A 72,089-nucleotide genomic window follows, 5' to 3' on the forward strand; every position below is an offset into this window, starting at 1 on the left:
AACTTTAACAAGCATTGTGCGCCATTTCAGGAAATCACATGGCCAACAGCAACGCCATTTGTAGTGTCTGAGTCTCCAATGCACATGCAGCTGTCGCCTCACTGTGGTTCCATGCTCCCATATAAACATATTTATCTCCCATTTTAAAGTCTCAAATGTAAAGGAAATATGTTAACTCACTGAATATGTCTTACTTTTCTTAGACCTGAACTTATTTTATGCATCTACCTGTCTTCTTGTGAAGTCACTCCCAAACATTTACATATTGAAATACATAGCTTATTATAAATTGCTTTGATTTAAATTCTTTATTTTATGGTTAGAGCAGTCTATTGAGGTTTTTTAAAACTGAGTATAATTGACATACAGTGTTAGTTTCAGGTGTACAACATAACAGTTCTATATTTGTATTCATTGTGACATGGTCACCACAATAAGTCTAGTTAATGTCCTTCACCATACACAGTCACAGACGTGTTTTTTTTTTTCTTGTGATGAGGACTTTTAAGATCTACCCTCTTAGAAACTTTCAAATATGCTATAATATACTATAATTAACTATAGTCACAATACTGTACACAATATTCCCATGATTTACTTTTTTAATAGCTGGCTGGAAGACTGTACATTTTGACCCCTTGGCGCATCCACACACACACACACACACACACACACACCACTGCAACCACCAATCTGTTCTGTTCTCTGTATCTATGACCTTGGTTTTTCTTCTTGTTGTTGCTTGTTTTTATGGTATCCGTCTTTCTCTGTCTGACTTATTTCACTTAGCATAATACCCTCCAAGTCCATCCACGCTGTCACAAATGGCAAGATTTCATTCTTTTTATGGCTGAATAGTATTCCATTCCAATATACCATATCTTCTTTATCCATTCTTCCATCAATGGACACTTATCTTGGTTATTGTAAATAATGCTGCAATGAACATGATAATGATGCATGTATCTTTTCAAGATATTGTTTTTGTTTCCTTCAGATAAATACCTAGAAGTAGAAATGCGGGAACACATGGTGGTTCAATTTTTAATTTTTTTTTTTTTTTTTTTTTTTTTGCGGTACACGGGCCTCTCACTGTTGTGGCCTCTCCCGTTGAGGAGCACAGGCTCCGGATGCACAGACTCAGCGGCCATGGCTCACGGGCCTAGCCGCTCTGCGGCATGTAGGATCTTCCCGGACCGGGACACGAACCCGTGTCCCCTGCATCGGCAGGCAGACTCTCAACCACTGAGCCACCAGGGAAGCCCTAATTTTTAATTTTTTGAGGAACCTCCATACTGTTCTCCATAGTGGCTGCACCAATTTACATTCCCACCAACGATGTTAAGCTTTGAATGCCTGTAGGCATGTTATATTGTCTATGAGCTTTAGTTTGGTAAAAGGAATGTTAAAAAATATTTGTTACACAAAGTGGGTGGGTCTGATAGGGTTGAATACAACTATTCAACTGAAGGCCTGAAAGTTCTTTGTGTTAGACCTGGGTCCCTCCTGCCACGGCTTAATGCCATTTTCCATTTTCAGTCTTTTTTCCCCTCCCTTTGGAGCTGGAAAAGAACTCCTGAAAATGACCTTAAAATTTTCTTTCTTTTTTTATGTCCCAAAGTGTAAATGATGTAATATCTTATGCTCACTAGGTTTGGCATTACAAAGCCTTTTTGGGTATAAATATAATTTCACATGGCTCAAAGTTCAAAATCCACATTCCTGTGGAATCAGCCAAAAGATGGCAGCAGTTTTTCTTCAGTCTTTTCACTGCAGCCTGTCTTGAGTGTCCCTGACCAGCTGCAGGAGGGTTCCTGCTTCGTGATCTGGGGGGCCTCATGTGTCTCCACCCCCAGAGCTGGGCCCGCTGCGCTGTGCATTCTGGCCTTCGCACTGCTAATTCACCAAGCTAATTATGCTAGTTAAGGGTCCATAAAGGCAGAAATCTGGTGGAGTTTAGTCTCATTCATTTCTTTCAGAAAAATTTGCAAGGAAGCTCCTGTCAGCTTTTGGAACAGGAACAGAATCTCACAGGCTTGGCATGAGAAACAGTTGAAGGCGCCAACCTTCCAGGCCAAAGCTTCTAGTCACAAAGGGTCCCAATTCAACTTTTTCCCTTGAGGCGAACTTCAAAGTATGCAGGAATCAAAAACTCATATAATGAAAATAAACCCAGGGATAACACACTTAGCTAAGACTTGCTGGAAACACGTCTCTCCCACTGTACCTCAATTCTCTCTGCCTACAGAACTGCCTCCTGCACCTAATTACTTATAAGGAAGGCAAAGGCAGCTTTTCTGATGGTCACTCACTTTATTCCACTTGTGCCTGCAAAGTTTCTTGTGTTTAAAATTTTTTGTGAAGTGAAGTTATATAGCTTACTACATGCCTGGCACTGTTCTAAGCACTTTAAAGATATTAATTAATTTAATCCTCATAACAGCTCTATGAGATTGACACTTTTATTTTATTATTCTTATTATATAGATGAGGAAACATGTATACACAATTTCCCATTTTCCTTTGGTGGTTGTTTTTTTCTTTCTTTCTTTTTTTTGGGGGGTGTTGATTTCTTCTTTTTCCTACATAAGGTTTTAGGACTATGCCTAATTATGTTCTGGAACCAATTTTTTTTTTAATCATTGAAAAAAATTGGAAAATGAGGATAGTACAGATCAGAGCAAAGCATTATCTCAAAACACAATGTTTGAAGTTGTGGGGTTTTTTTTTTGTTTTTTTCTGTTTTTTTAGATGAAATATAAGCCACTTATGGAATTCCACAGAAGAGCCCAAACTAAAATGTCTTAGAGATTCTTTTGGCCACTAGGCTCACGTTAGCAGAATAAAGCAGCACCAGAGGTTTAATCTCTTGGATTTCTCTTGTTTTTATGTGCTCTTAGCATTGCTGAATTTTCCTCCCACTAGTGAATCACTTACCTCCAGGCTTTTTGGGGGATGGCCAGGGAAGAATAGCACCCTCAGAACCTGTGTCAGGGCATTGCTCACACATCAATGCACATATTCAAAGAGCAAATGCCCAACTTCATGACTACTGCAGAGGGTCATTCACACTTTTTGCTTGCATCTATATAGTACCATCTATCTGGAAGCTTTTGTGATGATTTGATTAAAATTAATGCACATTCAGCTAGTTGGTTTACAAGATTACCAACACGCTTGCAAAGTCTTGACATTTGTGGCCTGTTAAAATTAAACCTTTCCTATTGAAGTGTTTTGAATTCTGCAAAAGAAGAGTATTCAGAGCTTGTTGGATAGATCTTCTTCCCTCATATAATTTCTTTAGGTTATTGAAATTTTTACCACCCTGATTTTTAAATTCTGAAGCACATGCCATTTTGATTTGGATTATTGTCAACCAGCAATTAGTAGAGAGAGGTGTGGGACTGCTCTCTCTTTTAAAGCATTTTTTCCATGCCACTGACATTTTATAGCAAGCCTCCTATTAACTGGGATGGTTAGAGAATGTGGAGGTCTTGTTACTTGGACAACGGAAAAGTTTATGAGAAAGTCCATTCTGTTAGAACTCTTGGACTTCTTTACAAAATTAATTAGTCCACTTAATGACCTTAGAAAACAAAGTGTGTAGTATCAAACACCACTGAATCTTTCTTTCAGGGGTTGGTGTCTTGTTATGCCTCAGGGTCTTCATTCTGAAGGCCCATTATTATTGTACAGAACTGCAGTTAGAGAATGGAGGAGACAGGACCCAACTTAGACCTACCGACTTGGGAATTCTTTTCAGAATTCTGGAATTTTATATCCCTGAGATAATAAGCTTGTTTCCTTATCAGCAAGATGCACAAACTCTGGTGCAGCCTGGCAAGGTTTAAATGCTTAGTTTCACCATTTACTCACTGTATAACCTTGGGCAAGAGAGTTATCTGTTCCTAAGTTTTTCTAATCTATAAAATAGGCAAATAGTAGTGTCTATCACAACTCATTAATGCTCATGTTAGGAGTAATAAATATTCATACAAAAATACAAAGGAGAATGCCTGTGCCCTAGGTAGCCAAACTGCAAAGTCTAAGGGCACAGTCCCCAGGGCTATTTTCACTTCTGACACCAACCTCACCTCCAAACAACTGTGGGTTCAGGGGGTTCTCAAAGCCAACCCCAGGTTTGGTAATGGGACAGACTTCACTTAAGTCAATTATACTCATGGTTACAGTTTATGACAGGAAAGGGTTACAAATTAGAACCTGCTAAAGGAAGAGCCACATATGGAAAAGTCCAGGAGGGTTCCAAAGGCAAAGCTTTCATTGTCCTCAGGAAGCGTTAAAGTCCTGGTACTGATGTCTGATAATACACAGGGAGTATTACTAGCCTGAGGTGTTCACCAGGGCTTTGGTGTGCAGAGTTTTTACTGGGGCTTCATTACATAGGCATGTTTGATGGATTGATTGCCCATGTGGTGGAACCTGGTCTCCAGTCTCCCCACTCCCAATTTGGACTGAAACCACATGGCCCAGGGGCCCACCCTGAATAACAAAGATACTCCTACCACTTGGGAAATTTCAAGGGTTTAAAGGTTCCCCTTCAGGAGCTGGAGACAAAGGCCAAATTCTTTACTGCATAGTCTGGCAGAGAGTAAGTACTCTCCAAATATGTATGATTATTATTACAATATAAGGAACACCTGTATTCCCACCACTAGATCTAATAATTAACATTTTGCCATATTTGTAGTATCTATGTAGATAAATATATGTGTGCAAATGGGTGTATATACACATATTATATATACATTATATATGTTAAATATACATTATTATATATACATATACATTATATGTATAATAGATACAGTATGTATAATACTTATTTTCAAACAATTCAGATCTAGATATAGATATATTTCTAGATCTGAATTGTTTGAAAATAAGTTGTAGCTCTTACAAACCTTCATCCCTAAAGAAAAACTTTAGTACACATTTTCTAAGAATAACTGCAATACCATATTTCACCTTAGAAAACTAGCTATAGTTCCCTCATATGCAATATCCAGACTACATTCTAATTAAAGGGAAAATATGAGTTAGGTGAGGAATCCAGTTAGTTGTCAGGTGCTTTTTCCCTGAACTGCACTCTCATTCTGTCTTGCCCCTGTGGAAGAATCTCAGGTGGCTCTATGTTTCAAGGCTAAGCACTGGTGACCACCATTCAAGGCCTCTCTGACGGTGTGGATGTCACATTCGCAGCCTATAACAGCACATTCCCACAAACACTGACATAACATCTCCCGAGTGCCTACTGTGCACCAGGCCCCACCCAGTTCCTGCTGCTTCCCACCAGCAACCCTCTTCTGCAGTCATGGTGTCTTGCCATCTTCCCACACATACTGTGTACATTGATAGCTGAGAGGAGCCAACCTCTCACCGAGGCCTTTAGAAGTCCCTTGGTGCAGGCGTCTTCAGATTGTGTCCCATGGGTTCAGCCAACGAGCCTTAGGAGCTGCCCAAAGAGGCGAGGTGATAGCCACGAGGGTGGGTCATACCTCTCTTGCAGTTGCCTCCACCACCGTCAAAAAAGAATTATTGGTATCTTATTGCTTTGAAAAATGGTTTAAAAAGCCATTAAGCAAATCTGACCTATCATTTTACAGAAGAAATGGAAGCAGGAAACAGTGAATCTATTTGCTCAGGTATCCAAAACATGGTTTTGGGAGATGAATCTACTCCAGGTATATTTGACCACACATACTTCCCTCCAGCCTTTAAAAAGGTTGTTCCCTGTCTGACAAGTCCTCCTGCTACTCTTGGACTCATCCAGACCTCCTTCAAACATTGGGAGCATAGGTGCTTTCTCCACTATAATCCTTCCACAGATGCTCAACATGGTTCCCTGCTCTGATCTCCTAGAGACTTTTTAGACTGAACTGCACACGTTTCATACTTGATTTTTTACTCTGGAGTCTTTGCTTTTATGCATTTTAGTCTTGCTTCCTTTCAAGGTCAGTAGTGCTTTCACAGAGTTGGCTAAACAACTTGGACTTTTAATTTAGTTCACCTAAACATGTAATAAACATTCATTGAGTAACTCCTATGCACCAGGCACAAGAATATAAGAATGCTTTGGAGAATAGATGAAGGACTTGCCTTCATCTTCAAATTCCTTGCCTCTAGAGGCTCAAATTCTACTTGAAGAAACAGACAAGGGAACATGATATTACAGTAGCAGACAGAATGGAATCAGTATAAAATACAGGTCAAGAAGGTGCTCTAAGAATGCAAGAGGCAAAGCAACTCATTGTGACAGAAAAGATCAGTCAAATGTCCACTTGTTTCTCTCCATCATGGGTACAGTGTAGCCACTCACTAGCTATTGATTAACTGAGGATTTTATACAATTTGATGAATCAGTATTCAACTCATTGTAAAAAAAACCAACCAAAAACCAAAAAAACAACCTAGAAGTTCATATGGCCAAAGGCCTGTCTGGACTCATAAGAATGAAGCCCCAAATTACATCTCTTCTTGGGATTGTTATCAATTCTTTAGCAAAGCACTAGAACACAGTAGTTGCTCAACAGTCACTGGTTAAATGCAGTTCATGGGGGCTTTGTATATGCTAAGTACACCAGTTTTTAAGAGTATTGTTCATTACCAATTACTGAAGTTGAGTTCCATCAAAAAGAATGACTGCAGGGACTTCCTTGGTGATGCAGTGGTTAAGAATCTGCCTTCCAATGCAGGGGACATGGGTTCGATCCCTGGTCCGGGAAGATCCCACATGCTGCGGAGCAACTAAGCCTGTGTGCCACAACTACTGAGCCTGCACTCTAGAGCCCACGAGCCACAACTACTGAGCCCGAGTGCCACAACTACTGAAGCCCGTGTGCCTAGAGCCCATGCTCTGCAACAAGAGAAGCCACCACAATGAGAAGCCCTCACACCACAACGAAGAATAGCCCCTGCTCACCGCAACAAGAGAAAGCCCATACGAGCAACGAAGACCCAATGCAGCCAAAAACAAAAATTAAATTAAAAAAATCAATGTACTTAATAGCAGCAACAAAGAAAAAGTTTAAAAAACAAACAAAACAAAACAAAAAGAATGAATGCATATTGTAAAATTTTACCTTATCCTGATTTAGATCCTACTACGAGAAGACCTTAAAAATTTCACAGGAAAAAAAAAAGCAATTCTTCTGGAATTCAAAGGAGACTTGGCTCTAAGAACAAAACTACATAAGATACCTATAAAGGTCAGTCCCATCTCTGAGGCTTCCTTCCTCCCATCCTCTACTCTCCCCAAATTCTGTTTTACCTTTCAAGTCACTGCAATTCCACAGGTCATTTGTGTGACAGACTGGAGTCTTCTAGTCCAAAAAGACATCAGTGGAAGAGCCACAAGAAGTACTCTAGACCAATTATTTCCTGGAAGTACAACTAAACATTTATGCCAAGCCCAAAGAGTCATTTTTCACAGGCTCTCTATAGCAACCAGGTAAATAATATTTAAAAAATGCTATTCAATAAGTTAACTTACTTAGTTTTATGTGTGTGTGTTTGTGGCTAAAATCTGTTCTCAACATGAAATCCATTAGAGTAATTATATGCAGGTTTTACTGTGGAAAATGTTAGGGTTTGGTAATGGCTCTTATAAATACACATTTATTTGTGTTACTAAGTAACTAATAATGTTGGCTTCCCCGCTAGACTCTAAGTTCCATAAGAGCAGGACACTGACCTTCTCACCACTGCATCCCCAATGCCTTGCAAAATGCCCAGCATTTAGATGTTCAGTATATTTTTGATGAATACATGAATGTGGAAGACAGACTTTGGTGCAATCCTGAAGTGTTCTTTGCCCTGCAAACATAGTTATTACAGATCAGGATGAATACACAGAAGATACACTAATCAAATTTTCACAAGGGGGAAAAACTGAGGATAAGGATTGGTTGAACCATGTGAAACTGCTGTTTTTGAAGGTCCAAAGAGAAAATAAGAGAGGCATTTCACATAGCTCAGTGTAATGTGATTGTTTTGAAACTCTTCTCTCATTTCTCAACCAGTCTGAATTTATGAGACTAATTTAAATACATGACTTTTTTTTTTTTGCGGTACGCGGGCCTCTCACTATTGCGGCCTCTCCCGTTGCGGAGCACAGGCTCCGGATGCGCAGGCTCAGCGGCCATGGCTCACGGGCCCAGCCACTCCGCAGCCACGTGGGATCTTCCCGGACTGGGGCACGAACCCGTGTCCCCTGCATCGGCAGGCGGACTCTCAACCACTGCGCCACCAGGGAAGCCCTACATTACATTTTTAAAAGAGATCTATGTCTTATTTTTATAGATGGGTTTCAGAAACCAAGGTGTTTCCAAGAGGATGTGACAGGTGTCTTCAGACATTTGAAGGATCACTAGATGAAGAATCGGTTAGTTCTATATGTGCCTGAGCCCAGGAGACCTGGCAGCAATACTTGGCAGCTACAAGGATACAGTTCTCAGCTCAAAAATAAGAAAGTACTTTGTAACTCTCAGGGCTGTTTGGGTGATAACTTCATGACTGGAGGAATTCAATAAGTCTGAGAAACTCTTTGTTTGTCCTGCTGTAAAAGGGAATCTAAACTCCCTCAGAGGGGAACAAGATGACCTCAGGGGTTCTTCCCATCTTCAGAGTTGATGACTTGGCTTCAAGGAACTCAGTGAGACCCATCAACCTAGGTCCAGGTGTATTTATCTCTAAATGAATATTCCCTGTTCAATTATTAAGTAATTTGTGATCTAGAAAGAAAGGTATTATAGAACAAGGTGTAATTTTTCTAGAAAAGTGAAGTTGGGTCTAAATTAAAAGTAAATACTTGAGTACACAGGTCGAACTAGTATTGTCCTAAGAATAGTACCACAACCAACAGAAAGATGTTCTTAAAATTATGTTATTGGTGTTTTAAAAGGCTTTAGCTTTAAATACAAACTAAACGAAATCAAGATGGTTTAATTTTTGCATTAATTCCGAGGAATACAAGCGTGAATTGTGATTTGTTTGAGTTACACTGTCCAATTAGCTTAATTTGGAGACAAATAGAGCAATGGTATAACCCTGGGCTTGGTTCTTCCCTGTTTATTGAAGACCATATTCAGTTCAACAAATATTTATTGTGTCTCTACCATGTATCACAAAGGTGAATGAGACAATGCTCGCTGCCCTCTAGGGGCTAACATCTCACCTGCTCCATGGTTTGACTCATAATACTTCCTGAACACTTATCTCGCACCATTTAACACCCTATGAAGTACGTACTATTTTTATTCTCATTTATAGACGGGAACTCTAAGATATGCAGAGTATAGGCTAAGTAATCTGTCCATGGTCATATAGACAGTAAAAGACAAAGAAAGGATTTGAACCTAGGCAGCATGGTTTCAGTTTACAAGCTTAACCATTATATTATATTGCCTTTGACATGAAGCACAATCTTTCTTTGGCACAAAGGAGACTCACTGACCCAAGATTGACTGCCTATGACAGACATACATGATCTATACGCAAGGCCTACAAGCCCTATTTGTATTCATCCAATTTCAATTCAGTTGGCATATATGGAAAACCTACTGCATTTTAGGCACGGCAGTACGTGATTCCACAGTGACTATCTCATGCAACCCTAACAGCTTTGTTATCTCTATTTTAATGATGAGAAACAGAGGCAGAAGTTAAATGACCTTACTGGGTTCACACAATTAGTGACAAATGGCGCTGAGATTTAAACCCAGGCCTCCTGATTCTAAGTCCTGTGCTTTCAGTAGCTTTGAAAATGTCATTTTTAAAAGTGTACAAGTCAGTAGTTTTTAGTATAGTTACAAGGATGTCCAACCATCACCACTAATTCCAGAACCTTTTCATTATCCCCCCAGAAGAAACTCAGTTCCCAGTAACAGTCACTTCCCACTCTCCCCTCCCCCTACCTACTGGCCACCATGAATCTACTTTCTGCCATTATGAATTTGCCAATTTTGGACATTATCTATGCATGTAATCATATAGTAAGTGTATCTGTGCATGTAATCATATAATAAGAGTATCTATGCATGTAATCATATAACAAGTGGTTTTCATGACTGCCTTCTTTTACTTAGCATGTTCTCAAGGTTCATCCTTGTGGTAGGAATATACATAGGTATGTTCATCCTATGTGTCAGTACTTCATTCTTTTTTATGTCTGAATAATATTCCACTGAGATGTACTACATTTTGTTTATCCATTCATCCGTGAATGGACATCTGGATTGTTTCCACTTTTGGGAAAGTAAAAAATACTGCTATGAACATTCATGCACGAGTTTTTTTTTTTTTTTTTTTGCGGTATGCGGGCCTCTCACTGTTGTGGCCTCCCCCGTTGCGGAGCACAGGCTCCGGACGCGCAGGCTCCGGACGCGCAGGCTCAGCGGCCATGGCTCACGGGCCCAGCCGCTCCGCGGCATGTGGGATCCTCCCAGACCGGGGCACGAACCCGTATCCCCTGCATCGGCAGGCGGACTCTCAACCACTTGCGCCACCAGGGAGGCCCGTGCACGAGTTTTTGAGTGAAGATGTTTTCAATTCTCTTGGGTATATACCTAGGAGTAGAATTGCCGGTTCATTTGGTAACTCTGTTTAACTGAGGAGTTTCCAAACTGTTCTCCAAAGATGCTGCACCATTTTCTCACCAGCAATAAGTGAAGGCTTCAATTTCTCCATGTCCTCTCCAACACTTATTTTCCATTTTTTAAAAATAGTCATCGTAATGAATGTAAAGTGTTCTCTCTTTATGGGTTTGATTTGCATTTCCCTAATGACTAATAATTTTCAGCATGCTTTCATTTGTATATTGACGATTGATATACGTTTCTGGAGAAAAGTCTATTCAAATCCTTTGCCCATTTAAAATTTTTAATTGTTTATTGTTGGATTGTAAGAGTTCCTTATATGTTCTGGACTAGGCCCTTATCAGATTTTGCAAGTATTTTCCCCCGTTCTACGGACTGTCCCTTTACTTTCTTGAAGTTTCTAATTTGGTGTCCAATGTATCTATTGTTTATTTGGTTGCTTGCGCTTTTGGTGTCACACCTAAGAAACCATTGCCTAATTCAAGGTCATGAAGTTTACATGTAAATATAATTCTAAAACTAGGCTTTCACATTTTTCTCTCTCACAAGGGAGAGATATATAATCACAAGTTCCTTTTGCAGTTTTAAAAGAGCCTGACCCTCTATTTGGCATTGGAAAAACAGGCTTATTTTTACCGAGGCATAGGAACATTAGATTAAAATAATTATGGAATTCACAGATTTTTCTCCCAAATTTATGAAAAGTGCTTATTACAGGACATTAAATAAATTGTGCCTATTTATTATTATCTTAATCATTAAAATTATTGCAAGATATTTATATCAATGTTCTAAAAAAACAATAGAAAATAATAATGGAAGTTTAGAACTCACGATTAAGAGAGAAGCGTTCAAAGAAGAGACACGTTAGCATAGGTGACAGCTAAATGTTGAGAGGGCCTCCCTGTGTCTGCTGGGACTGGCAACCTGAGGGACAATACTTGTACTCTAGCTAAGAGTAACGTCTCCTAAAATTTGGGGACAGGGAAAAAAATCTTAGTTTCATAACCTTGTTTCAAACTCCTTAATTATGTAAATGTACATTCAAGACTTTATGAAACAGTTCACCTACTGTTGGGCCAATGTATCTTGACTTTATTTCACGCTATCTTTTCACAGAACGTAAAAGTGAGAATTTCAGAATCACTTGCTTCTCAAAGCCCACTCTCCTTTTTTTAATTTTTATTTTATATTGGAGTAAAGTTGATTAACAATGATGTGTTAGTTACAGGTGTACAGCACAGTGATTCAGTATGGATACCCATACAAGTATCCATTCTTTCTCCAATTCTTTTCCCATTTAGGTTATTACAGAATATTGAGCCAAGCTCCCTGTGTTATACAGTAGGTCCTTGTTGGTTATCATTTTATTTATTTTTTTGTTGAGATTTTTTAAAATTTATTTACTTTATTTATTTATTTTTGGCTGCATTGGGTCTTCGTTGCTGCGTGCAGACTTTCTCTAGTTGTGGCGAGCGGGGGCTACTCTTTGTTGTGGTGTGCGGGCTTCTCATTGTGGTGGCTTCTCTTATTGTGGAGCACAGGCTCTAGGCATGTGGGCTTCAGTAGTTGTGGCATGTGGGCTTCAGTAGTTGTGGCTCGCAGGCTCTAGAGCGCAGGCTCAGTAGTTGTAGCGCACGGGCTTAGTTGCTCTGCGGCATGTGGGATCTTCCTGGACCCGGGCTTGAACCCGTGCCCCCTGCATTGGCAGGTGGATTCTTAACCATTGCACCACCAGGGAGTCCTGGTTATCTATTTTAAATAGTGGGTACATGTCAATCCCAAACTCCCAATCTATCCGTCTCCCCAGCCCTTTCCCCCTGGTAACCATAAGCTTGTCAAAGCCCACTCTTCTTCCACCACAATCCATGGGCCAGCCTCAGGGAGAATTTTAGGACTACCACTTATGACTGGACAAGCAGTGCATTGCTCAACTACCAGGCATTTGACTCAAAGTCACTGTAGATTCATAGCAGATTAGCAGACAGGTATTTTGGAGAACACATATTTTTCTAACTTGAATACATCCACCAAAGGGGTAGGCAATGTGGCAGTGGATGGGATTCCCAAACCTTCTATGTATTTGCAGGCAGTGTATCCATTACCCTTGGCAGTGTACCCTTCAGGTCTTCAAGTTCTCGGGAACCAATATGGGGCTTCTGGGCTATTTTGGTAGCTGTCTGCTCTATAGTATTCCCTTGCTTTGTCAATGTGGCAGGGATAATACCCATAAGCTTTAAGAGACATATACCAGTGGCCTACAGACCACTGATCTTTGTGTGTCTGAATTAAAAGTAATGGCATCAGTGGTCACTGTAAATAATAATGATTTAAAACACACTGATTCCCCAATATAAAAATATAAAAATATCACAATTTACAGATGAAATTCAAATGACATTAAACTATGAAAAGCTCAATTTTACTAGTAATAAAATAAATTGAAAATTAAAACAGTAAGGCGTTATTTTTCATTTATGAGACTGACCAAAATAAGGGTGCTGACAAAGGCAGGAAGAGTTGGCATTCACATGCTGTTGATGGAAGTGGATGGGCATCACTTTTTTGAGCAATACTTAAAACATCAAATGTACATTCCCTTTGATTCAGACATACCACTTTTAGGAAATTATTTAATTGAGTAGAAAGATGTAAGTAGGCAAAGCTTTGTGTATAAGAATGTTTACTGCAGTACCGCTGGCAGCATTGCAATATTAGAGATAATCTTTATCTCCAAATACAATTTATTGGTTGAATTAAATTCAAAATTGAATGTATAGTATTTAAAAATGATATGCACATATATACACGTGTGCATACAAGTGCATGTATATGCACATATACACACATATATACATAGTAAAATAGAGAAAATGGTGGGCAGTGATTACTTCTGGGAGATAGGAATGGGGGAAAGAAGGATTCTGACTTTCACCTTATATACCTTTGTAATGTCTGATGTTTTTAAAAAAAATCACCTGTAGCACTTTTGTAACTTTTAAAAAAGTAAACCTATTAAGTTTGTATTCCACTTCTGAATTGGAAGCTAGCCAGCAATGTACTTCAACTGCATGCTTACTGCACATTGAAAAATTTTTTTAAAGTGTTCACAGGATACCAGCTATTTTTCTTTGGGGCAAAAGTGGGTTTTGGCATATCTAACACTCGTGAGTTAAGGTACATTTCATAATCAGAAGCCAAAGAAACTATAAACAAGATTATTCTGTATATAACATGGTTGATATCTGCAGTAGATTAATGACAAACTTGGGACAATGACACAGGTTTAAGTTCTGAGCCCCAAAATATACACTGGAGGAGGGAACTTGTTTTTGTTGATAAGAAGGGAAATGCACGGAAGACCCTGAGAAACAACAGCCTTTTTGCAAGAGTCCCTGAGCAGCACAGGCAATTACTATTCTCCATTTTAAAAGATTCAAACCTTCATCTAAGACGAATCTGCAGATTTCAGCTTTTCTGGGGTGTTCATGCAGTTACCCAACTTCTTCAGGAATGCAAACAGACAAACAAAATTACATTTATACAACAGCTTCTATGCTCCACTGTCCTTCCAGAAACAGAAGGACACTGCTATGGCCTGAATGTGTCCTCTCAAAGTTTGTACTTTGAAATCCTAACTCCCAAAGGTGATGGTAGTAGGAGGTGAGGTCTCTGGGAAGAGCTTAAGTCATGAGGCTGGAGCCTCATGAATGGCATTAGTGATCTTATAAAAGAGAGAGATCCCCAGCCCCTTCCCCGATGTGAGGACACAGGGAGAAGACTGAGACCTGAAGAGGGTCCTCACCTGACTTTGTTGACACCTGATCTCAAGACTCCCAGCCTCCAGAACCGTGAGCAAGAAATTTCTGCTGTTTATAAGATGCCCAGTCTGCAGTATTGTGTTATAGCAGCCCAAACAGACTTAAGGAACGCTATTCACAAGACCAGGTTCAAGTCCCGATTTTTCTCTTTCCTGTGGGCCTGAAGTAAGTCACATACTCTCTTATTTCTTTCTGACAATACCTAGGCCAAGTCCTTTCCTATGCTGACACAAGGCTGAAATGTGGTCACATGGGTATAAAGTGCTTTCAAAGCTGTGAAGTCCTCAACCAATGGGAAAGTATTTTAATACGAATGTGTAACTTAGTATTATTTTGAAGGTGGGAAAATTTTCAAGGATGAGTCCAAGTTTATGGTTTTTCACCATTCTGGTTTAGCAGAACGTTATCCTATTTATAAGGACTTCAATAAAATAGTGTTGTATTAAGTTTTATTATATGGTGACCATTGCGGGCCACTTCTGGTGTAAAGGATATTAGACGTAATTCTTCTACGCTGGCACTCATAGATGATTTTATTAAAATAACATTTTTAAAGAGCAGAAAATTAAGAAACAATCCTATTTGACTTATTATTAGAGAGACCATCGCAGAACAGACTGTAGAAATTCTTTACATCTTCTGCAACAATAAAATGAAACACTGCCTACATTTAGCAAAGACACTACTTAGAGGCAGGTATTTTGCAGGCAGGAAAACCTTTTATTTTAAACCACAAATAGTCAGCAGGTGGCCACAACTATCCATGTTTCATTAAAATCACATAAAACTTAGGTACAAAAGCACCACTGATTATTGCTCTAGAAAAACTGCATGAAAAAATTCAAATACGCACAGTAAAAACTCCACAGTATGCACAGGACTAAATTTTTAAAGCAAGTGCATGGAACGCTGAATCAATTTTACAGACAGCTTCCAATATTAAACTGGTATTTATTTTACTCAAGGATGACAGGAATTTCCAAAAAGCATGACTACGAGAAGGTAAAATGTCCATCCTTATATATTTTTGTATGCCAACTAGTAGAGTCCTAAAAAATTAGCATTTACAAAATACTCGGTAAAAATAGCTTTTAAAAGTTGTCCCAAGAGGTACATAAAATCACCCCCAATTTTCATGACAATTCATTCTCCCTCGTTTACAGATTCAGTTTTCTGTGCCTGTGAAGAAAGAACGGAAGACAAAAAAGATAGAGTTACTATTAAAACAACTATAAGCCAAAGAAGATTCTACCCCACCGACACACACACACTTTGGAACATCTGTTTTTTAGCAGCTCTACTGCAAAACCGACTTCAACTCTGGGTGTAAACCAGACAAGGCAGGAAAATAGGACACAAACACTTGGCTGCCTTTATTGCTTTCTGCTTTGCAAACGACCAGGGAAGCTTTACCTGTGAGCTCCCTCGGTTCACGATAAAAAGAACACCACACTACTATCTGATGCTAGTCACTGCAAACGTGCGGAATTTTCTACTGTACCCTTAACTCTCACTGTTTCAATCTGCCCCTTTACTGACAGTGTGCTGGGTGGGGTACCTCTGGAGGCTGAGACATTAACAGTTGAGCGAGAGATGTGGATCTGCAATAACATTACAGGCAATAAAGAGAGACGTTATGAACATGCGGTCGCCGGCTGAAGGATCGAGCAATTGCTTTCAAGACACTGATTCAATCAGCGGGAGGTGTTTAGGGAAAGTACCTCTTCAGCTTTAGTGTCACCGTTTTCAGATGGTGCAGTACCTTCCTTTCCAGCTTCTTGCTTTTCCTCCTCCTTCCCTTTAGCACCTTTGTTAACCTTTGTTGCCAGTTCTTTCTAACAGGGGATCAAAGCACAGGGAAACAGAGCGTGTTAGACACGGTGTGATGTTGTGTAAACTCAGCCAGCCTCCGTCCAAGCACAGGGGGAAACACAAGCAAGGCCAATGTGGTGGCTTTTAGGGGAAAATGGAAACCCGGTTCCCCTGAGCTCTGAGTGGGTGACACGGAGGCTCCATGAACATGTAACAGGCAGCTTAGAAAATCCACTGGACTTTGATTTCCCCTCGTGTGTGTCTTTGGTGAGCACCGTCTCTTGCTCAAGTGAGAAGTGGCTCTGCCGTGGGGAAGTTGCAGCAGGGGGACATGGGACGTGGTGAAGCCAGGGCAGACCCAGCAAGAGAAACACTGCGCGTGGGGACCTGGGGCTGAAGTGACAAGAAAGCTGAGAAAGCGCTTAAAAGGAAGGCCCAGAGGAAGAAAAGTTCCTGATTTTAAGACCAAGCTGGGACTTCCCTGGCGGTCCAGTGGTTAAGACTCTGCGCTTCCACGGCAGGGGGCACGGGTTCGATCCCTGGTCGGGGAACTAAGATCCCACAAGCTGTACGGCGCGGCCAAAAAGTAAAAAAATAAAAATAACCAAGCCACAGAAATGAGTTCTGCTTCCGAACTGCCTACTCACACCGTGATACATACACATCGTTTCAAAAAATTCACAGCAAGGGACGATGCTCTGAAGGGCAGGGTACAGAAAAGCCATTTTGGGGTAAATTTCTCAATAATTCTGTGCCACAGTTTCGTCATCTGCCAAACGGGATACGTGTACCTACTTCGGTAGGGCTGATGTGAGGATCTATGCATAGCATAAGCACCATGTAACTGTTTGCCGGTATTAATTATTTGCTAGTATTGATTATTATAGGATTATTATTAGTCCTCAGACCAGTTACGTGACGTCAGAAGCCCCTCCCCACGCCTCCAGCTGTTGGCAGCAATGTCGCCCAGGCCAGGGCTCACCCCTTCTGAGCCCCATCTGAACGGCGTGTTCTCGAGGCAGCTACCACACCCCGCCTTGGACATGAGGCTTCTCACACCAACACGCTCCGACCTCCTTCGCTTTACGGACCAAACGGAAAACACACGCCCAGTGAAACATAAAGCTGTGCTCTCTGCCTTCGGAGAAAGCCTGTCTGTAGCTGGGGGAAGTTTTCTAGTCCGTACGTTGAGCCTGGATCATAAAATGTGACCGTGCCTCGGATGACTCTGGGATATGGGATTATAATTTATTCACTGCTGAAAAAGCCAAAGCGGGGCTGGGGAGCACCTCTTACCTTAGCAGATGTTTTTCTTGGTTTAGGTTCAGGTTTTGGGGGAGCAGGTTTCTGCAAAGATAAATTAAGTTATACAAATACTGAAAAAAGACAACCCTCAGCACCAAAAGGAACAGCAACAAGACTGCTAAAGACAGTCCATTTTGACTGTGATGTTCATTTCAAAAAAAAATATGTCGTCCTATTTTCAGCATCAGGTAGCAGCAAAAAGACCTCCGCATTTCATAACTATTTTCATCCTGGGTTCTCAAGTGAATGGCAGGTGAGATCTGAAAGCCAACTCACTATTCCCCGGGCCAGAACAGCTCTCCGGGAAGAGAGATTTAAGCTTCTGTGTCCCATGTCTCTGTACTTCCTTTTATCACAACACAGCAGCAAGAGGAACGACTCAGGCCCTTGGCCAAATGACTCAGTGAATTCAGTGACACCGGCATTCCGAACAGTCTAGAAATCCTAGCACCATCACAGGCAAAAGCCCATCGGGAATAAGAGAGCTGCCCGTGAAGTGTTCCAAAGCGAGTTCCAAATCCTCCCACCTCCGATGCAGGTTTCAAGTGCTTGTTGAAGCTTGAGCTTCTCCCTACTTTCCTCTTCCAAGGCCAGCTCAAGGTGAGGAGACTCTCCTGCCCATCCAGACCCTGGGCTCATTTGTCCCTAGAGCTTGTTATTAAGAACACAATTATAATGATACAATGTCCACTGTTAGCTCCCAAAGTTCAAGATCTTTCACAGACCCTATTAGCCAAAGAGCCCAGCGGGCAACTCTTTTTCTCTTGCCTCGTGTGGCTCTCCCCACTCCTGGGAACAGAGCCCACCTGTCCCGTGGCCCCAGGCCCCGTCACACAGGGCTTCAGCCCGGCTGCTTCCCAGGGGTCTGAGATGGGCACATGGAGATACAGCGGAAGTGTAAACCTGTGGTTTTCTATAGCTACCTTAGGGCAAACATGTCTCTCGTTGAGTTAGGAAAAAATTACACTTCTTTCCTGGCACCAGGGAGAATGGTTTTTAAATAGAAAACTCTGCCCAGAGTCCCTCTCTGCCCGCCCCGTGGAGAAAAAACACATGTTCCTCCCCAATACTTCCAGAGGTTCAGGATCATACAGAACCTGGCCCTTTCCATCAAGGGCATAAACTGAAATTGCAGTCAGCTCAGTTCTGGAAGATTGACCATTGGACACGACCTCTCAAATAAAAAAAGAAAGTGGAGGGCTTCCCTGGTGGCGCAGTGGTTGAGAGTCCGCCTGCCGAGGCAGGGGACACGGGTTCGTGCCCCGGTCCGGGAAGATCCCACATGCCGCGGAGTGGCTGGGCCCGTGAGCCATGGCCGCTGAGCCTGCACGTCCGGAGCCTGTGCTCCGCAATGGGAGAGGCCACGGCAGTGAGAGGCCCGTGTACCGCAAGCAAAAAAAAAGAAAAAGAAAGTGGAGCTTGAAAAGTAGGGACTATTTACCTTAACCTCCTGACCACTGTAAATTTGTACTTTGTTCCCCACATCTATCAGCTTGCCTGGCTCCTAAATTTTCAGGATTAAAAAAATTTTATTTTGGGCTTTGATGTAGTGTATTAACATGTCCTTGTTTTCTAAATTTACAGCAAATAATGTCATTTCATATTATTTTCTGTTAAGACAGACCTTTCCCCCAAACTCAGCATTCGTGTTTTGATGGTCAGGAAATGATGAGGTTTTGTCGTCTGTAATCCCACTGGCTTCCAAGGAGGCTCTGCGTCAGCACCATGGGCAACGATGTCAGTGGAAGGTATTATATTGCTGGTCCCTGGTGCTCAGGAAAGGCCTTATTTTAAATTTTGGCTTTTGACTTACATGATCTACCCCCTTGAAAGGGTAGATATCCATGGAATACAATGGCTTTCAGTATAATCTACAGTGAAATCTACAAAAGAGTTAAAACTTAACTTCTCAACCACAGTGAAAATTATACCACTGGACAAGCACACCACCTTTGAGGGGTTTTGGCAGAATCTGGGTTAACTGGGTACACACACGACCACACCTCCCAGGTCTTAACCTTCCTGGTACCTCTGACATTGCTTCCTAGGTTGGGACTCCTGTGAAACACTGGCTCAGCCAACCCAAACCTGGCTATACTTCTGAACCTGTGAATGGTCCCAATACCTCCTTTTTTTTTTTTTCTTTCAATGTGTGAAACAAGTTTAGCAAAAATATATTGAGAAGAAAAGCCAGAAACTGCTATATATTTTTTTAATTTGTGAAACAAGTTTAGCAAAAATATATTGAGAAGAAAAGCCAGAAACCAGTATTTTTTTTTTTAAATTCAGAAACAAGTTTCCAATATCCATTTCAGCTTGGATTCCCTACACTGTGCCAGGCACAGGTGTGGGCTGAGGAGGAAATCCATGCTTCCCTGAAGGTCACAGTAGCTTGCAGCTCCCAGGCTATCTCGTATCGGGATACGTGCCATCAGCCAAGAGGTCCATGCCTTTCCCTCTGCGTGTCAGCGGGCAGTGCACATAAAGTAACCCAAGTCCTCCGCCAGAGAGGCAGGCTGCCCTGTCTTGGCAGAAGGAGTACTGGTGCATGAGCAGGGCGGCAGGGAGGAGTACGGGTGCCAGCCGGGAGCACAGCGTGGTGAGGAGGGCTGAGGCACACTCCTGGCCAAGGCTTGCTCACACCAGCCAGTCCCAGCTTTAATGATCTTAACCCTTGTCCTTTCCCTGGGCCTGGCCCACAGAGGGAGACCCCAGGTGGCAGAGTGGAAATCGTTACTTTTTCAAATTCTCTAGTTCTGAAGTGAGGCTCCAGCCTATGGATTCAGACAACCTTCAAAACGTCCTGACTAAGAAATACAATGGAAGGCTAGGACTTTGCTAACGTAATTCTTCATCTCAGGGATCCAGTGATATCAAACAGCTTCCTGGGCTTTGTATGCTTGCTAAACGGGCCGGTCACTGTTTTTCACCAACATGTCTGATCAAGTGAGTTGCTGGCAACACCAGTCAAAGTTGCTAGAAATTCTGACCCAGGTTATTTCTAAAAAGGAAATAAAAAAAGCTCAAGGGAAATACCACCTTCATCTTCCTTCTGCTGCTTTGCTCTGGACCGAGGGAACGTGTATTCATAAGAGCTAACAGGGCTTCCCTGGTGGCGCAGTGGTTGAGAATCTGCCTGCCCATGCAGGGGACACGGGTTCGAGCCCCGGTCCGGGAAGATCCCACATGCCGCGGAGCGGCTGGGCCCGTGAGCCATGGCCGCTGAGCCTGCGCGTCCGGAGCCTGTGCTCCGCAACAACAGAGGCCGTGAAAGTGAGAGGCCTGCACACCGCGATGAAGAGTGGCCCCCGCTTGCCACAACTAGAGAAAGCCTATGCACAGAAACGAAGACCCAACACAGCCATAAATAAATAAATAAATACATTAAAAAAAAAAAAAAGAGCTAACAACAATGGGGTCCACAGTACTCACCGCTGACAACCTGGCAGACCGTCTGGTGGGCTACAAAGGAAAGGAAAACAAAAAGACATATTTTTTGGTGATTATACACAACCAAGTTGAGTTTTAAAAATTCATTCTTACTGTCTTACTTTGTTGAAAGAATAGAATGCATGAGTCCCATTACCCTCCCCAGGTGAGCACAGTGAAACATACCCCCAAGTGCCCTGGGCACTGGAATATTCCAGAAGAACTGTTCCTAAAGAGGTGTAGGCTCACGGTTCAAAGAAATGGCCTTTTGCAGTAGAGGGTGGGGCGGACAAGGAAAAGGCCAAGAAGACACATTTAGGCTCCGACCCAAACTTCTGTGATAAAACTGGCCACAGGAGCACTGAGGTGCTATTTAAGAACCAGTCCAGTCTGACTCTTGTTCCTTACAAATGGAACTAAAGCTTATAAATTAATACTAAAAGAGGCTTATATAATTGTGCAGAAACCGAAATAGCGGGAGTCCCCTCCCTGGTTACTACATTAGAAAAGAGAATGACTACAAATCTTAGGCAGTTAACAAGCAAGACTTCCTTTTACCTGTAACAAAATAAACACATTGATTTATCTATGAAATGCACACATTGAAAGATGTGAATAATCTTTTTAACAACCTCATCTTTTCATTTAGAAGTTTACAAATTTAGAGAAACTGGGTTGAGGTTGGTATTGTTCAAGGAAATCTTTTCTTCAAGGATGGTGCAAGTTAACAACAAACGACATGGCAAAGAAAATTTCTAAGAGCAGAACTGTTCTAGGCATTTCAGAAAAACGCATATAGAATTGATATTCTACTTCCCACCAGCAAAAGACGGCTCCCCGACGGATTTCACTTTCTAAAAGTACAACTGCCTTTCTTTAAAAGTGTTCCAGAAGCAAATACTCCACACTTTCTGTCTGTTTTGTTCACTGCTCTATCTCCAGTAGAACAGTGTACCACCTAACATACAGTGGATATGCAAGAATACTGGCTGAAAAAAATAAACTCAAGCTTTCCCCTAATTTGCTGCCTTATGCAGACTTTGCCTCATTACAATAGCTGAAATGTCTCAAATAATCTTTTAAGGGGGTCAGCAGGAGCCTGGCTCAGGATTGCAAGGAATCATGGAATTCTCTTGTCAGGCTAGGTCAGCTGGTCAAGGCCAAAGTCAAAGAAATGTTTCTTGCCGTCTCCACATGGAAGAACTTTCTCGCTGAAAATAGCTAGAGGAAGCTAAAGTCATCTTTCTTTAAACTACAGAAGGAAATGAAGGGCCAGAGCCTTCTGGAATAATTTTAACCTTGGGGTCGTGTGCAAAGCTGAGCTGGACTTCAGGCTGGCAGGCAGAACGTGCCGAGTCGGGGAGACTGTGCAGGCTACGTGTGGGCTGTGACACGTCACTGCAGGGGTAAGGGGTGCACAGTGTGGGAGGCGGGGCCTGGACCAGATGCTCCATGGGGATCACCACGGCGTCTGCTGGATTGTCATGGGATAATTGGAACCAGTAACCATTCTGGGAACCAGAACCCAAATCCTGTAGCGCCTTTCCCAGGCTGGTTAATTGCACGTGTTGGGTATCCCCGAAGACGCAGCATTATCACTTAAACCGGGCAGCAAGTGGGGAACCTGTGCTCCTTCAGTGTGCTTTCTGAGCGTGTTGGAGCAAAGGAGCATCCTCCAATTACCAACCAGAGCTCAGCTTAACGCTTCTGTGTGGCTTCAGGAACCACCCACACTGCCTCAAGAGGAAAGTGCAGCCGGCAGAAGAGGGCTCAGAAAGATGCCCTCTGAGAGGAAAATCGGCGGCCTCTCTGCTAAAGGGGGTTGAACAGGTCTTGTCTGAATCCCTCCCCACTTGGTGTCCCCCTGCGTGTGCCCGGTTGGCCTTCCCTCCCCTGTCTCCTATCTGGACCCCATCTGCACAGAACCCCCTTGTCTTGCACTTCTGCAGTGGGAGCCCTCAGTAAAACGTGGAGGTAAATGGAGTGGTAAGCGCCAGACATGCAAGTGTGAGCTTGCAGGGTGCAATGCCAAGGCCCCTCCTCACTTACCATCCAGTGTGGAGCCTGAAAAGGGGCCAAAAGGTTAACCATTACTTCTAAGGGCTTCCCTATCCACCAAAGAGCTGTCCTGAATAAGGTCTCATTGAAGCGAAGCCAAATCCTCTGGAAAATCCCCCGACTCCGGGGCTGTTGCTCCCCTCCCTCCCTCTCCAGGCAAAGACGCAAACACACTGAAGAGCAGAGGGATGTCAGAGCCGCTCCCAACCCTGGTCCCCAACGCCCATCCGCCACCCCCTCCCCGGGATTTCCAGAGAGACTTCCAACCAAGCCCTGCTCTGCAGGGCCTGCAAGATGTTCCGATCCAAAAGACTTGCTACCTTTTCATAATTCAGGTCCAGTACAAGAGTTTCAAAATAAAAAGTCTAGGAAATTAATGCAAAAACAGAGTTTGCCTTTCTAGGCTGTCTAAACCAAGCCGTCTCTAAAAACCACATGTTTTACTGTAAAATGATTTTATGACTTCCTGCTAAAATTTACCAGCTCTTCTTTCTATGCTAAAAAAAAAGAGACTTCTCTTAAACGTTCCTTTTCGGTAGCCATCCTAAGAGATTTCCTTTCTCACTGCAGACACAGGAGGCTGAAACGAAGCTTCACTCACAGTCAGCAGTACTGATTATGCACCAAGTGTATACACCTTCCTGGAACGTTTCATCAGCTTTCACAAGCCTTCAAATCTATAAATGATTGGACCATATATACCAGATATAAAATAGACCAGACTGCTCTTTTTCCCTCTTTCAAACACTAGAATTCAAAGTATTCATTTAAGACTCAGGCTTTGGGGCAGAACTACTATGAATAAAAAGATAATAAGAATTTCTCCTGAGAAACAACAAGGATTTACTGTAGCACACAGGGAACTATATTCAATATCTTGTAATAAACTACAATGGAAATGAATTTAAGAAAAGAATACAGATATATACATATATGTGTATAACCGAATCACTTTGTATGCACCTGAAACTAACACAATACTGTAAATCAACTATACTTCAATTTAAAAAAAAAAAAAGAGAATTTCTCTCCATCTGTTGACTGTGAGTCCTCAGGAAAAGTGGCCAAAAGAGCAGTTCTAAGGGAAAAGAGGAAGGTTTTTAGAATGACAGATCGCTAAAAGTTACAGAAACAATGTGAGGGTTTGTCACTGTGGTACACAGGTGCTGGGCACTATGGTATTATTCAGTAAGCATTTTATTGGTTACATGGTAATTCCCCGGGTTGGAGAAAATTACGGTGAAGGCTACTATGAAAGACGTGAAGTCTTTCACTTTAATGTCCTGGTTGCAAAAGCAATGTAGAAGTCTAATCTCAATATGACAAAATTCCCTGGGAGAGCTAGATGCAAGTAGAATCACTGGACTTTGCTGAATACTGGACTTTGCTTGAAACATATGGGCCATTCCATTGGAATTCAGAAGCATATTTATTTTTATGAGATTTCTTAATGCTTCTGAGCTTCACCAGGTACTTCCAAGCAAAGCCCACAAGTCAAGTTGCTTTTAACTTTCAAAAACGAATGACGAGCTAATTAGAATTTCCCCTTCTTTGCAAAACGGGGAAGTGGGGCAAGGTGTGTATCAGGGCCTTGGCTGGAGAATGAAGACAGAGAAAAGGCACTGGGGGATCAGATTTTTTTTTTTTTTTTTTTTTTTTTGGCTGTGTTCTGCGGCATGCGGGATCTTACTTCCCCCACCAGGGATCGAACCCATGCCCCCTGCATCGGGAGTGTGGAGTCTTAACCACTGGAACGCCAGGGAAGTCCCATGACCAGATTTTTATGATGACCCCAAAAGGGGCTTGAGGATAGGGGATTCTGAGTCAGAAGACGCAGACGTCTTCCCTGATTCTGCAGTTTACAAGTCTTTCTCTGCGCGCCTTGTTTGCTCTCTTCAAATGGGGATAATAACTCCTACGTGTTGACCGAAACAGCGCTTCTCTGACATAAATTACTCCCTCTCATTGCTTTCTTTGTCTTCATAGCAAATTTTCAGTCACTTTTTATTTACTGTCTCTTTCCCCCTACTACAATGGAAGCTCCATGAAGGCAGAGAGTTTTGCTCCTTTGGTTCACTGTGGAATCTGTGCAGCCAGGTGCATTCAAGTGCTCCCTACATTTTTTGTTTGCTTTGGTTGGAATGTCTCCCTGAAAATGCTGAAAGGCTCTCTGCCCTCATTCCACGGTTATTTTAAGGATCAGATCAAACAATGGAGGTGAAAGGGCTTTGAAAACTGCCCAGCGTAACGACGGTAGCATATTGTTTTGGTCATTTATTGTCCAGATACTATACTCTGCACTATGCCCTTTAAATATCATGGAGTGGAAGATGATTTTCGAAAGGGGATCCCCCTTTGTAACTAATATCTACTGGCTGTAGCCTAGGCTGTGCACACTCATGACATAACTGGAAAATTCAGTCAATTCACTGGGGGAAAAAAATCAATCAGTATACGGTCAGACAGTTCTTACCCCAAAGCACCACCAACTAACTGACCTTTTCCCTTTTCAAACAACTATGTTGGTGTCCTGAAGGCAAATCACAAGTTTTAATCTGGTGTTGGCTTAAAGGACAGGAAAAGAGTCTTTTCTAGGAAAGACTTTTGTTAGCAATAAGATAATACATGTAATCAGATAAAATATTAGAAGTAATAATGTAAAAATATAAGTAATAAAAATTCTGAGGTAAAAGAATATGCATAAGACAGTTGTATAAGCAAAAATCTTTTACATATATTCCAACCAGCTTGATGGTTTTTAGTGTGGAAGGGAGGGAAAGGCTGTTTTCACTATCCAAGACCTGCTGTGTGTAATGGTTTCTAGGTTTTCTGACTGTCAAATCAACTTAAATAGCAGTCCCCAAGGAGAAACCCAAATGCATTTTGTGCCCAAATCTAAAAACATTAAGGGAGTATTACACTTAGCCAACTGTCCTACAAATTGTATTTTGCCATTTTCAAGAAAATTCAAGCATTTGAACTTTGGTATGATAACATTTTTCGGTTGGTTCTAAGCATTTGTTTAGTGACTCTGGATCACCAACTTCACCTCCCAAACTCTATGTTAGACACTGAATACTGGGTAAATGGATGGTGGGGACTTGGCTATCGGCAGTTCTGTTTGTTTTGCTTTTAAATGATTTCTTTACAGATTCCGTTAAAGATTTTCCATTCGGCAGAATGAACTTCCCTGTACAAATCGTGTGTAGGGGTTTTGCTCTCGTGACAACCTCTGAATTATTAACACAGTATGAGTCACCCAATCAAAGAATCCGTAACTAGATATTGTTTTTGTCTCTCCCATGACCCCTTTTAGTTTATAAGTTCAAGGATTAGGAGCTGCAGTTTTTCCACACACTGTAAAGCTCTGTGCAAAAAGGAATGGCTGTTATCACAGTTACCATCTCACTTGCTGCTTTTTTAGCTCATCTCCTTTCAGAAGTTCATGATATGACCACGGAAGGTCAAATGCAAGCATCTCTTCCTAGCTTTCTGGAGATTTCTGTATTTTATACAGAGCTTCTTTGACTTATTGTCTAACTATCCCAAGCCCTAAGAATTTTCCTGATTAAAAAAAACTTTAATATTTTGACATTTTATGTATCCTTCATAGTTTTTGACTTTAGAGATGACTCCTTTTAGGCAAATATTCAGAACCCAAAAAGTAATCTATAGTTCACTCACGGGAGCAGAGAATTTATTAAATCAAGTCTTTCATTTCCTTGCTGTGAAAGGCCGACTTTGTTCTCCTTGATGAATTTACCTATTATCTCGCTCTTTGCCCAGAAGGAATTCTCAGTATCCCTTTTAACAGACAGCAGCGCCAACAGGTAGAAACATAAACAACATAGCAAGTGGAAAATGCCTCATGAGTGCCCCTAACTGAAATCTATCCAGGCTAAGGGAGGCTACACAGCCACACTTTTATCTCTGGTTTATGTCGTCTCAACAATCTGGTTTCGAAGAGTATTCATTCAGATGTAGACCACCATAATGATATTAAAAATTCCAGTTAATAATTAAATACAGGATGTCAAAGATACACTTACCTCCTGTTTAGTTACTTTGGATCCATCCTTGCCCTCTGGATTCTCTGGAGACTAGAAAGAAAGAATTTCAGTGAATTGTATTTAAATCGGACAATGGATATTAAAAGACCACATAAGCCAATGATATTCTGCAGGGAAAAGTAAGTTTGTAAGAGGATATGTTTCACACACACACACACACACACACACACACACACACACACACTGCATTTATCTGCATAACTGCTCTAAGATTATACCAGGAAGTATTGCAAGAACTGATCTGAGCCCCTGTTCTCAATGCACATTCACTCTAAGGAATTTTCATTGATCTCTTGCTGCCCGGTAAAGAACAGGGACCCAGCAGTCAGCAGCAGGGGTGCCTGGGACCCAACACATGTTCCAGTCACTTTGTTTCCCTAAGGCGAGAGCAGGGAAAACCTAAGCCAAGCGCAAAAGCGTACTTTCACCCCATACTCGCCTAGCTTTGATTTCCAGCCCATTTCTTGATACGACTTGATACATTTATCGTGAGTTCCTATTTTTCCATCGTCAGCTCCAGGCTCTCTCACACACTCCCAGCCTCGGTAGGACGGCCCAGTGCCCGGCCACGCCAGCCGACTTCTTTCCTGATTTTGATCCATCCCCCCCCGGGGGGGGGCACCCTCCCACTCTCGCGACAGCTCAAACCTGACTCCCAACAGGGGAAATACACTTAGATTTATGAGACACATCAATGATCCCAATATATTTTTATTGGTTAAAGACAATAAATAAGATAAAAACTATTCAACTAATTAGAAAATTAAAACTATTTAACACAAGATAGGAACGGAGTTCCCAGGGTGAAAACATACAAAGAGCAAACAACATTTGGCACAAATGTTTGGCTTAGGAAAATAAAGCAGCTATGCGGTAATGCCTCATCTGATAAAATGAGAAAAACATTCAAAGCTCCTAAAACCCACTGTTTGCTGGGGTTGGTGACACTGTAAATTAATATAATATTTTCAGAGAACAGCCTGGCAACATGAAAAAGACACTTAGGACTAATCGTATAATGACCTAGTAATTCCAATTTTGGCACGAAGACTCAAAGAAAGAGACTTTGTAAAAATACGGTTTTGTTGGTACTGTTTCTAATATGAAATAACTAGAAACAACTCACATGATCAGTAAATAACAGAGAAATATTTAAATAAATGATATAATTACTAAGGCAATGCGATTAAAAATAGTTAGGCTATGTGAATACATGGAAAGTCCACATAAAGTTAAGGCTAAATTTAAACACTTAGATTATAGGGGAATTCCCTGGCGGTCCAGTGGTTAGGACTCTGTGCTTTCACTGCCAAGGGCCCGGGTTTGATCCCTGGTCAGGGAACTAAGATCCCACAAGTCGCACAGCACGGCCAAAGAAAATAAACACTTAGATTATAAAGTAATATGGAGAACACAGGGCAGAAGTAGATAAAGACTTTGAGAAAGACAAAAGCTTTGCTTCAAGACACAATAAACCTTCTCTTCTTCCCTGGGGCTGCCTGTCACCCACCGTTACCCACCGTCTACCGATTCACCTCTCTTCAGAACCTCCCAGATCCATGGAGCTCTCTCCTGTTTCCCAAATCAACCAATTATTTTTCCCTCATCCATGGAATCTTCTCTATCATCAAGGAAAACAAAGCTTCTCTTTTCTTTCTTTTATTTTTTTAATTGTGTTAAATTTCTTGGTGCAAATTTCTATTTATTTATTTATTATTTATTTATTTATTTATTATTTTTTGGCCATGCTGCTCGGCATGCAGGATGCTAGTTCCCCAACCAGGGATCAAACCCGTGCCCCCTGCAGTGGAAGCTCAGAGTCTTAACCACTGGACTGGTGGGGGGGGGGCGGGGTAGAGTCCCAGAACTTCTCTTTTCTGTCCCCACTCTCTTGCAAAAAATGTCTGGCTCACAGATCTCATGCTATATCAGCCAGCTGAGTTAGAGACAGAAAAATCTTAGAAAATTGAATCCCTAGGTGAGCCATTTGGCTTTGCTCATTTCCACGGTTACAAACTTGACCCTTCTGGCCACAAACCAGATCCTCTGTTGTCTAAAGTACTGGGCTCTCATTCTTACTTATCAGGCCACTCAGTTGATTCAATCTGGGGTACCCTCCAGCTGTAACTGATAGGCTTTTTAAAGAAGCAGCACACAGCTACTACTGGTGTTAAATGACATTAAAAAAATGTTCTTAAACTGATGCTAGTGACATTAGGTTCAATATTCTTCTAGGCAGTGGATCTGTGACAGCAACATGACCGAAAGATCACTCTCTAAACACTGACCTAACAATGTTTGTATTGGACGCAAATTATTGAAAAAGAGAAACTTGGAAAGACCCCACCAAAAAAGCAGGTATAACTGAAAATGTTAATACTTTCAGAGGCATGAACGAATGAACCTAAGACTGGAGATGGGAAGAGATACAACTCCAGCAAAGTTCAACCTCTCCGTAAGAGCATTCTATGAACAAGCACATAGAAAACTGCAAGTCAGGAACAGCCCAAGTGATCTTCACCCTGGGGTCAGCGGGGTACTGTGGTACACATGCAGGTCAAGACACTGGCTTCAGTCGTGGCTCTCTACCTAGGAGATGTGTGATCTGGGGCAGTGGCTTGATCACTGTGGCTCACTCTCTTCATCTGATAGATGATAATGACATCTAACTCAGAGGGTCATGCTTACGATCCAGCCAGATGTTGGCGAGAGCATTTCACAGACTGAATCGCTATACAGATGTTATACAACAAAATATATAAGCCTTCTGAATTATCAAACAGGATATATCATATTCAACAGGGCCTTGAGGTTGAGCACATCGCCTCACATCCAGAGTCCCTGCGACCTTGTCGTCTGTTTTTGTTACACAGAGTAACAGGTACACGACTTTGGAAAGACCTACCGTTTCGGGCTGTCTTATCACACACACTGTCCACCGTTAACACTTAGCCATGAGGCTGCAGAGAGAGGAGATCATGGTATGAAGGGATTAAAAGAGAAGCCCGAAGGTTTTGTCCCAAGGGATCTTGAGGAATAAAAACAAAGAAAAGGGAGAAATGAGGCTTGGGGGTGTACACAGATGATCTCAGATGTACTTCAACCAACCACCTTGTGGGCTGACGGGAAGGGAAGTGAGTTAGACGGGATGTGGGGAATCCCCAGGCAGAGGGGTTCTTGCCCCACCCCCGCAGACAGGGCAGGCTTATGCTAATCCAGTTGGAACCCAGAAGGGTCAAGAGGGCAGAGAACCACGGTCTAACAGAAAGACCTCATGCACATATCTGAGGCTCCTTCAGCACCCAAGTAGATGGGGACTGAGCTGAGAGCCAGCAAGGGGTGGGGGACACACGTGGTGGCCTGATGGAAGGCACAGCAGGGATTCTGGGGGAGTCGGAGTCTCTCACCACTGAGAGATGATCTGAGGGCAAGGTGGCAGGCAGGTGGATCACTGAACACCTGGTGACCCAATGGAGACACAAAATCAGCCAAGAGCATGAAATTTGGCAAAAATCAACAGGTAGTTGAACTTTTTAAAATTACAAGTTCTGAAAATTAAAGTAGGCTCCTTGAAATAAAAAAACTCAAAACATAAACTCTAGACCAGGGACAGTAGAAGAAATAATGAATTGTCACGGACTGCTGAGGAATTAGCCCAGAATGCAGGAAAGAGAAACAAAGAGATAATACAAAAGAGAGGTTAGGAGACATGGTGGCTAACTGCAAGGTTCCACATGTATCTCATAGACATTCAGAAGCAGAGAACAGAGATACTAACTAGTAGGAAGGCAAAGGCATAATGGGTGAGAACTTTCCCAGACTGAAGTCATGAGTCTCCAGATGGAAAACTCACACCAAGGAACAAACTGGAAACAAAACAAAGCAAACAAATACAATGAGACATAATAAAACTACAGAAGGTCAAGGAAAATGAGAAAAATCTTTAAAAGTTATCAGAATTAAAAGATGAATTATTTTCAAAGAATTACTTCTCAAGCATCTATAAATTATAAGAAACTACAAAGCAATGTTCAAGGAGTTGAGGAAAACTGTCAGCCTAGAATCCTATACCCAGCTATCATTCTAGAGTGAAGGCAAAATAAAGACATATCAGAATACAAATACTACGAGAGTTTACTACCAACAGAGCCTTTCTTCCAACAAGGATCCAGTACTAAATAGTCAAATTCAGTGATAAGAAAAGTGAATTAAGATGAAAGGAAAATATGTAAGAAAAAATGTATAAAATATATTGGCCAATCTAATGATTACCTGTAGATACTAGTGTGTATTTTTTGTGGGTTTAAACATCTTTCAGTAGAAATCCTAGACTAGTGTTGCCCTATAGAATTATAACACATAATTTTAGATTTTCTAACAGAAAATCTAAACGAAGCAAGTTAAAAGCCATGGGTGAAATTAATTGTAATAACACATTTTATATAACTGAACATATCTAAAGTTTTATCATTTCAACATGTTATCAATATCCAAATTATTAATGAGATATTTCACAAAGTTTCTTGGTACTAAATCTTCAAAACCTGGCACGTATTTTACATGTACAGCACACCTCCATTCAAATGTTAAGTTTTCACCAGGAGTACCTGACCCTCTAAATATGTTAGAGATCATAAAGTTTACAGTAGTTTCACACATCCAGGTTGTTGCAAACATATTTAAAATTTTCCAGTAACTGAATCTAATACCAGTTCTTAAATTTAAATTGATTACAACTAAAATTTTAAAAATTCAGCTCATTCTTTCTCATTGGCTAATAGACTCATGCAGTTAATGGCTGCCCTATTGGATGGCACAATTCTAGACAATAACAACCGCAAAAGATGAGAGGAGGGGGAACAGATCATCCTCACCCCCAGCATGGGAGGGTCCTGGTTTTGTTCTGGAGAATGATACTGACACAGAGTCATTTTAGACTCTGTTAAAACAAAATTTAAAGACAGGCATTAAAAATTTTAAGAAAATAAATAAGATCTATAAACTTAAAAATCAGGAGAAGTGGAATAAGGCAAATTTTACAATCAAAGGCAGGAGAGAAAAGAGCAAACCAAAGGAAAACAAACACATAATAAATAGAAACCACAAAATAAGTCATTAAAAAAGCCCCAATATATTAGTGATCATAATACACCTAAAGAAATTATATTCATTCATTATAATGTCAAGTAACAGAAGACACAGAACAATACAGGTTTATGATTCCACTTTTACAAATTTTAAAACAAATCAATATTATGGATTTATATATGACATATACATCATAAACGTATAAAATCATGGACTGGAAGGATACACACCAAATTCATGATCATGCTTCTCTCCAGGGAGGCTGACAAGGGAAGGGAACCAAGGGGGTGTTCCGAACTTGAACTTTATCTGTAACATTTTATTTTTAGAAAGATCTGAAGCAAATAGGATAAAAAAAAAGTTCAAATGTGTGAATTCTGAGTGATGGGTAAATAGGTATGTTATATTATTTCCTGAATTTTTCTGTACTTAAAACCCCCTAAAATATTACCAATATTCAGGGGGTAGGGGAGTGGAAGCAAACCCAGCTGGCAGTGCCACATCTACTCCTAACACAAATTCCATGACTATTAGTGCTTTCTGATTTCCTTTTTTTTAAACAGTTATTTTCTTATTTATTTATTTTTATTTTTATTATTTTTTTTTGGCTATGCCATGCGGCGTGCAGGATCTTACTTCCCCAACCAGGGATCAAATCCATGCCCTCTGCAATGGAAGTGTGGAGTCTTAACCACTGGACCGCCAGGGAAGTCCCAGTGTTTTCTGTATTTCTTAAATGGCTTATAAGTCTGGTCCACACACTGCCTCTTCCTTTTCTGTTCAAGACATATAATTCATGGTCATTTCATTTGTGCTGATATGAAGGAATCTGGAGCTGGGTAAGACAGGAAGCCAAGAGCATTACAAACGCGAATTCAGAACTGTCCCTCTTGGGTGAGTGTAGGATGAGAGACGGGCAGAGGGAGCTCAGCTTCCTTCAGCAGCTGACCAACTGCACCGTCTCCATTCTCCCATCTCACAAAGATGCCTGGGTCCTGCATCTGAAGACACGAAAATGCACTGAAGGGGACACAACAGTGTTTCCTTAAGATAACTGCAGCAGCAGCCCTTCTCAGGAAACCAAGAAAAGAAAATTGGAATTTTCATTCTGTAGACCATCCATAGGAATCAACAGGACAAATTACCAACTGTTGAGCTTCTCCTGCTTCTCCTTCCCCTGGTAGCAGTGGTTACCACCTTACACAGGGGCTCTTGTGGGGGTGGTGAACCCAGTTTTCTCTCTCCAAACTCAGGAAGGTATCAGAGAAGATGAGAAAATCCTTATGGGCTTCAACAGTTGCTTGGGAACAGCACTACATGGCCTTAGCCTCCAAATTTGTCACTACAGAGAAAAATATTGAGGGTGTGGCAGGAAGCTAGGAACAAAAGGCTAGTACCCCCTGGTGCCATGTTTCTCAGCCACAGGAGATGGAAGAGGAGGGCTCAGGGTTCTCAGCAAAGAGTACTGGACCTTGCATTAAAGTTCCAAATAGTCTTTACTGGTAAGTGTAGGCTCTCAGAGTTTTCCTTCTAAGATTTTAAGTGACAAGGGCTACTGCTTATAACTTAAGTGAATTTGTTGAGAGCCTAGAGTACGTATGAAATTCAAGTAACCATCTGCCAGCAGGCATAGAACAAATCCAGTCTCAGCTCCTGGGTTATCCATGCTGATGCACGAAAGCTGGGAGTAGACGTAACACTGCAAATAAACCAACAACCACTTCTTTTCACCTGCGGAATGTATTACTTTGAGGGGATTTTTCTCTAACTTGCTGGTCAATATGTTTATAAATTATTATTATTTTTCTTTACATTTTCTTTTAAAATCAATTTACATTTTCTGTTATAAACCTAAGGCTGGAGAAAAGAAGGCAGTCCAATAGTAAGCTGGTTAGAGGAGGAAAACCATTCTAGGACAAAAATCCAAACAACCCACCCAGAGAAAGACTGAAATGTGTCCACAACTAACTCTTTACTTTTCTGCTAAAATTAACACGTAAACACAACTACTTGATTAATTTCCCTCCACAAATGGGGGCACTGTCCAGGAAATTCTTATGAAGTTTTCCAAATAACAGGTACTTCCCTTAAACTCAAATATTCACATATTTGAATTTGACATATGAAACAGACACTGAAAATTTTATTCAAAGTCACAAGGACCATTGTTTAACATCAGCATGGCTGTTTTTCATTCATGCTGTAAGTATATGTTTGGGATCCTCCAATACTGCCTTGCTTCTTTAAAATAAGCCTTAAGGGCTTCCCCTGGTGGCGCAGTGGTTGAGAGTCCGCCTGCCGATGCAGGGGACACGGGTTCGTGCCCCGGTCCGGGAAGATCCCACATGCCGCGGAGCGGCTGGGCCCGTGAGCCATGGCCGCTGAGCCTGCGCGTTTGGAGCCTGTGCGCCGCAACGGGAGAGGCCACAACAGTGAGAGGCCTGCGTACCGCAAAAGGCAACACACCAAATCAGTTCTATCATTTTTAATGGTACTTTACATTTCTCTGTATACTTTCACCTTGTTGCTGTATTTGATCCTCTCAGTAGCACTGAGATACACAGGGACTGTCTTAATATTCCCATTTTACAGATGAAGAATAGAGACTCGAAGAGGTCAAGTGACTTTCCCCCAATAAAGAGTTGTGGAGACCACACTAGACCCCAGTCTTCCAACTTTTACACCAGGCATTTTAAAGGGATGTTATCAGACAGTTACTTTATTTTCCTATTTGCTCAGATATGAGTTTATTTCTACTAAATGATAAACACAGTTATGATGTTCCTTATATTTTTGCAAAATGAATCAGCCAGCTCTGATGTGATGGACATGTGACCACTCAAAGGGGGAACAGTAAAATTAAAAATTTTAATTAAGAGAAGCGATAAAGGAAAGCAATGAGAAGTAGATAGAAAAGATACAGTTAAAAACTGTATTATGTGGCATATATATGTAACTTCAGAAGAAGTCTTTAAAGCTTCACACGTTGATCACCTCAAGCCTTTGGTATGTTTACCTCCTACATACACCAGGCCCAAGACTCACAACTTCCCATGAAGTAGAATTTAACAAATTCTGTCCAGTACTGTACTGTAAAAAGCCACAGCTTGTACCCAAAGAAGAAAAAACAAAGAGAGAGAAAGAAAGAAAAGAAAAAAAAAATCTCTTTGGGCAAACTTTGTATTTACCTTTGTATGGGGTCAGAATAATAAAGATATAATTTTAAAATAATATCACTTTATATCTTTTAAAAATAACTTTTGTAATTAACCATGAATCATTTGGTAATCCAGGACTCTGAAATAAAAATCCATCCAGTTCTAGGTCCAACAGCTTTGCTAAACTATGAGGATTTTAACACCTGCTAAAACAAAACACCTGCTCATTTTTAAAATCCAAGGCATAAGCAATGGTGGCTTAACATTTACATTATAACCTTTCAATATATTGTATAATTTTCAAGTGTGTTTACATGCTTCTGGTCACAGGGGAATACCCCTATTATTTGAAATATAACAAATTAACGAAGACAAGACATCTTAGAAATGGTAAATCCAGCAGTTCATGGTGGAATTTGAGAAAATATGAAGTTTTAGACCCTCAATACTCAGATACCAAGGCTTGGATGGGGAAACGTCATATATATACCTTGTATATGACCCTACAGTCCATTAGTTCCTGAAACACCCAGAAGGCTTCATGATAACGTACACCTTTCAGAAGCCAGAGGCCTGGACCCTGAGGGCAGCCTTAGGGCGTGATCACAGATAATAATGACTTGTGGGGGGGCTTCCCTGGTGGCGCAGTGGTTGAGAGTCCGCCTGCCGATGCAGGGGACACGGGTTCGTGCCCCGATCCCGGAAGATCCCACATGCCGCGGAGCGGCTGCGCCCGCGAGCCATGGCCGCGGAGCCTGTGTGTCCGGAGCCTGTGCTCCGCAGCGGGAGAGGCCACAGCAGTGAGAGGCCCGCGTACAGCAAAAAAAAAAAAAAATTAAAAAAAAAAAAAATAATGACTTGTGGGGTACCTTCCTATGACTGGTACCTAGAAACAACGGCATCAGCCTATATCTTAATAAAGACAACATTTTAAACGGATGGACACTCACATATTTACATAACTCCTGAATCTTCCCTGTTTCATTCACTGGGCACCTTGATTTTAAATAAAAATACACGAGGCCATTAGAAATAAATATTTACGGGAAGTACTGTGGTGTCATGGTTAGGAGAAAAAGCTTGAGTAAAAGAGGGCTGGGGTAGCATTCCTGGCTAGGTCCCTTCCCAGCTGTGTGACCCAGGGGAAATGCCTTCATCGCACTAAATCCCAGGCTTCTCACTGTGGATGAGGATGGGACCGGCCACAGGGCTCGGTGGTTCAGAGCACAGGCTCTGAAGCCACACAGCCAGGACTGCACTCCCGGCTCGGCCACCCGCTACCTCTGAAGATGTCAGTGTGGGGAGCACACACCTGACCGGGTGGTTGGACAATTCAGCTCATTAATGCAAAGTGCCGGGAACAGTGACTGAGTCATAGAAAGCTACCTACATGTTATTTACTGTGAGATGAGCACAGCCTCGCAGAACTGCGGGGAGAATAAAATGAAATAATATGAAATTACACCACAATACTTGCCACACAGGTTTATTTCTAACAACTTCACATATTTTTATTTCATTTTTATTTTATTCTAACGACTATAAAGCACAAAGCTCAGGTCCGGTACAGCCAGGTATTCAATAAGTGGTAGCTCTTTAAATTTTAATGGGAATAAATATGTGTATATATTGTTACGGATATAAGTTCTTCTTAAAATATTAAATTTTGGAACCAATTTTGAGATTTAAAACCTTTTTCTATATCTCCCTACTTCTGATTATGCATATCATTTACTTTCTGGGACTGAACATGCATTTGCCTTGGGCATATATAAATGGCCCTGTTTCTGGACATGCTCACAAGATGTAAAAATACTGGACTCAATAAATACCTTGACCAGGAACCCATACATGATTCCACTGAACTCTTCCAAGAACGCAGTTAAATGTACAATAAATAAGCAGCCAGCGGGAGAAAATATTCAACATTTTGATTTGGTTCGTTATCTTCAGCACTGATTTTTAAATTACTCAGGAGACTAACATCGTATTTCAACATACCAGGTACTGTGAAAGCAGACAGATTAAACGGTGTTTACTTCAGTCACCATTTCCAAATTGTACCCTGCAGGAAAGTGGAATCTATTTAACTTTGGTGTAAACAAAGGCAGTGCTTTAGGGGAAAAAATATAGGAAAAGAGGATCACTTGATAACTGATTTGCCAAGGGAATTTTAATGTTATGTGGCAATATTTTTAAGCATAATTTTTTCTGTGAGAAAAATCAACCATGTAAAAATGCACCAGATGAAAGCTTATGTTCTTTCAAAAACACTACCTACTCCTATAATTGCAGTTAACTGGACATACAGGGTGAGATCTGTGCACCACTGGTCCTACAAAGTGGAAGCTTGGCCTATTAGAAGCCTGTTATTTCACTGTAGTTCTCTTAATAATTAAAAATATCAGCACCACAATAATGAACATCCATTGACCGTCTCACACACGCCAGGCCCTGTGCTAAGAACTGTGCATTCACCTTCTCATTTAATGCCTCCAACAACCCAACGAGGTAGAACATATTTTTAGCCCAGTTTTGCAGATGAGGAAACCGAGTCTCAGAGAATTGGGAACTCAGAAGCTTAGGGAGGAGTTAAGTAACCTGCCCTAAATTACACAGCTGGTAAACAGTAAAGCCAGGCTGTATTGGACTATCTCCCCAACAAGGATATGAAATAATTAAAGTTACTACCTTCTTCCCTTGAAAACAATTCATTCATGCACTCGTTCGGCAAACAGTTACAGTACCTGTGCTAGGAGATGTAGGGGGATTAAAAAAAGACCACAGAGCCACCAAAGACTTCATGGTCAAGTGGAATTAGAAGGATTACAAAGTTAATTCAAAATTAGGTAATCAAACAAATAACATGTGTCAGCTTAGAAACATGGTCCCAGACAACCACCTTTTAAACACAAGAGGGTGGTTACAGAAAAGCATAGGGGCCAAGAAGTCACTGAATCTTTACTAATGAGTGAGGGTAGCTACCGTACACAATCTAACCCCAAATGTTGTAACCGGCCTTGATTTTAACTTCCTTCTACTTCAAAGAAAGCAAGACTTCAGAGATCATCTTTATTAACAAACTAGCACTGATCCTCTTGTGATTTAAAAAAAAGAAGCTATAATCCCCAACCCTTTTAACCAAACAACTTTCTGCCAGTGTTTTTTCTTTGGACACAGAGTCTGACCAAACTTTTGAATGCTCAGAGCTCATAGTTTTTCTTGTGGCTCATTATCACTTCTTGCCCTGAATTATGAATACTGACATATGTGTATTACGTACCCTGTCAGACTGAAAGATCCTTAAAAATAGGGCCTTTACTCATTCACTTCAAAAGGGTTGGAAAAAACAATAATTCACTTACTTTCCCAAGGTGATGGTACTTTGCATAAAGGTGATGCTTGATAAATGTTTATTTAACATGAAGTGAGTGAAGGAATGAATAAAATGTATAGCCCTGGCATTTTGGAGCCTTTACTCAAATACAGGTTTCATATCAATATTGGTGCAATTAAATTCAGCAAGTATTTATGGATGGCATACTACATATCAGGCCCTTTCACATTCAGACTGGGTAACTCCATATGGCTAAGAAGGCAGTTCTCTCCAAACTGACTTACAGATTCAATTCGATCCCTAACAAAATCATGGCAGGCATGTTGTAGAAATTTACAAGTTGATTTGAAAATTTATATGGAAGTGCCAAGGATGTAAGAGCCAAAACAATTTTGAAAAGGAAGAACAAAGTGAGGAACTGACATTACCAGTACCAAATCTTACTATAAAACCACAGTAATCAAGATAATGTGGTATTGACATATGGACAAACCTATAGATAATGCAACACAACTCAGAGGATAGAAATCGAACCTTTACATTATGATGAACTAATTTTCAACGAAGGTGCCTAGGCAATTCAGTGGGAAAAAGATGGTCTTTTTAACAGTTGGTGCTGAGACAGGTAGGTATCCACATTGCGCATGCGCGCACACACACAAACACACACACACACAAAAGAACTGAAACCCTTATCTCATACTATACACAAATTTAATTCAAAATGGATCATAAACCTAAATATCAGAGCTAAAATTATAAAACTTCTAGAAGTAAATATCTGTGGCCTTAGATTAGGCAAAGATGTATTAGACAGGACACTAAATGGATTCCATCAAAATTAAAAAGCTTCTGTTCTTTGAGAGACATCAAGACAAAATTTCTTTAAAAGCCACAGACTGAAGGAAAAGATCTATAAATCATATATCTGATAAAGGACTTGTGTCCAGAATATATAAAGAATACTTACAACTCAATAATAAGATGAACAATCCAATTTCAAAATGGGCAAAATATTTGAATAGATGTTTCACCTAGGATATCCATTATGCTAGTAAACACATGAAAAGATGCTCATCATCATTCCTTATTATGGAAATGTAAATTAGACTAATTAGAAGGCTATAAGCAAACAACCCTGACAATACCAGCTATGAGCACAGATGTGGAAAAACTGGAACCCTCATTCACTGATGATACAATTACTTTGGAAAACAGTTTGGAAGTTTCTTAAAGACAGACTTTCCTACCACCCACCAGTTCCACCCTTAGGAAACTTCCCAAGAGAAATGAAAATATGTCCGTGCAAAGACTTACATACAAATATTCACAACAGCATTATTTATAATAACCCCAAATTGAAACAATCCAAATGTCCACCAACTTGTGAAAGGATAAACAAAAAGTCGAATATCCACACAGTGGATTGGGCACTAAAAAGGAATGAGGTACGGATACATGCTACCCCATGGGTGGACCTCAAAAACACTATGCTGAGTGAAAGAAACCAGACGTAACGGACTACATACTGTGTGATTCCTTTTATATAAAATTTCCAGAAAAAGCCAATCTATAGAGACAGTAGGTTAGTGGTTGTCTAGGACTGGGGTGGGAGTAGGGACTGTCTGCAAACAGTGGGAGAGACCTTTCTGGAGTGACAGAAGTGGTTTAAAACTGGATTATAGGAATGTTACACAACTCTATAAATTTATTAAAAATCATTGATTTGTATACTTTGAATAGAGGAACAGATTTTATGGTAAGTACATCATACCTCAATAAAGCTTTTTTTTTTTTTAAATGAAATTATACCCCCATCCACATTGCTTGAGAGTTGCTGAAGTGTTAGTGTCACTAAGCACTGGGCAGTAACACTTTCAATCTTTTCTTTAAACCAGACTGGTTTTAAAAACTCACATCTCATTATTCTTAATAATATACAATTCTTTGATTTTTAGTAAAACTAAACATTTTCATCTATTGAGTCTGTTATTTTCTTACAAGGATATACATCTTTTCCATAAGGACATGTGGAGCCTCTTTATCTTTCTAAAGTAGCACACTTTTTTCAGTGATACGTGGTACAAATATTTTTTCCCCAGTTGTTCATAAGTTTTAAACTTTTGTGAACAGGGTTTTCTTTTCTTTGCCATACTGACATATTCATTTTTATGTAGTCAAATTTATCTCTATTTTCCTTTACAGAGTCTGTCTCTGGTGTTATAGTATGTCATATTCCTTTGAAAGATTAATCAGAAACCTTGAGTATTGTTAGTTAAGCATCCCGCGTGCCAAGCCCAGCACTACTGGGCCTTTCCACTTTATGAAAAGAGATAAAACGTAATTTCAAATCTCAAAGCTCGAGGCAGACAGACTTTTCTTTCTTAAACCTTTATTTTAACTGTAAAGAGAGACTAGTGTTTACATCACAAATTCCTGGAAAACTGCCTCATTAGAGACAATTTCTGATGTGATACACTAGACACTTCCAATAGTTCCAGTGATGAAGAAGTGGAAAAATAAAAAGAAGGATGTGAAAATGTGTTTGCTACTCATGCCAGGACCATGGCTCTAGGACTTGCTGGCTGAGGTCTCTTTGTAGACCATCAGGTCATGACATAACAGCGTGATCACTGTAAGCATTCGTGGATGTCTGACCAGAACAGTCTAGAACTCAGTCATTCACTGTCCCACCACCACCTGAGTCCAGGAATTAGTGGCTGGTGACCCACCACCCATTAGGTAATGAATAGAGGAAACTCAACTTTATTTAAATCTCACCAACTTGGGAAGGGATGGAACGCTAACTGAAGAACTCGTGACCACTGAGGGCTATACTGCTTCAAAAAATACTACCGCAGTGATAAAAACCATTTGGTTTCATGTAGTTATGACTATCACACACGAAGATATAGATAAAACTCACAAAGCTAAGACAGACTCAAGGATGTATTGTACAACACGGAGAATATAGCCAATTTTTTTGGTAATAACTGTAAATGGAAAGTAACCTTTTAAAATTGTATAAAAATTAAAACAAAAACAATAAAAAATAAAATATTTAAAGAAAAGAAATGTCATAAGAATGTTTTATATTAATGTGGATACTGTGGCCTTCGAGGTACAGTATATACCTGAGGCCTGGTCATGTTGAGATACAATCAGAAGAGGCATCCAAATGCCTGAAAACAGAAAATGCCTGCTCTTCTCTTTGTATATTTGAAACCGCCCCCCACCAACACACACTCTCAAGACTGGCCCCAGTTCAACCTTCTTTCTTTATCTATCCTACAGCTTTTAGAATCTATACTATGTATTCTGGGACATATATACAGGCTTAATATTATTTAATTGTTTTGTGGCCACTACCCTTATCACCTCATTGAATTAAACAGAAGCTCTATGAGGGTAAACTTTATATCCCTATGGCACGCAAGCAGTTCTAGGATTCCAGATGTTTCTACTGACTTTATTAGTGCCGTTTCTTCCTCTGCAGCCTCCACAGTGCTCATTAAATAACATTTCTTGATTTCTGGGAAAAGTTGAAAAACGGGGCCAAGACGGTTAAAAAAAGAAAAAAAGTATTGTGGGGACACTTTCAAAACTTATAATGTACAACAGGCAGTGCTGCAGCCAAGAAAAATATCGTGGCGTAGTATGTACATGATACCCCAGCTTCACAGATCCTGCAGAGCAACACACAGATTGTCTCCAGTTCTCTCCTTTGCACCTAGGCAGCCTTTACCTAATGACTATTGGTTCCTATGTAAGTTTCCGTGAACTCCAGGGTTCCATGAGGCGGCTCCAAGGTTTGCCCTGTAGATGGGATGGCCATGGAAGCCACGTTTAATTTGTGGCTGCTCCTGTCTAGGTACCAGTCCGGGTCTTTTGGCCATGGGTAGAAATGAAGAGCATTTCTATTAATCAAGGAGAGCTTTCCCACCTCTGAAAACCCTCTGATGTCCCTAGGATGACACACAGGTGCCTGCACCCAGGTCTTCCCCTAGTCCCAGGATGCCTGGCTAGCTTCTTTATGGCTAGCTTCTTCCCTGCCTTCTAGGAAAATAAAACAATAGTTAAAAGCCAGTTCCTCTACTGCTCTTCTTTTCTTCCCTTCTATTTCCCTAAGAGAGGTGAGCAATGAGGAAAAGTAAGAGTAATGGTTTCACCAACTCTTGACCCTTGGACAACAAGGATTCCGGCACATCAGGATCCATTATAATAAAGAATTTGTGCACCGCTAACCTACTATTTGTCTAAATTTGTTAATAATTCCCAAGAAAGGAGATGGCATCAACTCACTCAGCAACCCATTTCTTGGTGACTCTACTAGAATTCCCAGCTTCGTCATTAAACCAAAGATAAAATGCTGAAAATTGTGGTCTCATTCTAATATCCTCGTTTTAGTAATGCAAAAACAATACTTTCATAAAAAATAAGTTTAAATAATGAACCTAAAGTATTAGTACTCAATATGCCATCCATCTTCTTAGGCTGGGGGTCTCTTTGCATTTCAAACTCCCCTTGACACACCCACCACTAAATGAAGAGAATGAGTAAATAATGTCTGAAAATAAAGCCTCTAGACCTGCAGCATCTAATTAAATCTCTGGGACTAGCTATTGGTTGGTGAGACCCTTGGGTAATTCCTGTCTCTAATCCCCAGTTCCATGGAATACCCCTGTCAAGGTTAAACGAGATGTTAAATCAAACTCTGCCCACACTATGAGGAACATAGTATGCGCACAATAAACTCTAAGATTTTTTTGAAACTTTTAATTATAATGTTTTTTTTAAAATGGAGACAAGTTTCCACCAAATTCTTAGTAAAGACAGATAAAAAGGCAAAAGCTTCTGTATTTTTAAAGCTTCAATATTTTAAAAATTCAGTCATTTACACACACACAAATCATTCCACCATCTTTAACGGATAACGCAGAATATTATTTGCCCTTTTGCTTCACATTTAATACTCTCACTGGTTAACAGCGTTGGAAACACGAGGGCAAGGCGTTTTCTTAGAAACAGCCGCTACACAGCGGTTTTTCCTCGGGGTGGGAGGAAAGCCTTCCCTTCCTCCCTGGGACAATGACAAGTCGCAGCCCGACTCCGAGGGAAACGTGCGTCCCAGTGCGAGTTACTTGGTGTCCGGGGCCTGTGCGGAAGGGGACATAATAGTCCGCCAGGAGTGACCCCAGTGCCCCCTACGCACCTAGGGGCGCGGGAGCAAGCGGACCCCGCCTTCCGGGACCGAGTGTGAGTTTGCGTCCCCGCATCGGACCCGGTGGCCCCTGCCCTTTGCAGCCACGGTGCGCGCGCCCCCGGCGGCGTCCCGTCCTGCTTGTGGCCAACTCCGCGGCTGCCGCCGCCAACTGCGGGCAAGTCCAGCCACCCTGGCCCCGCCTGCGCCGTCCCCAGCCCTGCCTGACACTGGAGTTGGTACATACGGGTCTGCAGCGCAGGCGAGCAGGGGAGTGAGTGCTATTTTAAACATGGCTTTCCCTCTCCTGTAGCCTCAGAGCCATCGCGGCGCACCGGCGTGGGCACGGCCCACATGGGAATAACCCCGACATCTGCCCGACTTATTGGATTCATTTTCGATCTCCCTATGCGTGGACTTGTTCCCCACCCCGTGCTGCTTTTCCTCCACACTAACCGCAACCTGGCAGTTTGTAAAGAGGAAACTCCCCTCCTGGAAGCGGGGGTGAAAAGCGCTTTTGCTTCTTGTTCGAGGTGGAAACCATTCCGGCTATAATGAGTTCAAAAAGAAGGGAAGCCGGGTCGCCGGCAAGAAAGTAACATTCAGAGATCGACGGGGACAGAGGGAGGGCGCAAAGTCTGCAACAGGCAACTGAAAACAAGCACTGAAGAAGCAAAGAGATTCGCAACCGCCGAGTTACTACCGAGTGCACTGCACGCCATCCATTGCAATGACAACATTTGCTGTTAGCACAATTTGAAGGCCTTTGAAATGTTTTTTGGTAAGACTTACCTTTCTCTTCGGCATAATGACTACGTTGGTGAAGCTAAGAAGTAAAGCAACGGGCTGGAACTGCTGGCACCGCCGCTGGATGCTGGCACCGCCGCTGGAGGCTGCCCCCGCCGCAGCTGTTCACGCGCAAGGCTCGGCGTAGCCCGGCCTCCGGGACCTGAACCTCCGCGGCTCCCTCCAGGGGCCCTCTACTCGCTTGCCTCCCCGCTCCTCCAATGAGGAGCCCCGGCAGCCGGCCGCGAGGCCCCATTGGCTGCGGCAACGTTCTAAATTCCACGAGGGCACGCCCACCTCCGTGCGCACGGTACGCTCTGTTGTAGTTTCCACTTCACCGGAAAAAAAAAAAAAAAAAAAAAAAAACCTGCCTGGCGACTGAGCATGCCCAGTTCAACTAGTAACCTCCAAGCCACAGGATCCTGTAGTTTTATTGTTTTGCCGCTCCCTTTTTGGATTGTGTCAGTAGGAAGAGTAGGCCTTCATAAGGAAGAAAAAGAGTAAGGATGGACACATTAATTTTATAAGGTAAATGTATACACAGCAGGCACTTTATATAGTTTACTGTAAAAGCTTGTAATGAATGCTGTGTGATGGAGCGCTGTGAAAGTGGGAAGGTACTCTGATCTGGAAGAGTCTGGCAACCTGTAAGGGTCTCGGTTTCCCCTTCTAGGTTTCTAGTGACAATAATCCCTAAAATTGCTTAGGAATAGTTTCCTGAAATCTGATTACAAATCACTCACTAATTCAGCCACCTTCAAACCAGGCTTGAAGGTGAACAGAGTTCACCTTCCATATTTGTTATGGAAATTAGAAAAGACTGAAGAAGGTCAGAACAGATTATTTTATTTTTCGAACATATTTAACTGACAATTTAAACATACATAATTTAATGTTTCTCAAAGTTCTGCAAGGCATTTAACAGGCATTGCAAACACTTCTGAGTTTATGAAATCATGCTTACCCTGATACCAAAACCAGTGAAAAACCACAAAAGTAAAGAGAGCTACAGACCAATATCCTTCATAAACACAGACACAAAAATCTTGAACAAAATTTTAGTAAATCAAGTAACTATAAATGAAATATAACTTTTAAAAATTGTGAATCACCTCTATGTTGTATACCTGGAATCTATATAATATTGTACATCAGGTATACCTCAATAAAAAAAGTTCCTTTTAGTAAATCAAATCCAACAACATTTAAGAGAATGACCAGTTAAGTTTATCCTGGGAATGCAAAATTGGTTTAACATCTGAAAATCAGTCAATGTAAATCGCTGTATTGCTGGAATAAAGGGAAAAAAACCCCATCAGTTCAATAGATGCAGGAAAAGCACTAGTGAATGGTTAAGCAAATTATGGTAACTGCATACAATAGAATACTACTCAGCTTAATAAAGAGGAATAAAATATTCCTGAATGGATGAATGTCAAAAACAAAATGCCATGTGAAAGAAGGCAAATACAAAAGACCATACTGAATAATTCCACTCATATGAAATTATTTTTTTAAAAAAGCAAAATTAGGCATGTTTAGTTTTATAATCATATTAGAAGGCAAAAGTTCACATTATAGGAAAACACTAATGAAACCTTATGCTACAAATATGGCCAAATCCACTTTGGTCACGCAGAGGCTACAAATAGGTATTAAATAACATTATCAGGTAATTAATTTTAATGCTTGACATTTTTCTTTATTAATCTTCAGAGTCATGAATTCGTATCCTAGAAAACTCCAGAAGTGGTCAATGACTTTCTTTTTTGTAATATCTTTAGGAACTCACAGATTTTTATATATTTGGCATGCTTCAGTCTATTGCCATTATTACTTTTTTTTTGATACTCATATTGCCCCCAAAGACTTCTTTGTTTATCAGTAAATTCCGAGGAGCGTTTCTCTTGGTTTGATGTATCAACCTCTAAGACTGTAAAGTCTTCTCTGCAGGATGTGGATGCTGTCTTAGCCGATTTAGACAATGGATAAATGAAGAGAGTTACTTCCTGAAGAAGGAAGAAGGAAAAAATGAGTAAACAAACCTCTTTTCCGATTCCAACTCCTCTCCCCTTTGTTCCTACTCAGAACAGCTGGAATCTTACACTGACCCCAGCACTTTTCAAACAGCAAGATGGAACCATTTTATGGTACCATGACTATCATTAAGGAAGATGGGGAGGGAGAAGGGAAAAGAAAAAAGGGCAGAGAATAGAAAATATCAGAGTGCATTTCACACGGTAAAGGCAAGTCGTGTTTTATAAAGCGTTTCCATTTTCCATACGTTTCCACGTAAACACATACCACACATAGGTACATGTATGTGGAGTGTGTGTGTGTGTTGTAGGTTGTGTCTTGAAATGTATTTTTAGGATGGGTCTTGATGAAAAAACCTTAAAGCTACTGCACAGCCCTAATGAATCTTGTGGATCTCTGGGGGTCCCAGCACTTTCTTCCTCTGGAAGAAAGGTGTTTAGTCTTCAGATCTCGAAAGGAAATCGTGAAAGGAAGGGATCACCTCCTTCTTGGTCTGTATGTCCCTCCTTCCCTCTTTCAGGCAGGCACAGGCAGGCTTTTGCTCTAAGTAATGGCAGTTGTGGAGAAATCAATACTAGAATCATATTTTGTTGCTTCTGATAGTTCTGTAATTCCTGGGTAAGTTACTATTCTTCAGTGAATAGGCCAAAGAACTCCAAAGGTGAATGAACGAGAGGGGGCAAAAGAATAGTCTATTTTTTTGTATTTTTATCAGTCAAGTCTCTAATTGGATTGAGTGCTAACTTTTGAAGAGACCACATTTAGTTTTTGCAAAGTAACTGGTCCCAAATCATAGACACTGCCTGTGATTCCCAGACCCTAACCCCAGCTTACTGAATCAGAATCCTTTATGGCTGGCCTTGGGAATCTGCGTTTGAAACAAGCTTCTCGTGTGATTTTTATACTAGAATTTGCTTGGGCTCCATCCTTCCCCAATTCCAGTTTTGCCAGGTACTACTCACCTTCTTCGCTAGTTGCAAGATTAAAAACGTCCCACCCCGAGATTCTTAGAAAAGCACCTCCTCCCAGCTTCCCAGGCAGCGCTAGGCAGCTCCTCAGCCCTTGGCAGCATTAAATTCCCTGGCCCCCCGTCCTCAAAGGGAACCCAAGCTGAGCAAAACCCCACAAGCCACATCCTTTGAAGGCTCTATTATTTCAATGATTGGACAAGCACACCTTGTAACTGCATTAGCCAGGAGGGCCAGGGCGTTCTGTGATCTTCCAAGAGGAACCCCCTTTTTGTTTTTCCCAGCCTTCAATCACATTTAATCTGTGTGCAGATTCTTTACCCCAAGTGTGTTTTACACCGTTTTCCCACCCCTGGTCCTTTTCAGATCCAATCTCTGTGTTATTTACCTCTCCTTCTTCTTGTTGCTGCTGCTTAAACTCACAGGAGTGTAATTAATTTGCTCTTTGTAGTTCCCAAGTGACTATTTGGGCAGGAATTAGCCATGCTCAGTAGCTAGAAGCAGGGATTGGGCTACATTTGTTCGGCCATCCTTTTTGGCTGGATTGTCCACATGGCCAGCACCAAGAGCTGACCAGGTTCAAGGTGGTGAAAGTTAAGGGAGGGGAGTCCCCAAGGTTCAAGGCAAGGCCACAGCAAAGTAAGGACACATCCCATTCCCTTAAGGGAGAAGCCACAGGCTGTCAGGTGCCCAAGACCAGTTGGGGGTTGTACGTTCTTGCACACTATGGCCAGGGCGATGCACTCTCAAGCAGGCCCACCCCTCCCCTCTCAGCTGGGATCTTGGCACCCATTTCTGATGTCTTCTGCATTTCCTTCAAACCTCAGGATCCCTGGGAGCTGGTAGGAAACATCCAATAGCCCCATCCCTGTCACTATTCACAGAGGACCTGCCTTTCAGGGCAGATCAAACCATTTCCTTTTCTCAATGATAGCAAAAAACACCAAACAACAACAACAGCAAAAATAGCCAGGTTTAGGGAAATGAGAATCAAATGAATCATTCTGGAAAACACCATATAACAATTGGAGATGATTTTCAGGTTAGGTTTGTTAAGAGCTGCTTTAATTCTCAAGCACTAGGTAAGAGTTAATAGAAGCAATAAAATGACTTTGCCGGGTCAGAATGAATTCTAACCACAAGGCAATCAATTTTTACCCGGCAGTGGGAAACTAGCCTGAAAATGTTCCATAATCTTTAAGGCTGCTTTTAAGCATGGGGGGTTTTTGTTGTCATTGTTTAAGCATGAGATTGTGCTGTTCCCACAGAAAGTCTCGTCCTTTCCCCCCTTCTAATTCCTCCTCCCACTGCTGCTGTCCAGAATCTTTAGCAAATGGTTTCTTTTTGTTTGTTTGCTTTCTGAATAAAGGTAAGAGGTCAAAATTTTTGTTGTTTTAACTATTTTAAAAATAAATTCTTTCACAGACACAGAAAACAAACTTCTGGTTACCGAAGGGGAGCTGGGGGAGGGGAGAGATAAGTCAGGAGTTTGGTATTAACAGATACATACTATTATATATAAAATAGAAAACCAACAAGGACCTACTGTATAGCACAGGGAACTATACTCAATATCTTGTAATAACCTATAAGGGAAAAGAACCTGAAAAAGTGTGTGGGTACATATATATATATATATGTATAACTGAATCACTTTGCTATACGCTTGAAACTAACACAACATTGTAAATCCACTGTGCTCTCATAAAAAATTCCTGCCCCCGGGCTTCCCTGGTGGCGCAGTGGTTGAGAGTCCGCGTGCCGATGCAGGGGACACGGGTTCGTGCCCCGGTCTGGGAGGATCCCACATGCCGCGGTGCGGCTGGGCCCGTGAGCCATGGCCGCTGAGCCTGCGCGTCCGGAGTCTGTGCTCCGCAACGGGAGAGGCCACAACAGTGAGAGGCCCGCGTACTGCAAAAAACAAACAAACAAACAAACAAAATTCCTGTCCCCAATAAATAAATTCTTATCAAAAAGCCCTGATGTTGCAATCATAAGGCCTGAATTCAAATCCCAAGCTATGATCACATTGCTCAGCCTCTTTGAACCCGGGTTTCCTTGTTGTACAATGACGAGAATAACGTTTATCTGAGGCAGACGCTGCTAGTTACCTGCCTAATATTCACTCTGGTTTTCTTTCTTATTAACAGAATTCTGATTTTGGTAATCGCTCTGGCCAAGACAAAACAGAACCTTTCGTCCTCCAGTTCCCTGGCAGAGGGAGAGGTAGCCACGTGACACTGTTTTGGAAACGAGATGTGTGCGGGAGTCATGAGGTTGTCGTGTAAACGTCACCTATAACAGGGCGGACCCAGCCCCGCAGCTGCCTCCTGCCTTCGGTCCTCCCCTTTCCATTCTGGAACGTGCTGGTAATGTCTGGAAGTAAGACAGCTATCTCATGTCTGTGAGGATGAAGGCCACAAGTTTAGGACAGAAGAGCAGAGAGACAGGCGTCCAGGTCCCTGTACTGGCCCTGGATTGCTCCCTTCCAGACTGCTTATTACATATGGAAAATAAGCACCTTGCTTGTTCAAGCCACTGGAGCTGGGTGTCTGTGACATGAAGCTGAATACAGTCCCCTCACTGATACACGACCTGGAAGAATTGGTGTGAGAATTGGAGACGATAAACTATGGGGATGCACAAAAGCCTGAAGCACAGTCCTTAACATATTTTGTTTGATGAAAGTGTATATCTTCCCCCATGGATTGTAAAGGAGAGCACAGAAAAAATTTAACTTTGCCTGAATCCCTAGGGGCCTGATTTTGGATGTTTAGTGTAAACCTCTTAACATAACTTTAAAGTAGGCAGGGGTAAAAATTATAAACAAGTTTTATTGTTGGTGTGGCATGTGCCACCCTGTGGCTTGCTGCCGTGTGTTAAGGGATGGATGTGTTGCCTTGTTGCTCAACTTTGTCTTTGCTGCGGTGTGCCTCCCTGGACTGTAGATGCTAGAGTCTAAAAACCATACCTAGAGCCCACTGCAGCCTGGGTTCCGGGTGGGATTTGGATTTGGCCAATCAGATGCACTAGCAAGAGATTTAGAAAGTGGAGACTAGGAGAAGGCCACACTTAGCTCTGTCTGTCATGTCTGCTGCTTTTTGTTTTCCTGTGACAATATCAGCAGAGATGCCAGGCACAGCTTTGTAGGTTTTGAGGGGCAGGCTTCCCTGCATCCATCCTGTGGACATAGACTGTGGCAGGTGTAGCCTGGTCTGGAACTGGTGGCAATGGTGGCTTCCTGACTGAGAGAGAGTTTTCCTTCTCCAGGGGTCCTAACGCTAGTGGATTCCTGATTGCAGGAGAAGCACAGCTCCTTTGATGACCCGGTTCTGTGGTGAGACCTTGGGAGAGTTTTCTGGAAGTTCAACCTACAGGCTATTTCTTTAGTCCTCCCAACTATCCATGAGCCATTGAATCTTTGAATCTCTCTCTTCCTCCTTAAATTAGATACAGTGGGTTCTGTTCCTTGCATTTGAACTCAGAGCTATAGAGCTTCTATTCTTGCTTCTTACCAAATATTTCCAGCTCTAAGAGGTGCCTTCTCTTCCCCCTGGAGCTCTGCTTATGGCAGCAGATGTTGAGACAGAGACTGGCCATGTGTGTCCCTGAGTGACCACTGTGAACAAAGTCATCTGAAGACCCTTCCAATGGACACGGGGTACAAGAGAAAAGAAACCTCTTATTTAAGCTGTTGATATTTGGGGGAAATTTTGTCACCACCGGATTATCTATCTTATCCTGAAATGACACAGAACTTGGACCCTAAGCGTGAGCTGCTGCTTTAATAATAAAATAAACCCCAAAATATGTGGCACTGGCTTAACAGCCGGTCAGAGGGAGTCAAGGAAATTATTCCTGAAGATGGGAGGACTGGAAATCCATGTTTTCTAGTGGGGAAACATTTGAAAGTGTTGCTGACAGTAAGCTGGAAGGTAAGAGACACACCTAACTTTAGGGAAGAGATTGAAACCAAATTATTATTATTACTGTTTACTTGGTTGCTATTGGTTGCTATTTGGCAAGATATTACAAGAAAGAAATATGTTGGGAGAAGATTGCTCAGTTGGTAAGGATGAGTAACAGAGATGAGAGAGTTTACAAATTCAGGGACTTACAAGGTTGGAAAGGCAATTGCTTCTCAACCCAAAAAATAAAAGATAAAACTGATACTTTGGGGACTTCCCTGGTGGTGCAGTAGTTAAGAATCCTCCTGCCAATGCAGGGGACATGGGTTTGAACCCTGGTCCAGGAAGATCCCACATGCCGTGGAGCAGCTAAGCACATGTGCCACAACTACTGAGCCTGCACTCTAGAACAGGCGAGCCACAGCTTCTGAAGCCCGTGTGCCTAGAGCCTGTGCTCCACAATGAAGAGTAGCCCCCGCCCACCACAACTAGAGAAAGCCTGTGCACAGCAACAAAGACCCAATGCAGCCAAAAAATTTAAAAATAAAATCGATACTTCGAGCAACGAAGCCTATTAAAACCCAGCTTTGCAGTGAAGATCAGATCACTGAATGTGGATTAGGGTATGGTGGCCTGAAATTCCCTTCAGTTGGACCAAGTGGCTCAAAATGACTTAAACGCCGTTCAGGGGAAGAGATGTTGCTCTCACTGCTAGGCTCAAGGAACCTACAATTAGGGAGGGGAGCAGGGAAAGAGGGAGAGAGACAGGCACTGGGGCAAGAGAGCAGAGAAATATGGCAGAGGAATATGTCTAGAAAGGAAACATGGGTGTAGGTAAGAAGTCAAACAAGTTTAAGTTTAAAAACCTGTTTTACTGTTAGAAGAGGCACCAACTTGGATTAAATGTGATCGTGGCTATTTGAGACTTAAAATGACCCTTGGATTCCCTATCAGAGATGAGCAAGAAGTGAGCTGAGAAGGTGGCTCAACCTCTAAGGCAGGTAAGGTCTTTCCTGGGTATCCACTGGGTGACCGGTTCCAGGACCTCCACAGATATCGAACCCCACGGATGCTCAAGTCCCTTGTATTAAATGGTGTAGGACTTATGGCTCTCCATATCCACGGATGTGGAACCCACAGATACGGAGGGCAGACTCTGTATTTTTCAGTGCCTACTTCAGACAAGGCCAAGAAGGATAATAACGGAAAAGGAGGAGTCTCCTAAAGGGAAAATCCAAGGCCCATGGAGACCCCCCTCCTAGGAAACCCAGATGGAGCCTCTTCAGGGAAAATTCCTCACCCTTCCGGTCGGGGGGCCTAAACCTTCAGCCTAGGCTAATATCAGAATTGTAATAGGCCAGTGACTGCCTTGTGTTTCCCATTCTTCTTATTTATTTATTTTTTTGCGGTACGCGGGCCTCTCACTGCTGTGGCCTCTCCCGTTGCGGAGCACAGGCTCTGGATGCGTAGGCTCAGCAGCCATGGCTCACGGGCCCAGCCGCTCCGCGGCACGTGGGATCCTCCCAGACCGGGGCACGAACCCGTGTCCCCTGCATTGGCAGGCGGACTCTCAACCACTGCACCACCAGGGAAGCCCCTCCAGAACTTTTTCATCTTGCAGAACTGAAACTATACACATTAAACAGCAACTCGTCATCCTCCCCTCCCCCCAGCCCCTGGCAACCACCATTCTACTTTCTGTCTCTGTAAATTTGACTTCTCTAGCTAACTCAGGTAAGTGGAATCAATCCTACAGTGTCTGTCTTTTGTGACTGCCTCTTTTACTTAGCATAATGTCCTCAAGGTTCATCCATGTTGTAGCATGTGATAGGATAGCCTTCCTTTAAAAGGCTGAATAGTATTCCACCACCTGAGTATCCTACATTTTGTTTATTCATTCATCCATCAATGGACATTCAGGTTGCTTCCACCTCCTGGCTACTGTGAATAGTGCTGCTTTGCTGAGCACCATTTTTTTTTAGAAAGAAATGAAATCCTTTATTTATTTATTTTTGCTGTGTTGGGTCTTCATTTCTGTGCGAGGGCTTTCTCTAGTTGTGGCAAGTGGGGGCCACTCTTCATCGCGGTGTGTGGGCCTCTCCTGCTGCGGAGCACAGGCTCCAGATGCGCAGGCTCAGTAGTTGTGGCTCACGGGCCTAGTTGCTCCGCGGCATGTGGGATCCTCCCAGACCAGGGCTCGAACCCGTGTCCCCTGCATTAGCAGGTGGATTCTCAACCACTGCACCACCAGGGAAGCCCCCTGAGCACCATTTTTAAGAGCCAGTATGTGGTTCACCATACTCCCTTTTTCCTGCCGCCACAAGCAAAGAGGCGCATGTTAAGATGAGTCTTTCTCAGCCTGAGTCCCTGAATTATTAAAATGAGTGGTGCTCCCTGCTGTGCCACACTGAACATGTACAGTGAGTGAGAAATAAGCCTTTGTTGTTTTAAACCATTGAGATTTGGGGGTTCTTTTATCCCCCAGTGAAAACTGGTAAGGTTTTAACTTTTAAAGCTAAAATTTAACTCTTTCAAAGTTCGCAGAGAAAGACACTGATCAGAAGCTCCCACAGTGTAGCTGCATTTGAACCCTGTCCTTCTGTTGTGTTCCTTTAGTGACACTTTTTCCTTGAGGTTTTGTTTTGTTTTTGTCATACTCATGACTTCTCCTTCTTTAGCTGGCCAGAACCTGGAGAAATTTCAAATCCCTTCTCCTCATTTCCTATCCATTTATCTTGTTTTCTATACTTTGGATTGGCAATGTCTTTGCACCCTGTTTATTTGATAGGAGCAGGTTTGACCCAGCATCCAAACCCCCTGATAACAGAAGCTAAGAAGATGGAAGTTAATTTCCCCCTTGCATTAATAACACAGGGTTGATATGGTAGCTCATGACCCCTGGGGACCCAGTCTCCTACCCCATGACTCTGTCATCCTCATTATGCAACTTCTCTGTCACGTTCCAAGACGCCTGATCCAGCTTCACTCCTCATGTGTGCATTTTGCCCAGCAGGAAGGAAAAAGAGAAAGGGAAAGACAGGCCCTCTTTCTTTAAGGCAACTTCAGGAAGCAGCATATACCACTTCCACTTCCATCCCGTGGTAGATTCAGTCACATCAAACATATCAGAGGCAACTGGGCAGCGTGGTCTTCACTCTGGGCAGAGATGTTCCCTGCTTTCAGGGAATAACATGGAGGTGCTACTTCTGAAGAAGTGGAAAGCAGACATTGAGGGATATGCCTATGGCAGGCAGAATAATTGTCCCCCAGACATATCCACATCCTAATTCTCAGAGTATTCCTGTGCATATGTTATTTTTCATGGAAAAAAGACTTTGCAGTAAGAACCTTGAGTTGGGGAGATTCTCCTGGATTATCCAAGTGGGCCCAATCTAATCACATTGACTCTTAAAAGCAGAGGACTTTTCCTGGCTGTGGTCAGAAGGCAGGTCAGAGAGATTCCATATAAAAAAAGACTCAACTCACCACTTCTGGCTTTGAAGAAAGGGGACCATGAGCCAGGGAATGCAGTTGGCTTCTAGAAACTGGAAAAGGCAAGGGAACACCTTAGCCCAGTAGCGAGACATGTTCAACTTCTGACCTGTAGAAATATAAGATCATAATTTCTTGTTGTCTTAAGCCACTAAATTTATGGTAATTTGTTATAGCAGCCATAAAAAGGAACGAAATAATGCCATTTGCAGAGATGTGGATGGACCTAGAGATTGTCATACAGAGTGAAGTAAGTCAGAAAGAGAAAAACAAATATCATATAATATTGCTTATACATGGAATCTAGAAAAATGGTACAGATGAACTTATTTGCAAACCAGAAACTGAGTCACAGATGTAGAAAACAAACGTATGGTTACCAAGGGCAGAAGTGGGGGGAGGGGGACAGGGTAGGACAAATTGGTAGATTGGGATTGACATATACTCTCCTATGTATAAAATAGTTAAATAATGAGAAACTACTGTATAACACAGGGAACTCTACTCAATGATCTGTGGTGACCCAAATGGGAAGGAAATCTAAAAAATAGTAGTTATATGTATACATGTAACTGATTCACTTTGCTGTACAGCAGAAACTAACACAATATTGCAAAGCAACTATATTCCAATAAAAATTAATAAAAAAAGAAAACTAATACACTGGCTTCTCAGCCACAGTGCCCTCCTTTGGCCCCCCAAATATCCGTGCCCAATCTTTTTTTTTCATACATAGAACAGATTCACCTTCTGGCCAAGGGAGAAACTTCTCAAATCCCATCCATCTCTTCCATTTACAATGTCCAGCTGAAAGTCCAGGACCTCCAGGAGCTATTCAGTCCTCTCCATCAGGTCCTGATGTAGCCAAGTTACCTGCTCCCCCAACACCTGATACACTGAGACTGTGTAGACAAGACTCATTCTCTAGCACTAAGTTCCTTGATGGGCTTATCTGGCAACCTGGATGGCAGGGTCTCCTCCAGGACGATCTCCCATGCCCACTTTCCCAAGCTATTCCCCTACTCTGCCCTCTGGAAAGGTCTTCCTTGTGCTACATCCTCCAGGGCCAGTATGAAGTGGCACTGAAGAGTTCATACTGTTTAGGAGCTGCTAAACTTTGGTATACCGCTTCTTCCTGGTATGGGTTGGAGTGCCCAATGATTGCTTTGGAGATTAAACAGTTTGCAGTTTCTTTGACAACATACTTCTCCCAAGTGCTTGGTAGGCTTCCCATTTATTTACTTTCAGTTAATTCCATTGGCAATTAACAATAGCCAGATGTTGTCTAGATATAATTATTAAGCCTTAAGATTATTCGTTAAGCCTTGAGATTATTAATTAATGGGCAAATTGAAACATAGAGGTGTTGGGCTATGCCTGGCAGCTTCCCAAAGACCCCAGTGGGTTTTGCTTTAACTGTCTACCTCATGAAAACTGGATAGTGTGCATCCTAACTTACAAAGTTCTGCAAAACTGAGGTACCAGAGCCAGAGTGACCTTCACCATGGCCAGCTGTCACACACCATACATCACTTTGGCTGTCAGGGGGACAAGATGCCAGGACAGTTCCTTAATCTCAGGTCCAACCATATAATACTAGATACAGTAAAACAAGCTTTTAGGCTTCTCTTAATGATGGGGAAAGCCTTGAACATTTTGGTTAAGTTCAGAAACACTTTTTGTATTTCAGACCCTGAACAAATTGTGAGTTTCATTTGGCTTCTGTTTCCCAAAAGACAAGGGAAAGGAGCTTAGAGAGATTTACTTACGCTTTTGTACTTGAAGGGAAGCTTTGAGCACTGATCAGTGGTTTCCAAAGAAGTATTTTAAAGAGTTAGGATGAATGAGGTTATAAATAAATCAAATCTTATTTATATGGCAAAATTATTATATATTTTTTTCTATTCAGATTTTTTTTAACTCAGTTTTTGGCTAACTTGTCACTTTCTTTACTTGTTCTACAAGAACCCCTCACTTCAGGGAAATGATCACATATCAGAACCCACAACTTCAGAAAGATACCTCCTCTGTCTAACTCTGGGCCTTTATAACCTGTGCTCTACACAGGGCATCTCTACAAGGACATTAGAAACCCCTTTCTAGATCTTTAATCTAGTGTGGCATTTTATACTCTTTTGACTAACATCTCTTGCTAGACCAAAGAGAAAAGGCTCTAAAGAGGCTTCACATCTGCTTTTGGCCCTAAAAGGAAACCATGTGAAATTTTAGTTAGAAGGTGAGGATCAAGTGACTTTACATAAGAAGGATTTGAAGAGCTTTTGGTCCACAATCTGAGCACTAGCATTGTCCCCAGTGTTGTGACCCATTTCTAAGTATTTCATTTTGGCTACTTCCCTGCCCTGAGACCCCCTTCAGAGTAACCTGACTAGTGTGTCTCCATCTTTAGGCTGGAGAAGTAATCCTCATGTCAGACGCTGGCATTCCCCTCCTGCCTTAAAGGTTTAAATCGAACATAAAATCCCTGGATACTATTGTTTTTCCCTTTATCAAAATGGCAAAATTAAAATAAATGGCATTCTGCTCCAGATAGGATGTAGAAAGTTGTGACAAACAAGCACTTCCATCTTTAAATAGAAAAAAATTAGATAAGCTAAGAAAATCATTTTAAAAAGACAAATCGTTGCTGAGTGCAAAGACGTCTAAAGGAACTAAATTCCAGAGAGGGGGGCAAATCCTAAATATATACATAAATATATAAATAAATATAAAATATAAAAATTTTACTTAAGTATATAAATAAATATATATACATAATATATTATATATATAATAATAACAATGTAACTGACTATTTTAAAAAATCACTCAAAAGTGTTATTTTTCCAGCAGAAGTAAAACTATTGAAAAAATTAATTTCTTATCTAGTAAACTTTATATTTTTTTATATTTAAGGTTTTTTAAATTGAAGTATAGTTGATTTACAATATTGTATTAATTTCAGGTGTACAGCATAGTGATCCAATGTTTTTATAGATTATACTCCATTCAAAGTTATTATAAAATAATGGCTATCTTTCTCTGTGCTGTGTAAAATTAACTTCAGACTCTTGCTTGATATGAGAATATAACTTTTAATTTTAGCTGCTAGATATTCATCCAATATTGTTCATACTTTTCTTTCTAGCACTTGACATAACTAAAAGTGTATCATATAATTTTTGTCAAGTTAAATAATAAAAGAGAGACTATTTTTATTTAATTCTCAAAGTCCGACTCACATACAAAACCATGAGGAACAAACATAAATGACATTCACCATGCCATCAGCAGCCCATGGTCATGCAGAGACCACCTCTCATAATGTGAGACTGAACAGTGGAACAAGAGAAAGTCCTCAATTCACAGCCTTCCATTAGCCATAGTTTTGTAGCACTGATCCATCATACATTTTGTATACCTTCCACGAGTTCAATGTCAATGTTGCTTATGTGATACTCCTAAAAACCAAAAACGCAACAAGAGGAATTAAATATTAAGAATAAGGTTTTGTTAGGTAGGACTGAGCTTTGGAGGGCCACATGCCATTTTAATATTAAGAATTTTTTTTAACATTCCCCAAGGAACGAGTTTTGTCCTGTTTGGTGCAATAGTGCTCCCACTGAGAATGCACAATGTAAATGAATTTACACCGCTGATAGAAAATATTTATAAAATGAATATTTGCAAGAAAGACATATTTCCCCTTGAATTGTATAATTTAAAATATTTTGACTTCTTATATGTAATAGTATATGTACAAAGGATAAATGTCCCCCTCTAAAAAAATTTTCCCTAAGTTGATTACAGAAGTCAGCGATCCCAAATCACATTTAGTAAAAATTCATTTTGGAGCACACTTTTCCTGGAGACTTCAGAGATCACCCTGGGCAGTGAGGTCCAGCCTGGGATCTTTAAATAATTAGAAAAGTAGTTATGGGTGTTGTGAGCTATTTTCAATATTTCAAAATACCTGGACGAAATCATACTCTTGCTGGGCTTTTTTCCTGCTAATGTACACCGTTTTAGAGGTCTTTGTTCCATGAAAACAGGGCATCAAATTGTCGCTTAATTACCTGATGAAATTGACGTGTCCTTCTAGCCCAATCACCTACCTTGCCCTCTGCCTTCCACTGCTTCACGCGTTTGTGTTACCACAGTTTCTAATCCCCTTTAGAGGTTTGTCAGAATGTTTAAAAAAACCAAAAAAATGAAATGCTTAATTATTGCTCACTAAGTGATTTTTCTAGACAGAATATTTTGGAGCACAAGGTCCATGGTTAAAAATTATTAGCGGGAGAGCTTAGTAGTGCAAATTGTTCAACTACTTATCTGGTTTAACATTCTACAGAGGTCTAAAGAGGTCAAATTCATTTTCCAAGGTCATGCAACTGGTTAAAGACGGAGGCAGGACGAAGTCTCAAACTTCTGACTGAAACCTGTCATGCTTTTCATTAATTAGCGCTGTGCTCAGAGTGGACAGCGTTAAATGCTTGGGCTGTAAGTGCCACGAAGGCCATTTTATGTGGGTGGAGGTTAGTGGCTGCCTTCACCCCTTAAGGCTGTGAGAGCTACTTCTGCATGCCTGCTTGTACGACAGGGCTCTGTCGTCAGCCCAGACACAGCAGAAGGCTGGGAGGCAAAATACTGCTGCAGCATTTTTCACAGATCCCTGAAAGCAAGCTCATGTTGTCCGTGACCGCCGAGTTGTGCTGTGATGATTGTGGTTCGCAATGATGTCCCCAAGGCACTGCAGGTCCCTAGGATGTGATGCGTAGTACCAAAGAGTTACTATAGTTGGAACAGTTGTAGCACTTACTACACATGATAGCATTCTAAGGCCACAATATGGCAACTCTGAAGCAAACACAGTTGTTTAATTGGACTTTAAAATAAGATCACTGGAATACAATTTAATAGAAAACTCAAGGTCTTGAGTCATAATGCTTGTTTTTATAGTTTATACTTGTTATAGTAGTCTTTTTTCTTCATTAATTTAATTTTTTTATTAGTTTCTGCTTTATAACAAAGTGAATCAGTCATACATATACATCTGTTCCCACATCCCTTCCCTCTTGCATCTCCCTCCCTCCCACCCTCCCTATCCCACCCCTCCAGGCGGTCACAAAGCACCGAGCTGATCTCCCTGTGCTATGTGGCTGCTTCCCACTATCTATCTACCTTACGTTTGGTACTGTATATATGTAGTCTTAATTTTGCCTCATCAAGCCTTTGCCCACTATTATGGTATGGCTGTCACTGATTTTTTTTTTTTACTTCTTTGAACTACTCTATCTTTTGAGTTCTTTAAAATAATTAATTTATCAATTATGCATTCATTTAATATGTTCATTGAGCACTTACTATGGGCCAGATTTATGCTAGATACTTGGGAGACACTGGTGAAAAAATAGACATAAAACTTAGAGACTATAGAACTTATAGCACAAATAAATATAAAATTACCACTGTGATGAGTGCCATTGAAGGGAGGGTATGGTGATATCACAGTTTATTAAAGGCAGATTTGATGAAATTGGGGATAACAGAAAAGGATTCTTTGAGGAAGGAATGACTAAACAAAAGTCTGAAGAAATAACATTTAAACAAGTGAAGAAGGCAGAGAAGAGGCTTCCAGGCAGAACGGCATGTGCAAAGTCCCTGTGGTGAGAGGGTGGTTCAGTGACATGAAGGCCAGTATTGCTGAAGTGCAGACAGAGTTGAAAGTTGTTACATGAGGTGATGGGAACTAGGACCAGGTCATGAATGATTTGTAGAGTGTTAGGCATTTTGGCTTTATTCTGAGGGCTGTTGAAAGCATTGAACGAGGTGGGGTGATCAAGATTTGTTTTAGAAAATCATTCTGACAGCATTGTGAGGAATAGATCAGAGAGGCAAGAAGGAGGTGGACCCCCCCTTATGAATGGGGACTACCTTCCAAGACCCCCAGTGGATGCCTGAAATCTCAGATAGTACTGAGCCCTATATATACTAAGTTTTTCCCTATACATACATACCTATGATAAAGCTTAATTTATAAATTAGGCACAGTAAGAGATTATCAATAACTAATAATAAAATAGAACAATTATAACAATATACTGTAATAAAAGTTATGTGAATGTGGTCTGTTTCTCTCAAAATGTCTTACTGTACAAATTTGATGCCTTTTCTATCTTAGCTAAGTCCTTACCACACACTATGGCTATAACTTTTGCAGTTGGAGGTACCACAGCAAAACGAGCACGAATTTCTTTTTGTTCACAATTTCATGGGTAGAAGATTTGTTCTTATTATGGTGGATCTCAGCAACCTCAGCATACAATTTTTTTCTTAATAAGTTGAGAACTTTCACCTTTTCACTTAGAGGAAGCAGTTTGTTGCTTCTCTTTGGTGTATCTGAATTGTCAGCATCACTACTCTTGTGCTTTGGTATTAAGTAAAATAAGTTTGACTTGAACACAAGCACTGCAATACCAGGGACAGCCAATAACCGAGAGGATTACTAAGGGACTAATGGGAGAGATACGGTGGGATGATTCATGGCCTGGACTGGACAGAGCAGGATGGCGTGAGATTTCATCACGCTACTCAGAACGATGAGCAATTTAAAACTTATGAATTGTTTACTTCTGGAATTTTCTATTTAAAATTTTCAGACTGTGGGTAACTAAAAACACAGAAGGTGAAATCCCAGATAAGGGACTACTGAATTGAGGTCTACTAGGAGATTATTTTAGGAATACAAATATTATGTGATGATTGTTTAGACCATGAACTCTCAACAGGGGTGATATCTTCCTCAACAGGACAAAATTGGTACATTGGGAGCAAAAGTTCTTAGCTATTACAATGGTTTGTTAACTTCCAAAGCCCAAGCCTAGCAGATAAAATCTTATTCCTCAGTATTTAATTTCTCTTATTGAGTTTTGGTGTTGTGTTGAGGTATCACATGAGCTGCACTGGCATTGAATTCATGGAAGATACACAAAATGTATGCAAGATCAGTGCTCCGTAACTATGGGAAATCCATAGCTGTGACGAAGGACTTTCTCTTGCATGATTATTCAATCTTGAATTCATATTGCAAGAGATGGCCTGAGCATGGGTATGGGCTATTGGCCACCTTGTAGATGTTGTCTATGTTTGATCTTCATGCTTTTGTGTGTGAGTTGAGCTTTGAGAATTAAATGAATATAGTTTATATTTACTGATATTTAATTTGACAAGTTAATGGACTAATCATTCATTTATCAAATGCTCAGGAGAAAAAATGGCAGCAATATCTGAACGGCTATGTAGCAGCAAAATTTATTTTCTCATATCAAGCAAAAGCCAAAAGTTAAGTTCACTAAAAATAATTTTTAAGAAATTAATTCAATTTTTTAATAATTTTACTTTTGCTGGAAATTACAAGTTAATGATTTTAAGAACTTGATTCCATGGCTATTATTATGTATTTATATAAATTGCTCATTTGCTTATATGCATATTTTTGATACAATACAGTTTATGTAAGCCTATAAATTACATTAAAACTTACTCAGGCTTCCCTGGTGGCGCAGTGGTTGGGAGTCCGCCTGACGATGCAGGGGACACGGGTTCGTGCCCCAGTCAGGGAGGATCCCGCATGCCGTGGAGCGGCTGGGCCCCATGAGCCATGGCCCCTGAGCCTGCTCATCTGGGGCCTGTGCTCCACAGCGGGAGGGGCCGCAACAGTGAGAGGCCCTTGTACAGCAAAAAAAAAAAAATTTCCCAGCATACAGACTTTTAAAGTTAAGTGTTGATAGTTTTCTAACTTAGCGTTTAAAAAAATTTTTTTGTGTTTTATTGAAGTATAGTTGATTTACAATGTTTCAAGTGTACAGCCAAGTGATTCTGTTTTATATATATATATATATATATATATATATATATATATATATATAGTTTATTACATTATAGGTTATTACAAGATATTGACTATAGTTCCCTGTGCTATGAAATAGGTCCTTGTTGTTTACCTGTTTTATATATAGTAGTGTGTATCTGTTAATCCAAAATTCCCAATTTATCCCTTCCACTCCTTTCCCCTTTGGCAACCATAAGTTTGTTTTCTGTGTCTGTGAGTTTATTTCTGTTTTGTAAATAAGTTCATTTTGTCTCACTTTTTTAGATTCCACATATAAGTGATATCGTAGGATATTTTGTCTTTCTCTGTCTGACTTCCCTTAGTATGATAATCTCTAGGTCTGTCCATGTTGCTGCAAATGGCATTATTTCATTCTTTTTTATGGCTGAGTAATATTCCAGTGTATACATGTACCACATCCTTCTTTATCCATTCATCTGTCGATGGATATTTAGGTTGCTTCCATGTCTTGGCTATTGTAAATAGTGCTGGTATGAACACTGGGGTGCATGTATCTTTTCAAATTAAAGTTTTCATCTTTTCCAGATATATGCCCAAGAGTGGGGTTGCAGGATCATATGGTAACCCTATTTTTAGCTTTTTAAGGAACCTTATACTTTTCTCCATAGTAGCTGTACTAGTTTACATTCCCACCAGTAGCATAGGAGGGTTCCCTTTTCTTCACACCCTCTTCAGCATTTATTATTTGTAGATTTTTGATTTATTGACTTTTTGATGGTGACCATTCTGACCTTTTAACTTGGAAATTTTACTTAGCCATTCTTAATCCTCTATTGAACAAAAAGAGTAAGTTCTATAATTACTCTTTTTATATGTAAATCACAGCTCTCCAGTATATTTGTGGTATTTATATTTCATGGGTGGGACAATTAGGAAAAAATGTCTAAAAGGTCTTTCTGGAGCATAATAATGAAAACAAAAGGCTAATAAAAGTGGTTTAGATTAAGGTGATGGAAGTAGAAATACAGAAATTTGGGGGGAGGTAAATCACTAGCATTTAATGATAAATGGGATTTGGAGAGAGAGAGAGGGAGAAGGTTTTAGAGATTACTCCTAGGTCTAGTATACACAACAGCATAGATGATTCAGCTAGCTGCTGAGACTGGGAAGCACAGGCAGAGCACCAGGAATTTGTCATCTGCTTGTTTATTTTGAGGAGTCTATTAATGTGTGTGTTTGTGGGCACACATTTAATGAAAAGGTCTTGGACATACTGACTTTTAGGTACTTGTGGTAGACAGAATAATGGTCCTCTCAAAATTTCCACATCCAAATCTCTGGAACCTGTGAGTAAATTATATTACATGGCAAAGAGGAATTAAGGTTACAGATAGAATTAAGGTTGTTAATTAGTTGACCTTGAGATATTAATGGTAATCCCCAGGGAAACCACTAAGCAGAAATATATAGTAAAAGATAAGTACTACAAGGGAATTGAAATGCTCCACTAGAAAATATCTATTTAATACAAAAGAAGGCAGTAATGGAGGAACTGAGGAACACAAAAGACATAAGACATATAGAAAACAAATAGCAAAATAGCAGAAAAGAATAGATTTTACTATGCATAGAATAATAGATATCTACAGATAAATTCTATCTTATCAATAATTACATAAATATAAATGAATTAAATACTTTAGTTAAAAGACAGAGGTTGACAGATAGATTTTTAAGAGACATGATGCAACAATGTTTAGATCCAAAGACTCAAATAGGTTGAAAGTAAAAGGGTAGACAAGAGATACCTGCAAACAGTAACCAACAGAGACTCATACTAGACAAAATAGACTCAAAGACAAAAATTATTACTAGATGCAAAGATGGATATCTTACAGTGATAAGAAGTCAATCAACCAGGAAGATACAGTAAATATAGACATATATGTACCTAACAGAAACCCAGTACCTCTGAAGCAAAAGCTGACAAGACTTAACAGAGGAATAGTCAACACAATAATACTTTAATAATTTAATAACACTTTAGTAATAAGACTTTAGTGTCCCACTTGCCATAATGAATAGGTAAGTAGACAGAAGGTCAGCAAGGAAATAGATTTGAATGACACTATAAACCAACTAGACCTAAGAGACATTTGTGGAGCACTCCACCCGAAAACAGCAGAATACACATTCTTCTCAAGTACTCATGAAATGTTCACCAGGATAGACCATATGTTAAGCCATTAGACAAGTCTCAATAAATTAAAAGGACTGAAGTCATATAAAATATGTCCTTTCCACCACAATGGAAGGAAATAAAAAACAAAAGGAAATTTTGAAAATTCACACATATCAGGGAATTAAACGACACACATCTGAAGAACCAATGATTCAAAGAAGAAAGCACAAAGGAAATTAGAAAATACTTTGAGATGAATGAAAGTGAAAACACAACATACCAAAACTTATGGGATACAGAAAAATGTAGTGATCATAGGGAGATTTATAGCTGTTAAGTATCTACATTTACAAAAGAAGGAATATCTCAAATCAATAACCTAAACTTCTAATTTAGGATATAAAAGAAAATTTAAAAAAGAGCAAACTAAACCCAAAGCAATCAGAAGGGTGGAAGTAATAAAGCTTACAGCTGAAATAAACAAAATAGAGAATAGAAAAATAATACAGGAAATGAAACAGACCAAAAATTGGTTCTTTGGAGAGATCAACAAAATTGACAGACTTTTTGAGAGAGTGGCATGGACTTATAGATACTACCAAATGTAAAATAAATAGCTAGTGGGATGGCAAACAGCGGCATAGCATAGGGAGATCAGCTCGGTGCTTTGTGACCACCTAGGGAGGGTGGGAGGGAGACACAAGAGGGAGGGATATGGGGATATATGTATATGTATAGCTGACTCACTTTGTTATAAAGCAGAAACTAACACACCATTGTAAAGCAATTACACTCCAATAAAGACGTTAAAAAAATTGACAGACTTTAAAGTATATATTGACCATGATAAAAAGAGAGAAGATTCAATTACTAACATCAGGAATGAAAAAGGGGACATTACTACCAACCTTATAGAAATAAAAAGGCTTATGATGAAATACTATAAATAACAATATGCCACAAATTTGATTACCTAGATGAAATGGATACATTTCATTGTGTGAAATGAAGACACAAATGAAGATACAAATTACCAAAAATGACTCAATAAGGAGAAAATATGTATTGATTTATAACAAGTAAGGAGATTGAACCAGTAAAGCTTCCATCAAAGAAAAACCCAGAACCAGATGGCTTCACTAGTGAATTCTACCAAGTATTTAAGAATAATTAGCACCAATCCTTCACACATCTTTCCCAAAAACAGAAGAGAGAGGAACACTTTCGAACTCATTCTATGAGACCAATATTACCTTGATACCAAAGCCAAATAAGAACATCATAAGAAAATTACAGACCAATATTCCTTATGAAATCTTCAAAAAATACTAGTAAACCAAGCCAACAACATATACAAAGGAATGTATACCATGACCAAGGGGGATTTATTCCAGGAATCCAAGGTTGTTTTAATGTACAAAAATGAATCAATGAAATGTACATAGAAGAAAAGAACAAACCCTCCACATTATCATTTCAATAGAAGCCAAAAAAAAAAAAAAAAGCCATTTGACCAAAATACTTTTTCATGAAAAAAATACAAAACAAACTAGGGGCAGAAAGGAATTTCCTCAAACTGTAAAAGGCATCTATGAAAAAGCCACAGCTAATATTATACTTAATGGTAAAAGACTTAAATATTTTCCGCTAAGATCAGGAGCAAGCAAATGATGTCAGTTTTTACCACTTCTATTCAACGGGGTTGGGGGGGGGGCGGAAATCCAGATTGAAGAGGAAAAACTAAAGCTATCTCTATTTCCAGATGACATGATCTTATATAGAGAAACCCCTAAAAAATCCATGAAAAAGCTATTATGATTAATTAGTTCAGCAAATTTGCAGGATACAAGATTAATACGCAAAATAGGAATAAATTTAACCAAGGAGGCATATGACTTATACACTGAAAAATACAAGACATTGCTGAAAGAAATTAAAGAATGCCTGCATGAATGGAAAGCCATTCTGTGTTCTTGAATTGGAAGACTTACTATTAAGATGTCAATAACACCCAAATTAATCTACAGATACAATGTAATCCCTATCAAAATTCCAAATGCCTTTTTAACAGAAATGGACAAGCTGATCCTAAAATTCATTTAGAATTACAAGGAACTCCCAATAGTCAAAACAATCTTGAAAAAGAACAAAGTTAGAGGACTCACACTTTCTGTTCTTAAATTACCCTACTTCAAAGAAACAGTAATCAAAGATGTGTGGCACTGGCATAAGCATAACTATATAAATTAGTGGAATAGAAATCAGAGTCCAGAAATTAACTCATATATTTATGGTCAATTGATTTTTGAAAAGGTGCCAAGACCATTCAAAGGGGGAAAAATAGTCTTTTCAACATACAGTGCCAGGACAATTTGATATCCACATGCAAAAGAAAGAATTTGGATCCCTTCCTCACACGATATATGAAAATTAACAAAATGGATCAAAGACCTAAATGTAAGAGCTAAAACTGTAAAACAGAAGAAAACATAGGTGTAAATCTTCATTGCATTTAACTAGGCAATGGCTTCTTAGATATAATACCAAAAGCACAAGCAACCAAAGAAAAAATAAATATATTGGACTTCAACAAAATTAAAAACTTCTGTGTATCAGAGCACAGTATCAAAAAAGTGAGAAGACAACCCACAGCATGGGAGAAAGTTGTTTCATATCATATATCTGAGAAGAAGAGTCTGGTATCCAGATTATAAAAAGAACTTTTACAACTCAACGATAGAAAGATGAAAACTCAGTTAAAAAGAGGCAAAAGATTTCATTAGACGTTTCTCCAAAGAAGATACATAAATGGCCAATAAGCATATACAAAGATACTCAACATCATTAGTCATTAGGAAAATGCAAATCAAAACCACAATGAGATACCATTTCATAGTCAATAGGATGGCTATAGAAATTTTTTTTAAAAAAAGAAAAGAAAAAATAACAAGTTTTAGTGAGGATTTGGAGAAATTGGACTCCTTGTACACTGCTGATGGGAATGTGAAATGGCTCAGCCACTTTGGAAAACGGTTTGGCAGTTCCTGAAAAGGTTAGATATAGTGTTACAATATGATTCTACTCCTAGATCTATACCCAAGACAATTGAAAACACATGTTCACACAAAAACTTTTACATGAGTGTACATAACAGCATTATTCATAAAGCCAAAAGGTAGAAACAACTCAAATATCCATCAACTAATGAATGAATAAACAATATGTGGTATACCCCTACAATGGAGTATTTTCAGCCATAAAAAGATAAAGTACTGATACATGCCACCGCATGGATGAACTAAGTGAAGGAAGCCAGAAACAAAAAGCCATGTATTGTATTGATATGTTTCCATGCATACAAAACATTTATAATAGGCAACCCACAGAGACACAAAGTAGATTAGTGGTTGTCAGCAGTTGGGGAAGAGAGGAATGTGGAGTCACTGCTAAGAGGTGTAGGATGTCTTTTTGGGGTGATGGAGAAATTCTGGAATTAGTGGTGATACTTAGACAACTTTGTAAATATACTAACAACCACTGAATTTTATACTTTAAAATAGTGAATTTTATGGTATGTGAGTAACACCTCAATTTTTTTTAAAAGTGAAGAGGGAGGCAGAAGAGAGTCAGAGAAAGAGATGCAATGTTGCTGGCTTTGCAGATGGAGAGGCGACCATGACCTGAGAAATGCAGGTGGCCTCTAGAAGCTGGAAAAGGCAGGGAGACAGAATTCCCTCTTGAGCTTCCAGAAAGGAAGCCCTACCTTCACCTTGATTTTAGCCTATAGAGACCCATGTCAAACTTCTAACCTTCAGAAGTATAGGATAATAAATTTGTTTTAAACCACTGTTTGTGGTACTTTATTACAGCAAAAATAGAAGACTGGTGTAGTACCTTTGAGACATCCAAGTGGAAACGTCCAGGATGCAATTCAATATGTGAGTCCAGGGTTCAGAAGAAAGATGATTTCTAGGCTCTAATCAGACTAGTTTATATATGTGTGTGAGAGAATTAATGCATTTAATTCCTACAGGTCTTTGAGTTTAGTTATTACTTAGCTACATTTTTTTTTTTTTTTTGCGGTATGCGGGCCTCTCACTGTTGTGGCCTCCCCCGTTGCGGAGCACAGGCTCCGGACGCGCAGGCTCAGCAGCCATGGCTCACGGGCCCAGCCGCTCCGCGGCATATGGGATCCTCCCAGACCGGGGCACGAACCCGTATCCCCTGCATCGGCAGGCGGACTCTCAACCACTTGCGCCACCAGGGAGGCCCTTAGCTACATTTTTTATATGAGGAAATCATGGCATCAAGAGGTTCAGTAACTTCTCTGAGGTATAGAAGCATTAAATGGCAGAGCTATGATTCGGCTATGATCTGGCCTCAGGGTTGGGGTCACCTCTCACAGATAGAGCTATGAATTAGTATCATGTAAGTGATAATTGAAGCTCTCTGAAAACACCAATCGAATTTATCAACATGGAGCACACTGGTCACATTTGCAAGAGCTCTTCTGGAGGAATGATGGAGCAGAAGCCAGATCGGGTTGATGAGTGAATGAGAGTCGAGGAGGTAGAGACTGCGGGTGTAGACTACTCTGTTACAAAACGTGCCGGTGATGGGAGAGAGGACAGCATGGTCTATGCGGGGGGCAGTGGGAGTTGAGAGAAGTAGTTTCTCAAAATAATTTATTTTATTGAAGTATAGTTGATTTACAGTGTTGTCTTAGCTTCTGCTATACAGCACAGTGATTCAGTTATACATATACATACATTCTTTGTCATATTCTTTTCCATTATAGTTTATCATAGGACATTGAACCCTCCCTGTGCTGTACAGTAGGACCTTGCTGTTTATCCATTCTATACATAATAGTTTGCATCTGCTGACCCCAAACTTCCACTTCATCCCTCCCCCACCCCCTTCCCCCTTGGCAACCACAAGTCTGTTCTGTATGTCTGTGAGTCTGTTCCTGTTTCGTAGATAAGTTCATTTGTGTCATATTTTAGGTTCCACATATAAGTGATATCATATGGTATTCATCTTTCTCTTTCTGACTTACTTCGCTTAGAATGATAATCTCTAGGTCCATCCATGTTTCTGCAGATGACATTATTTCATTCTATTTTATGGCTGAATAATATTCCATTGTAAATACATACCACACCTTCTTTATCCGTTCATCTGTCGATGGACATGTAGGTCACTTCCATGTCTTGCCTATTGTATATAGTGCTGTTATGAACAGAGGGGTGCATGTACCTTTCTGAATTATAGTTTTGTCTGGATATATGCCCAGAAGTGGGATTGCAGGATTGTATGGCAAGTCTATTTTTAGTTTTTTAAGGAATCTCCATACTGTTCTCCATAGTGGTTGCACCAGTTTGCATTCCCACCAACAGGGTAGGAGGGTTCCCTTTGCTCTACACCCTTTCCACCATTTGTAATTTGTAGACTTTTTAATGATCATTCTGACTGGCGTGAGGTGATACCTCATTGTAGTTTTGATTTGCATTGAGAGAAGTTTTTAAGTGTTTAAAACTTTAATTGTTTCAGAACATCTTCTGTTTTTATTCTGATGGGAAATTCTGAATGGAGGGAGTGATGAAAAAGTGAAAAAAGAAGTGAGAAGGAATAAGCGTCTCTATTTAAGAATTCTGAGAAGGAAGGGTGTGGGAGGAGCCCATCATACCATGGAAGGATGGTCTTACATAGCAGAAGAGGTAGATCTTTTATTATATCAGAGTGGAGTGAAAGGGATGGGGGTGGCTTCATACATTGGGCATCAGGAGGATGAGGAAGTTCCTGAGGGCTTCTGTGTGTTCTTCTGTCTTATGAGGTAGGAGTCAAGGTCACACAGAGTGGGAGAGGTGCCAGGAGTATACCTGAAGTCAGTGGTTGTGGCCGTGACAGCCACCATATTGAATCAGAAGCTTGAGGAGAGTGGAGAAGGCTTGACTACTTATTTTGGAGGATGGGAGAATAAATTGACCAGAGGGCTATAGGAGGATTTTTGTGCTTCAGGGGCCTATTTAAGGATTTATCCAGTTTGCTACTATGCTCTTAAGTTGTTCATACATTTTTGCATGTGTCTTAAACTTCTCCTTACCCTCAGTTGTACTGTAAAATTATTCTGATTTCTTCTCAATGTCAAGGGCAGTGTTCAGAAAGCATTTAAGAAATATGTTTGGATTGATTAACTAGAATGTTCAATTAATCAGAATGTCTCAGTTCCCAACATTTCTAGATAAAGGAAGTTTATTATAACGTGGTTGTGAAAGGCAAATAATTTGTATTTCTCTCCCAAATCCTGATTTTAGTAGAAGTCTTCCATTAATAAAAAACAGTTATAGAGTGTCTGGGATTTTTTTTTTAGTGCTTATAATTTATTTTCTTATTTTATATTTTTAATTTTTAATTTTTATTTGGTCATTCTACATTTAGGCAGACACAGACATGGAATAAAGAAAAGAAAGGCCAAATTTTGACCTAATAACATAGCATGGGAATTGCAAATACATTATCATTCTCTTACTGCATTTAGAGTATCTGTTTTAAAGTTTGAAAGGAAAACAATAACAAAAAGACATCCCACAAGAGCTAAAAAAAAAAAAATCTTCAACCCTCTTATTTTTATTTCAAGGGTAATAAACCCCCTCATTTTTAAAGTTTGTAGATCCATTACCAATAGAATAAACATTCAAACTGGAGTGTGGAAGATTGAGAAAGTGAGGTCCTTTTGGAGGAAGCAGACAGTGAATAAGACACAAGGGATGACTCTGGGAAGAGATAAGGAGACTCCTGCCAAATTCCTTCCCTGCCTGTTACAGTCCACAAATATGAGTGTGGTTGCAGTTGAACTTCTCCGAGACCCTGTTCCATTCCAGAGGCTGATAAAAATGTGACCATTTAACTACAAATGGAAATCTCAGAGTCTTTGAAGCATAGCAAGCAGGAGAGAGTTGCAAGAAAATCACCC

General features: G+C 40.6%; 1 protein-coding gene across 1 annotated transcript; it reads right to left on the minus strand.

Annotated features, from left to right (window-relative positions):
- Positions 1 to 15,144: 15,144 nt before the first annotated feature.
- Positions 15,145 to 44,873, minus strand: HMGN3 (high mobility group nucleosomal binding domain 3). Its single transcript, XM_060114986.1, has 6 exons — positions 44,684 to 44,873; positions 27,088 to 27,138; positions 20,984 to 21,013; positions 17,543 to 17,593; positions 16,156 to 16,269; positions 15,145 to 15,613 (listed from the first exon to the last, which is right to left on the minus strand). Exons 1-6 carry the CDS (start codon positions 44,696 to 44,698, stop codon positions 15,578 to 15,580), a joined length of 297 nt encoding a protein of 98 aa, XP_059970969.1. The 5' UTR covers positions 44,699 to 44,873; the 3' UTR covers positions 15,145 to 15,577.
- Between the last annotated feature and the right edge of the window lie 27,216 nt (positions 44,874 to 72,089).

The sequence above is a fragment of the Mesoplodon densirostris genome, chromosome 12 (genome assembly GCF_025265405.1).
Source record: "Mesoplodon densirostris isolate mMesDen1 chromosome 12, mMesDen1 primary haplotype, whole genome shotgun sequence".
Classification (NCBI taxonomy): domain Eukaryota; kingdom Metazoa; phylum Chordata; class Mammalia; order Artiodactyla; family Ziphiidae; genus Mesoplodon; species Mesoplodon densirostris.

Coding starts and splice junctions, on each gene's coding strand:
- HMGN3 (XM_060114986.1), bottom strand. Junction 21,014..27,087: donor CCAAAGTAACTAAACAGGAG/GTAAGTGTATCT, acceptor TTTCCTTTGTAG/CCCACCAGACGGTCTGCCAG. Junction 16,270..17,542: donor CAAGAAAAACATCTGCTAAG/GTAAGAGGTGCT, acceptor ATCCCCTGTTAG/AAAGAACTGGCAACAAAGGT.